Genomic DNA, 72089 nt, shown 5'->3' with positions numbered 1-72089 from the left:
GGTCGAAATGACCTAAGTTTGAAAAAAGTAACTAGAGAAACAACAGAAAATGTTTTTTCATACTCATATGTACATGTCTATCTACATGCATGCCCATGATAAAGAATTTTGGTTCAACATTTAGAATAAAAGCATGTGTGAATCTCTTTATGCATATTAATTTTTTTTCAAAGCATAGTAAGTAAATGAGCAAGTTCAACAAAACATATGTGCAAATGGCACAGTTCGATAAAAAGCTTGAACAATTTGAGCTCTTATAAATTCACTTGTAAGCATACCAATGGTAATAAGTTACACAACATATGTCGTAAAGAGTACGGAAAATAAGGCAGACCTGAGCAGTAGTTGGGGCAACTGCCCTTGGATAAAATATGTTTGCTTTGCTTTCTTCACCTCCATGCTGTGAGGACTGTAGCTCAGATTCTGACTTAGTTGTATTAGCCATCCAATCAGCTGAAAGGGTCCTCATATCAGAAAGAATCCTGAAAATCCATATTTGAGTAATTGATATGTGCAATCTAAAAAAATTGAATGAAAGCAGACAGATCTCGGAGAACTCCTACCAATCAAGTATTTTTTAGGAGGAAACCTAACAAGGGAAGGAAGTAGAAAGGCTTATAACTGTCAGGTAGGGAAGTATGTAACTTTCACTTATAGTATAAATTAAGACAAAACATATGGAGTTAATCACTAGTGCACTTTCAACAGAAAGGGTTTCCTCTTCTAATCCCGTTTAATTCTACAGACATGATATTGTATCTTGAAGCCAACATTCATTAATTTGCATTATGAAAACATTCTGCATTTGATTCTGATTGAGATGAAGTATGTTCTCATGACATGGTCTAAGAGCACAGCTTCAGAACTTCCATCAATTAAGAGTTGTATTTGGCCAAGGAACATATCAAGTTAAAAAGGCTTAATTTATAAACTAGTTAAAAAGGTAATAAATGATCATGTGCAATATGCAAGAAAGTAATTAGGCTAACACGGTTTCCTAAGATACATAGAACTTAATGTGAAATGAATCTTAGCTACTAGGAAAATGAAGAATTAAATTAATTTAATTTCCAGCACAACTGAAAGTAGGATCCTACCTAGAGAGATCCTTCTTCTTTCTGAAGGTTGTCCGCAACATAGAAGCTAATGTGTTTTGAACAAAATCTTGGACCTCGGCATGTATTGTTTCCCATAAAGCATCGGCAACCAGTGTATCACACCGCTGCATCATAGAACCAACACTCTTTATGTAGCTCACAAGTTCGACCAGTGCTTTCCTTTCCTCTGCACTGTAGTTATATCGTACAACCTACAAACAATAAACAATATCTATGTCATTATGTTATATAGTTTATGTTTGTAGTCAAAATAACGATATAGTATCTTATTGAAATATTGAATTATTTAGAGGCTAGGTGATATAATAAATTGGCTAGTCTTGTGATACACGGTTAAATTTAACATGAACAGTTAATTGTTCCATACAAATAAAAAATGATGGAAATATTGGTTAATGTGAGAATAGTTAATTTTGATGGGGGCATTAAAGTTTGATCTGATTGGAGAAAGTTGCAGGTGGCATCAACACCACTATAAATACAAAGTGCAATGATAGAATTGCTCTTTGACATGAATAGTTAATTATTCTATACACATAAAAATTATGGCAATATTAGCAGCACCATAGTGCCTGTAGCAGATTAGAACGTTGTTTTGATTATACATCACAGCCAGTGAAAACAAGCAATTATTGGGCTACAAGAACAACGAGAAGAAAAGCACAGATAATAGAAGATTTGATCATTCCTAACCTTTTCATAGTCAGAGAATGATGGGGATGCATCCTTGCATGGTCGAGAAAATTTCCATGCACATTGTTCCCAAATGCGTGCAGTCCATCTGCTTAATAGCTGAAAACCTTCAACAACCATATCATACATATTCCCTTTGACCTCTTTGCTCCAATCAACATCAGAACCATCGGTGGACTTCAACAACAACAGCTGCAAAAACAGTGATGCATAACAATGGTATGCAACAGTTAACATGAAACAAAACAAATAAGATTTCAGGGATGGATTTTCTTTTGCAGAGAAGGGGGGATTACCTGATTCATTGCTGAAGCAAAACGAATTGTGAAATCATCATGCTCAGCACGAATGGCTCCAATATGATTGACAATTAGGTAATGTCTCTGATACGTGTCTCATGTCAAGGTTACTTTCTAAAGACAAAGAAGGAAGACGCTTCATACATTTATACAAATTTGAAGCTTGAGACGTAAAAGGATTCTCAATAATTTTTTTGTCGGAATTCCATAATTAAATTTAATTAAAAATTGATCTAATTATCCAAATGCGTTGTGAGAACATATATTAAACCTATAAAGTTTTCCATATCATCTAACAATGAAAAGCACAAAACTTTACAGGAAGTAAAAAAACAATTGCACCAAATTTTCAATGCCGAGACAACCGATATGGTTACAAATGTGTTATTTAACTCTGGCTATAATACAGTATAATAAAATTTCCAATGATCAGTGTTATAGTGCCCGTGTATATAGACATAACTAGATAGTTAAGTTGTTGCTAGAATCTATTAAATAGATTATCAACTGACTGTACAAATGAGAACTTTTTCCGGATTGTTTCCTATTAGTCTTCTTCACTTTCTCATTTCTAACACAGTTCATTAACCAGAAGTAGAAAGAACAACAGAGCATGCAATTTAACATGAAAGAACAGAAAGCATCAATTTGTTATCATAAAGTATATGTCACAATCCATCTATTTGAGGGGAACAGGGTAACAAGTAATATTTGTTCAAGACACGGGTCAAGGAAATGAAATATTGGCTCAATAGTAACAAATATTAGCACCAAATTGTCAGTTGAAACAAAAAAACAACTTAGAGGATATTCTTGTGATTCGCGGGGTGGAAGCTCATGTGGTGCTGGAAGGGTGAGAAGGCGAGCTTGGGAAGAAAATTTTGGGAAGTATGTTGATAATTCCTTCAATATCGCAGCTGGAGAGAGATGCAGATCTGGAAAAGCAGGAATGACTGATTCGTTCTGTTTAAGATAAACACAGATCTTAATATTCAGTCAACAGAGAAGAATTCATGGAATGAAATGCAACATTCTTCAGGTAATTCAACAACATCATCATTTTTTCATAACCCAGTAGATAAAATGTATCACTAGGCCTTTATATATAAAATATTACATATAAACAGTACCTTAAATATATTGATCAGTCTGTTGATTTTTACCCTCTTGTACAGAGACTCGCTATCTTTCTCTGAAGATGTCACTAGGACAACAAGAACAGGTAAAACACGCAAAAGAATGTGGCGTTCTGGAAAGAGAAGTGCAAAGTCCAACTCCAAGGACTCTACAACAAATACTATAAGAACTTGAAGAATGTCTTCAACACTAATTCAAGTCAAGGAATTGAATAAGGAATAGAAGAGGAGGAAAATTAATAGTGGTGATACAAATACAAGTAAAAGTTGAATTAGGGTGTGTATGACAAACAAACAAGATTATTGCACTCAGTATTAAAAGACAAAAGCCAAAAAGTAAAATATTCAAATTTTCTCTAATCAGCTACATTTCCCTAACATGGTTTAGATTGAAAACTTGATAAAACAATTTTTATTCATTTCCTGGCTGAGTGTGGAACCAAATCTGCTTGTTTCTTTTGAATGAAAGTATAAAAGCATTAAGGAGGAAGTCCTTCAATATCCTACGCTTTTAGTCATAACTAAAATTTCAACATAAACTAGCACTCACATTTCCTTTTTAATAGAACCTTTTATCTGTCAGATGGAACCAGTTCCCACATTCATTCATCATAAGCACAGATAGTTTCTATCCAAAAATAAATATCAAATAAACCAAAATAAACGAACAATTACAGGTTAAATTAGAAAAGTAGAAATTATGGTAATCATATGGAAAGGAAAAAAATGTGAAGTATCCAGGATACTTATTTACACGGAACATCTCAACATGCAAATTCAACAAAATAGCCCATCTTGTGCTCAAAAAAATCTGCACGTACAATTAAAGAACGGTCAATAATCCGTATTTGTCAGGATTTTTTATCAAAATAAAATACAAATGAGGAAAATTTTGGAAAATCAAACAATAAATAATAAATGTGCAGCTTTCTGTATTTCGAAACATTGGGAAATTTCAACAATTATGCACCTGTAAATCATCTAACTCCTCCCTCATTGAATCGGTGTCCTGCCACTGACCGCTAACTTGTGTGAAAGTCCTGACAAAATGAGGGAGAGAACCAAAATGAATGAATGATAAACTTCATTAAGTAGTTCTTCACATAAAGAAATCCTAAATTAGGTGAGGTGGCTGCATAATGATATTCCTAAAAATTATCAGACGTGCCATTTATCATGGAAACCTTGCAATTCTTTTTCATATCAGAAGTTTGACAAGATTTTAAGCAATTTTATAGTTTTCCCAATTACAAATAACAAAAACTGCATTTCCCAAAATAAATAAAACAAAGTCATATTTTCATTGTGATCTACTGGACTTATATTCATGTGACCTCCTAAATAATTAGATGATTTCAACACTCTAGCCAAAAAAAAAAACTAAAAATCCAGAAAATTCCGATTTCTTTACAGGGAAATTTTATCAGAGTGGAAAAGTCAAATACAAAGATACAAAAGGACAACAAGAAATTTGGTGTTGTTCTGAAGAAACTATTGAAATTCCCAGAAAAAAATATTTTATACTTCTGCAAATATGTCAGGGATTTTTTCATAGAGCTGCCATGAGTAGACCATCAGAGAGATCTAAAAGAAAAACTATGACAATTCTAATATTTTCAACAAAAAGTTATGGATCTTTGTTTGTTTGGAAAGAGGTGGTCTTCTCACTTTTGAATTGTTTTTATCAATTATCCTGCATGGTTTTTCAAATCAAAGCTGCTCTTTTGAGTACTAGGTGGGTAGCCATATAGAGTTTTGAAATAGATTGGGATTGTGAAACAGTTTTCGGTTTTTGAGCTTGGATTTATGTTATTATTACTGATGGAGCTACAGGACAGCAACCCACAGTTTATTTTCCTTGTAGCTTTTTTCATATATTCTTTTCCTAAACTTGTCTTCCGGTGAATAATCAAAAACAATGGAGGATCTCCAGCAGCAGAAAGGTAAGGTTGCTAAGAAACTAATCCACATCAAATTGCTGTCTGTCAGGTGAGCGACCACAGTCACAAGCAGGGTTGAATCAGGGTTGAGTCAGGGTTGAATCAGCTATAGAGATGATTTATATCTACCTAACCATAAAATATTTATGTTAAAGAAGACCAAAACTACACATTTGACCTTTTTATGATGAGAAAGAAAAATGAAAAGAATTTATTTTTCAAATGAATAAAAATATTGAGCAAAAAATATTGAGCTAGTTGTAAGGTGAGAAAATTTCTTTTCACATCTACAGTTCTCTTTCTTCCCTTTCCTTTTCATCCAAATGAGAAAATTTAAAATGTTCAAAAAAATCATGTCTTCCTTATTTTCTTTCTCGCAAATCAAACACATGGTCAATCTCTTAAAGAACCAAAAAAAATAAAACTGAATGAAACAAAACAGTGTAACTTGACTGGAGAATATGGATGCCTATTACTTTTTATTTTATTTCAAACTAAGGTAGCTAGGGATTTCTGGTAACCTACTTGCACTATTGGGCATGCTGTTTTATAAGGTGATATTACCAACTGAGCCCGTTTAGTTTATTCAATGACATTTTTGTTCACCTGATAGTTCCCAATCAAACACTTTCATCTGAAAATCCCATAGTCCAATGGCTGATTATTCTTATGATATAATAACATAACATTATAGGTGAGGCAGAAAGCTAAATCCCTAAAGTTTCTAAATTTTATGCAGGTGTTCCAATCAACTAAGCATTAGATCAACTGTACTAAAGAAGTTACATTCAAGAACAATATTGATAAATGGAGAATATCTCTGCTCAATAATTTACATATCAAATTACAGGCTCCTAAAAGCACAGTGAATATAAAATTAAAAGGATTCAAAGAAGGTACAGAAGAAAGATATAACTAGCAGAAACAAATGGAACCTGAAAGTAAAGTTGAAGATCCTCTGTATGAAGAAGATAGAGTAACATAGGCAGATGAAAGACTAAACACATACCTTTTGTACCATGAAAAGTCATTAGGTATGCTTGCCTTAGCATTTTTTAGATGGTCAAGTTGCACTAGAACATCAAACAACTTCAACATAGACCTGGATTCAAGAACAAAACTATTCAATAAATATATAAATAAATAACAACGACAAAAAAAAAAACATTATAACACACCAAAGATGAGATATCGTAGGGCCATTAATGCGCCGCTCAGGCCTAGAAAAACGTTGCATATCAGCAGCTAGCTGCATAAAAAATGAAGTGAATGGATTTACTTAACATGCTAAAACTAGATCTAGTTAAGTTTCTGGAAATAAAAAGGATCATACAATATGTAAAGCACAATCCTTACTTTTGAGGAAGCTGAAGCTTGCCATCGCTGAATTTCACGCAAACGACTCATTTCCAAATCCAGAACTTGATATGTTTCCAAATATAAGTCAGCTTGACTTTGCTTCATAGAATCAGGAAGCTGCCCCATTGTGGCAAAATGCACAAATTACAGGAGAAACTATAAACATATGGAAACATGAAAATGGATCTCTGATAGGGTCATTTCAATATCATGTTGCATTAACCAAAACTATCAACTACTTGAGACTGTCCCAAAAATAAGGGTTTGACATTAGAAACTTTGGGTGTGAACCAAAAGAACCGCTGACATTGTTTGCTTTCTTAACACTAAGAAGAAATTTTCCTTTTCAAAAAACAAAGTATAAATATTTCCTGAGAAACTAGCATACAATCATAGTAAGTTCGTATTTAGTCCAATAAAATTCAAATATAATATGTACTTCATGCCTAAAGAGTAGCCCTTTCCCTTCTAGCATAATTCCCTCATTAGACCAGAAAAACAGCTTATTTTATGTCCATTGACTGGCTCTAACTCCCCATTGTTAATAAAAATATTACCTGAGGAAGTGCTTTGACACAACTACGATATGTGTAAAGCACTGATGCCATCTCCTTTCCCTCTTGGGTAAGAGAATTCTGCATTTTGTATTAGCAAAAGCAATCAAATTTTACAACAGATATCAACAAGACAAATTAAACAACAAAAAATATCTCAAAAGCAGTGTACCAGCTGATTGAGAGCCTTCGTATCCTCTGACAGAGATAGTCTGTATGCAGCAACATCACAATATTCTGCAAAAATGAAGGTGGTAAATGGTAGTAATCACCAATAAATCTATGGATCTTTCAAGTAAAGCAGAAAACGCTCTGGTTTTTTTCAAGTAAATTTACCGCACATTTACGAATTAATAACATATCCAAGAGAAGAATAGAGGAACTGTGGAATAAGAAGTTACCTATTGGACTCTCTGTTGCACCTCTCTCAGTTGACACCCATACTCCAGGTCCTTGCACCTCTGGTTGTTCATCCTATGTAAGTAATGAACAAAAAACAATCACATGAAAAACTAACTCGCATATCCAACAACAATAAAGTCTTATCCCACTAAATGTAGTCGTCTACATGGATCATCTGGCGCCATAATCCTCTATCTAGGACCATGCTTCTATCCGAATCGTTAATCTCAATATCTTTCTTAATAACTTCTCTTATCGTCTTTCAAGGTCATCCTATCCTTCTAATTGTTTGACTTCTCTCCATCTGATCTACTCTCCTTACCACAAAATCTACATGTCTTCTCTCAACATCTCAACATGCTCAAATCATCTAAGTCTATTTTTCACCATCTTCTCTAACTATAGGGGCTACCCCCAACACTTTCTCTAATATTTTCATTTTTAATCCTATTTTGTGTGGTCTAACCATACATCCAATTCAACGCAACATCCTCATCTCTGCTACACTTACTTTATTCTCGCATATACCGAAATAAAACCCTGAAGTTCTTACAATGCGTTATATTGGAACATCCAAAATCCCCATAAATGTAATTTACAAAACAAGTATTCAATCTTAAGTCAATATTACATAATTTACGTTACTAAACATTTCTATAATTAGAATTAGCGCGAATTTAAGGAATGATTGACTAAATCTGACCAAAATGTAGCAAAGAAAAAAGAACGATCTATATGCGCATTTCAAATTTAGTAGCAAAAGAAATGAGAAAAATGTAGCAGAAAATTGGTACCTCGAGCGAGAATGTGGAGAGAGCTGCAATGGCTTCTTCAACGGGTACTGCCATCACTGATTGTTCTAGGGATGTTGAGGGAAAAGAAAAGTGCAAAGCATAGATGTGAGAAGATCAACTACAGTTGGGTTTGCTTCGTTTCTCTCTCCACTTCGACTCTGTTGTTGGTGGAGTCTTCAATTGCAAGGCTGAGCAGGTATAACTTTGGTTTGACCATAATGCCCTCTTCCTTTGTTGTATTTTCTCTTTTGCTGCTACTATGAAGAACTAGTACTTTACCCCGTGCGATGCACGTGTTTAGGCGGGATTTTGGTCTAAAGTTGGCGCCTAAACACGTATTCTGTTTTAATATATTAAAGATACCACCCCAATATAGGGAAATTCGATTTTAATCCCTCTAAAATTTTTCTTTAAATAATGATTCTTCCAAATTTCATTAACGGAAGCTTACGTGGCACGTTAGGAGTGGCAAAACGGGTCGTGGTCCGTCGGGTCGGGCCGCGCACCCGCTAAAAAATGGCGGGTTGGGTTGGGATTTTAGGCCCGCCGCCCGCCATACCCGCACCTCCTCCAAAACTCACTCTTTTTTTAGTTAATTCTAGTAATTGCAATTTGATGGTTTATTTTATACATTTATTTATGAATATATGTAATATTTTTGTAAGTAAATTTGTTAAAAAGTTACTTTTATAAAAAATTGTTTTAAAAAATAAATGAAAAGTTTAATTAAAAGATAAAAAAAGCCTATTAATCTATTAAAAAAATATAAATAAAAATAGGCGGGTAAGTCCGTCGCCCGCCAACCCACCATCTTGGCGGGGTGGGCATGACTTTTATGCCCATTTTACTTGGCGGGCATGCCCGCCCCGCTTGTTTTTTTGGCGGGCATAAGGCGGGGCGGGCGACCCGTTTTACCACCCCTATGGCACGCCACGTGGGATAGCTTTGCAAAATTTTAAAAATGATTGAGATTGCGGGGGTTTTTAACCCCTCTATATAAACCCAGAAAGAAAAAGAAAGATATTTGTTGTGAACTTTTGTCGAGCAATTTGCGAGCAAGTTGTAAACTGAACAATGTCATCTTCTTTCTGCTGCATCTCTTTAGTTTCTTTAATCTCTCTATTCCTAATCTAGAATATCTATTGCTGTAACAACAAGCCACCATTTTGTTCAAAGAAATGTTTAAGTTTTTTGAGATTTCTTTTCTTCAAAACTCATACACTTCCACGAACTGGATGCACCGTTGGATTAGGATTTGTTTGTCTAAATAAGAGACTACTAGGGATGGCTGAATTCTTTGATGAAAGTCACTTCACAAATGTGGAGTCAGCATTGGTTGCTCTTCGCTGCAAAGAGTGCCTTGTGCCAATCCAACAGGAAAATTTGTTGGATATAAAATATTGTGTGATCAGGGACGGCCCAATTATCCCCGAGGCCCCGTTATAATTTTATTAATAGCCCAAATTTTTTTAAAAAAATATATACTTGTGTATTAATAAAATAAAAAAAATATAATTATGTATTAATAAAAAATAAATGTAATTATACTTATTTTAATTTTTAATTATTTTTTATTCTTTATGTATTAGGTTTTTATCATAGTATTTTTTTATTAAGTTTTTATATAGTATTTTTATTTCTATTAATACTAATAGAAAAACATTATACTTTCTAAAATTTCGGATCTTTCAAAATTTAAAATCCTGTGCTGTAAAATTTGTTGCTCTTGAACATGACCGAATTTATTTATATATTTTGATTTGAATAGAAAATAATTTAATTTGAATCTTCCTCTATTTTTTTTTTAATATTGTTCAATTGAGTAATAAATCTCTTAGGAAATAAATACTATACATATTTTGATTTCTTATGTTTAAAAGTTTTATTTTAATTGTTAAATATAGGATCCCATATCGGTATATAAATGACTGAGCCTTTATTATGATTATTTCAATCTTATAAATGCAATTTTATAAATGCAATGTTTCTAAGGCAGCTGATCTAATCTTTTAAACCAATTTAATTTGAATAGAATAAATTAACAGCAACAACTTCAACTAAAAATTAAGGGGCCCTTAGGATTTGGGGGCCCTGTGCAATAGGTCTTGTTGCACATGCACAGGGTCGGCACTGTGTGTGATGTGTTGACTAAGTGTGGTGTGATGCTAACTGAGAGAAATAAATTTTAATCCAAGACTAAAGATCTAGTACAGGAACTTGGCAGTTTTATGAGAAGGTGACAAAGATCATATTTTCCTTAAATTTACCCTTAACAAGTTCATCCCAACAAAGCTTTGTAGCTAAAGAGGTTTTTCCCAATCCTTCAAAACCAGTCAATACAAGGGTGGAACTATCATCCCTAAGAAGCTCCATTTTCAGCTTTGTAAACGGTATATCGAACCCAACAGTGAATTCAGGATTTTCAGGAACACCAAAAGGACTCTTAAATGGTGCTTCTCCATCTTCATTAAGTTTCTGTTCAAAATTTTCATTATTGATAAGCTCAAGAATTTCTATCATGTTATAAAGTGTCTGATGGAATCGGATGGAGCGGAGCGGAATGGAATGGAATAAAATGATATTCCATTGTTTGGATAATTTAAAAACGGATGGAGCGGAGCGGAAAGGAGTGGTATGGATTTCATTCCATTCCATCACTTACCACCATATTCCTTCCCCTCCGATTTGGGCGGAATGAATAATTTGTCTTATTCCGTTCTAAAATTTCCAAACAATGGAATGGTACATTCGTTCCGCTCCGTTCCACTCCGCTCCATCCCACTCCGCTCCATTCTATTCTATTCCACTCCGTTCATTTCGTGATATCCAAACATACCCTAAGAGATTCTGAATCATCAACAACATAAGAACCATTTCTAAACCATGAGAGACACTTGTTCCACAAGGTATTGTGAGAAGAGCATTTGCATGCAACACTTTCTTGATGCAACAACTTCCTCTATATAAATATTTTTTCTAATAATGTTTTGTTGTGTTGGTATTATATAATTATGAAAGAAATGAAACTTAACATGATATATTTATATAACCCTTCAAGAAAGGAATGATCAAAAATTTGTTCTTCCTCTTTTTCCCGATTATTGCGTACTAATCTTTGTAGCTATTCTTTCTGTGGTCTTGTTTTTTATTTCCTTAAATATTCGTCACGTTGTTTGCTCTAATAGAAATTCTTCAATAAGAACACACATATGACATAACGCGTCCCCCGTTAGAAACTAACAGCATTGTTTGTTTCAACAAAACATGCCAAATATTTTAAGTTTGTTTGGTCTCATGAGTTGGATATTAAAGTAGTAGAAATTGCAGCAACTTTCTCTAAGGGGGATATATTTATTATTTACTTGCATGTTTTGATTAGGTTAAATTTTATTTTTTTTAAACACACTTGTTAGTATGACCTTTGCATTGGTTATTTATTTGTTTCTGCTCTAGCTTGAAGAATTTTCTTTCTGCAGTTGTTTGAATCTTTGGCTGCATTAATTTCTGAATTTGAGGGTATCACGTGGGTGATCTTGGGGTTGGGTGTACTTTGTCTTGAGAGTATCTAGATTAGGAATAGAGATATTAAAGAAACTAAACAGATGCAGTAGAAAGAAGGTGATATTGTTCAGTTTGCACCTTGCTTGTAAAGTGTTCGACAAAAGTTCACAACCAATATCTTTCTTCTTTTTTCTTGGTTTGTTTAGAGGAGGTTAAAGACCCCCGGAATCTCAATGGTTTTTAAATTTTTGCCAAGCTATCCTCCACGTGGTGTGCCACGTAAGCCTCCGTTAATGAAAACTAACGGGAGGGACCAAAATTTAGGGACGAAAAAATTTGGGAGGATCATTGTTTGAAAGAAAAATTTATAGGGACTAAAATAAAAAATCGCTATATTTATAGGGACGTCAAACATATTTAACCCTTTTTTATTTCATTTTTACCTTTGATGAGATAAAAAGAATTTTCGGACGAAATTTTCGGTACACTTATCAAATTTTCAGTAGAAGTAAATTTTTAGTAGTGTATTTGAAATTTCCGATATATCGAAAATTTGAAATTTTCAGGAAGTACCGAAAATTTTATTATAACTGAAATTTCTAGTATGTTCTAATATTAGGTTTTTTCAAAGGTTGAGATTTTGTCGACACTTTTGGAGGGTCCTGATTGCACTGACACTTATGTGTGTTCCAAAATGCATCACCATTTATATAAATAGGAGTCTTAGGGTTATTGGATAACATATCTGAACAAAATGCCTATTCACAAAATGCCTATTCCTCACTAATTTCAAAATTTCCGGTAATATTGGCAAATGATAATAGTGCCGGAAATTTTGAAATTTCCAGTAGATAATGTCAGAATATTTCAAATATCTGGTATAAAATACTATAAGTTTCAGATTTTCTGATAGAAAATACCAGAAATTTCACAAAAAAATACCGTAAATCTTACTTGTTTTCGTCAAATTTCTAGTATGCCTTCTAAATTTCCGGTATCTTCCGAAAATTTAAAAAAATTAGTTTCTCACGTAAATTTTTGTAAATATGATAATGAAAATTGGTTGGACAATTTATCTTTTCGTAGGTTTGGGGAGTGCCATGTATCATTTGGGGGAATGCATGATGAATTCTCATGAAGGAAGGTGGTCATTTTAAAATTATTGATCCATTAAAATTGGATTGACTCATTAATCCATAATTTGTTATTTTAATTTTAGAATTATACACTAATAAAATATTCTCATTTAATCATCCACTTCTCCTATTATACAACACCAAGGGTGCATTTTCACATTTTAAATTTAAATTTAATATCTAGTTTTATTTTCAAATTTTCATTTCACACACTTTTTCCACACTTCTTTTTCTCTGTTTCTCGGTTTTCCTCTCTTTTCCCCCTCAGATCCTAGCACAATCGTCGCCTTTTCTCCATCCTATTTACAGCCACCACCATCTCCAATAAAAAAATCAATATCGTATTTGTACTCCTCATACACATTTTATGTATTTCATACCCATTTCATGGTAAAAATGGCGGATGATTGATAAGCTAAAGTCTGATGGTTATCAACTTATAGCTGATAGCTTGTAGCTTATGGCTAATATCCGATGGTTGTCCACTTATAGATGATAAACTAATTGAAGTGTTTGGTGAAATTAGTGATTCAACTATCTCACAAATTAAAATGATATAAAAAAATATTTAATACATAATTATTTTATTTTAATTTAAAATAAATTATAGAAGATACAATTTTTTTTTTAAATAGAAGAAAAAAATATTAAGCGATAAGTTATAAGCTAAAATGTTACTTAAAATAGCGTCTGGAAAATAAGTTATATGCTAGTAAAATAAGTTATAAGCTAATGATGAAAAGACTATTATCAAACATGTCTTTTATTGTCGTATGAGATTATAAGCTATAAGTTATAAGTTCAAAAAATATCATGCCAAACAGAGCTTTCGAGTTTGAAATTTATTTTCTATTTATCGACCATTTTCTTCTGTTCATCAATGTCTCTTTTTCTTCGAGTTTGAAATTTCTTTTATATTTATCAACCATTTTAATTTTTCAATGCCTGATTTTCTATTAACTTCGTTCAATTTTCTTTTTCTTTCTGTTTATGCAAATCGAGCGTTAACTGGGACGATAGATTGAACATAAACGTTTGATGAGCCTTTCACTCATGTTCATCCTCAAAGGTTCAGGCTTTTTGAATCCGCAGTTTTTTAATTTGTATTAATTTCAATGATGTTAAACATATTTTTCTGATATATTTTATTGTACATTATTTTTTGTTTTTTTCCAAAATTTCTGTTTTCACCCTCTCATTCATAGTTTTCATTTTTCTGTGTAACAGACTTCTGATTCCTTCCAATAGTCATAGGCAATTTCAACGCTTTTGATCTATGTCAATATGCAAATAGTGCGATGACGAAGTTTTTTGTCCATGAAATAAAACAAGAAAAAAATAGGCGGGCAAGCTCACTGTCCGCCAACCCACCACCTTGGCGAGGCGAGCTAGGGTTTATGCCCATTTCAACTAGGCGGACTTGCCCGCCCTGCTATTTTTTTGGCGGGCATATGGCGGGGCGGGCACCCCTAGTCATGTTCTTCGAGTGTTATTTCTTCTTTATCTTCTACTATTTAACCACTCAAAGGTGATGCAAATTTTGTGGAAATGAACAATTGATTTATATAATAAATTCTAAGGTGAAGCAAGTCTTACAAAATTCTGCATAAAATCAACTTCGTTATACAAAATTCTGCATAAAATCAACTTCGTTATACAAAATTCAGCATAAATATTACATCTACAAATGGTACTCTAAATTGAGTTTCATTGTCCTAAAAATTAGTTTATAGATGGATGCAGGTAAGTTATATCTATGTGAGATTTGTGCTTTGTAAAGTTTGAAAAGATAGACAATAATTTAGATAAGTAATTGAAAGAGAAAAAGTTGAAAAGTTGGTTTTATAAATATATGTAATATTTTTTTAAGTAAAATTTGTTAAAAAGTTGGTTTTATAAAATTTGTTTTAAAAATTAAGTGAAAATTTTAATTAAAAGGTAAAAAAATCTATTAATCTATTAAAAATGAAAAAAAATATAAATAAAAATAGGCGGGCAAGCCTGCCGCCCGCCAACCCGTCATTTTGGCGGGCTTTAGGCGCGGCGGGCGGGGCGGACGGCCCGTTTTGCCACCCCTAATTGCAACCTTAACAACACTCTTTTTGGTTCTATTAATTGCTTGGATCAATTGTGCATTACATTAGATTTATCGAGACATTCTTGCACTCTAGAATTTCATTTTTTTCTCAATTTGTCTACATTTGTTATTGACTTGATTTGATGAATTGAAATACCATCAAACTACCCAAAATACCCTACCAAGTTTTATATATTTACACCTTCAATTGTCCTTTTTCGTAATTAACTTATTAAGTGTAAAATCATATTTGATGGTTTGAAACATTAATTGTGTAAAGAATTTTAGATTTTTTTTTGGCATAACTATAGTAATGTTACTAAAAGTTAGATTGATATTTGATGGTTTGATTCATTGATTGTGTAAGGCGTTTAGCCATTTTCATAATTTCTTCAAGAACTAGCAATATCGCTGGAATTATAAATCATATTGTTTATAAAATCGTTGATACCAAAACATACATGGTCAATTTTAGTTTTACATGAATGCAAGAAAAAAAAGGTTGGAATGACAATAATGATTCAATATCATAAATTGAATAATTATTATGTTTCCTAAATTGTGTGACTATTACTCATTTGAAAACAATATGTTTGATAATCCAAAGAATGGTTAAATAAAGAGGTTCTAGACAAAAAAAAAACATAATGCAACTATTGATAGTTTTATTGGTGAAAAACAAATATAATACATGCACCGTTACAATTCTGACCTACAATACCACTTGTTTAATAGCGCTTTTAAGTAAAGAGCTATTAAAAATTTCAAGCAAAGACTTATAATAATACTTTTATTAGGTGTTATTATAGGCTCCTCGCTTTAATAGCGCTTTTATAGGTTGTTAAAAAAAAGGAAAAACAATGACTTATTCTATTTTGACTATTTATAGTGATTATAAGTTGTTGATATAGAAGTGATAGTCATAATGTTTTTTATTTGAGTTTTGGAATTGTGATTAGCACTAATAACTATGAGGAATATTAATGCACTAATGAGAGGAAATTTATCTTTGTAGATTTATTTTTTAACAAAAATAATGAATGAGAATGAAGTACAAGAGTTTTGGAATGAGACATATTTTTTTAAAGAGAATATGAATTCATTTTTCTTCCCCAACAATCATGCTCTTATGGATATTTTAGAGTTGTAATCAAACATATTGCAATATGTCATGTGCTTTCCTAACTAGTATCCATGAAATTCCAAATCTATCATATAAGAAAGTTTGATGCTCTGCCATTTACCAATATGTCCTTTTTCCAAATACTACACAATGAGACTATCCACGTGGATAGCCTCTTATTTCTTTACCACTTCTCAAATGCTTCAGTCTCCCTTACTTCTAAACATTTCATATGCTTTTTCCTAAAACTTTTTCCCAATACCTTTTCATCTGCTTTTTCCTAACACCTGTTCCCAAGAATTTTGCCTCTGCTCCTTTCCCATCACCGTCTGCGTAGTCTGAATGTTTGGCCTTTGCTTGCAAACATGGGTTTGCTTAAATCGATACAAACCATTTCTCTCTTCATTGTAGTTAATCCTAAAACTATTCCAACTTTCGGTTTTTTGTTTCACGTTTAATGGTGTTGGCTCAAGCGAAAAGGGGGAGATTCACGGCGGTTAGGTAAGAAAAACTTCACTTTTTATATTTTAGATCTAGGTCTAATTGTTTTAAAATGTTTGGAGATTTTTTTTGGGAATGATTTGTTTTAGTATTGTGGCATATCCGGGTTTAAACAGTTTGCCAGCAAAGTGTTTCGATGAAAGTTCCAAACCAATCACTTTCTAAGCTTTTCTATTTCAGATTCGCCAAATGAAATTTTATTTTTGTTTTCTGGTTATTTTCAGGTGTAGAAGATGTTGGTATATCGGTGCTGCTAACCGTAAATATCTTTCTTTTTATGTTATCTACTGGGTGATCCTCTATAATCCAAACCGTGAGTTTATTCACAAGGCTTTTCTATTCAGTTTTCGGGTTGTCGTGTTTTGTTAATATCTGTACAGGTTATGAACTCATTCATTCCAAATGGAAAGGGCTGCCAGAATGCTCAATGAAGCATCAAAGCGAGAGCTTTTCTCTAAACTTTTTCGTAAAATTAAACAGGTGTAGTCTTTGGATGTACACTGGTATAGTGAAATGAAATGTTTTTAAACTTCTACTGCTCTTTAATTAAGGAAAACAAACACTGCCTCTACAATGTTAGAGTTTACTATTTAGAGTCTATAACTTTTCAGTTCAGGCAATTAACCTCTTCCATTTTGTGTATTCTCCAAAAGCATGAGTTGATTTTGAGTGATTAATTTTGAGTGGTAGTAGAAGAAGTTTCAGTCCAAGAATTATAACGCACATGAAATGACTAACAAGATTGATAAATATAATTATCAAAGCCTTTTTCAATTTCAAGGGGGCTTAATTGTTGAAATTGAATGGTTTTATGCATTTTCATTTTTAATTAATTATGTGAAACTAAAGCTTGATTCTCATGTAGGATGTCTAAAGGCGGTGCATTAACAACATTGTCAATTTGGTTGAACGATATGTATGAGATGTTCATGACTGGCAAGGATCTTCCTGAACTTGCAGCCGTTGTTGTGGAGTAAGTTTTTTTAATATCTAAAAATGATTAATTTAATCTTTTATGTTGTCTTTACCACACACCATTGGAGGTAGATTCCTCAAGGCTGCTTAAACTTCCAACAGACATGGCTTTAGTGGATGATGCTGAATTTCGCCGTTATGTTGAGTTGTATGCAAAGGTAATTTGGATTGTTTAATTAAAATAACATATACATGCTGAAAAATGATTTAATGTCGTGTCCTGCCAATTATGATTTTTCAATAGCATTTCATGCCATGTTCTGCCAATGTCGTGTTCTGTTACATATTATTGAGGCTGGCGTTTCATAGATTTTCCCCATCTTGCAAATTGAGTTTGTTTTCCCCATCTTGCAAAATTCTGACTGATGTTCCTCCTTCGAACTCTCCCTCTGGCAGGATAAGGAAGCATTTTTCCGAGTTGGAGTTGGTGTTGTAGTTACCGTTGCAGTGGTCATTCTCAGCTACATGAATGGACATTCCAAAAGAGGGAAGTAGAATTTAATAGATCTACACATGAATTTAATAATGATAGAATGATACTGGATCAATTAAACAACAAAGTGGTAATTAATCTAAATTGATTCAAAACAATACCTTTAAATAAAAATTCAATTAATTAATAGAACAATCTATAATTATAGATCTTTTGAATTAATCACTAGGGGTGGGAATAAGCCAGGCTGACCTACAGGGGCCTATAGCCTAATTTATTTAAGATCAAGTCAGACCTATTTACTAAAGAGGCCAGACTTAGGCTTTTTTTAAAAGCACATTTTATTAAATATGTCAGACTTAGGCTATTAGAAAAAACCTATAAAGTCTTATAGACCACCTATATATATTTTCATATATATTAGAGATATGCTAAATATATTAGCCTCTGTATGCATATATTAGAAAAAAAGGCCAAATAGCCAAGCCTATGTATACGTATATATTTAAACAAAGGCTAAATAAGTTAGTTTATATATGCATATATAGGCCGACCTATAAGGCTTCTTAAGTAATATGGATTAATTGAAAACTTTAATGAGATACAAGCTTTTAAATAGGCTTTCAGGCCATGCCATACTTTTAAAAAGGTTACGACGGACCAAAAACCAAGCCTATGATAGGCCATAGGCCATACTTAGACCTTTTAAGTTTATCGTAGGCCAAACTCAGGTCTTCTAAAGCCTAGCCTAGCCTATTTCTATCCTTATTAATCACCAAAAAGAAAGTTTGGCATATAAGATCTAACATAAATTTAAGCTTAAACATTAAATTTCTACAAGCAATAAAACTCTAATCACATGCAACACTAGAAAGGGATTAACAACATAAGAACATGCAAACTATACAAAAATTAAAAGAGTTACAAATAGAGCAGATGTACACCAGATTTAGACTGGTTTGGTGCATCGTCCATGCTTGAACCTAGTCTAGTCTCCAACTGGAAGCCCTATTATACGCCTTTTTCTAGCATATGGGAGCTCTATTGGACCATCCTTACCCATTTTCACAACTTTTGAAGACACGAGATGTGATAAAAACAACTCTTGATGCCATTGTTGGGTTGAATATGGACGTAAAATGGTATAAAACTGGTGTAGCAACCTGCCTAAAAATTATAACTTAGAGAGTCGCCACCTATTCTACCAAGGCGAATAGGAAACCTTACGCAGTTGAGAGATCGGGTAAGATACTATATTCAGGTCGAGGGAAGGTGTTAGGCACCCTCAACCCTTTCCTAAAGGCTAACATTCAAAGATAGAGGTTTATGGCTAATTGTCAAGGTTTTACAACTAAAGGCTTGGATAGGGGGAAATTGAGATTTTAGGGAAGGGGACTCGCCTTGTTGCCAAGTGCCTACGTATCTCCTTATGGAGAATAAGAGTCAACGTAGTTCGGGCACAGGGTTGTACGCCTTAGAATTGATATGAGTGTGTTGACGGTATTTTGAATTACCGTTTCATAGTTTTGAAAAGGTATTTTGAGTTACCTTCGTAGTTTCGCAGTATCGAAGAGATGAAAATCTGTGGTTTGTGGTTTGATGTGTTTTAAGTGTTTGGGCGTACAACCCTGATTTGATATGGCACCGTTAGATGCGATGACCAATAGATTTGGTCAGTATAGCTAACGGATTAATGGGGCATTGCTGATTACTCAGATCGATAGATTGATCGTCGCGGGCAGCAAATTAAATGTATTTTAATTTTATGTACATTTTTATCTCTCGTCTAGTGCGACTAATAGCTTTAGTCGGGTCGAGGAGAGAATTAGTAAGAATTAGTTAAATTAATTGAATTGATCAAAATTATTTCTCGCCTAATGCGACTAATAGGTATAGTCGGTTCGAGGAGAAAATTTAAATGGCTTAGGGAATGGGCTTAGCAATTTAAATGTTTAAGCCCATTAGTAGACACCCCCTTTTTGAGAAATAAACCCCATGTCAAAAACAAAGAATTGTAAAAATAAAATAATAGAAAAGTTGTGACATGTTTCAATTATAATAATTGGATGTAAAAAGATAGAGTAAATTTTGGGGTATGACAGCTGCCCCTGTTCAATCTTCTTAAACCTGAAGAGTCAGATAGGCACGTCTGCCTATCTTGATCTAAAGGTAGAAGATGATTGAACATTGAAATGCCCTAAAATTTGCATGCGCTTGGGAAGAAATTCCGTGGGAGGTGGGCTTAAAGATGCCACCCAAGGTAAATACCCCTCTCTTTTGAAGAATGTGAAGAAGATGATCTCGAAAGGAACCACTTGCTTTGACTGTAGCATGGCCTGAAAAGGCAATTTTGATTTTATGCAATGTGATGATGCATGTGATGCATGATGCAGTGCGCTTCTCAAAATAAATGAGAGCCATGTATGTATATGCGTAATGTATGAATGAGGTTAGTTAGTTGAAATGATGCATGATTGTTAGTTACGTTAATCGAAGTATGTTAGTAATTCTAAAAAGAAAGATAGCACCTTTGATTGTTTGTTGATGATGTTTTGGAAGATATCACTGCCGAGGGACTAACGTGATAAACCCAATTGCAGAACGGTTTAAAAATCTTGTGTGCCTGAAAAAGCTCCTAGAAAGGATGGAATACGCTTTGAAGAAGACTTCCTGGAAAGGTTCCTGAAAAGGAATAGCGAGGACCTTCTGTTGGTTGTGTAATTGGCTTGCTATGGTCAGCAGGCTTCCGCAGTTTGTGAACCCCCACTTACTATAGTTCTAGTAAGTTTCCGTAGTTTGTGAACCCCCACTTACTATAGTTCTAGTAAGTTTTCGTAGTTTGTGAACCCCCACTTACTATAGTTCTAGTAAGTTTCCGTAGTTTGTGGACCCCAATAGGATTGCTTGCTATAATTCTAGTAAGTTCACCTGCACCAACAGGGTTATCTGCGAATATTATCGCAGAATTTACCTGTGTCACCAATAGGGTTATTCGCGAGTGTTATCGCGAAATTTACCTATGTCACCAGGGTTATCTGCGAGTGCTATCGCAGAATTTACCTGTACCACCAATAGGGTTATTCGCGAGTGTTATCGCGAAATTTACCTATGTCACCAGGGTTATCTGCGAGTGCTATCGCAGAATTTACCTGTACCACCAATAGGGTTATTCGCGAGTGTTATCGCGAAATTTACCTATGTCACCAGGGTTATCTGCGAGTGCTATCGCAGAATTTACCTGTACCACCAATAGGGTTATTCGCGAGTGTTATCGCGAAATTTACCTATGTCACCAGGGTTATCTGCGAGTGCTATCGCAGAATTTACCTGTACCACCAATAGGGTTATCCGCGAGTGTTATCGCGAAATTTACCTATACCATTTTAGGCTAATTTGCTATGCTCATAGCAACTTCGCCTGCACCAAAGGAATTACTTGCCATGGCTCTGACAAGTGTACCTGCATAAGAGTGATCGCCTACTATAGTTCTAGCGAACTTACCTGCATGAAAAAGATTCACCTGTTTTGGAGACTCACGACTATAGGGTCGGAGAAAATACACCTTTCATAACACGAGGGTTGGAGACTAGGCTTTTGTAGTGTGATTTGGATTTTGATGTAATAGTCAGACGGGAACTGACTACCAGACGGGAACTGGATTTAATGATTTTCCAGGACGAGAACTGGACTTTGAACTGGTTTGGATTGCCAATAAAAATTGGGCTTTTGTGATATGTATATGCTAATGCTAATGCGTATGCATGTATGCTAATGCTGATGCAATCCCATGGTTTTATCTCCTCAAACCCATTGAACTTGTTTATTCCATGCTTGCACTTATACCCTGACTATGCTTATGCTGGCTTTGTAATGTTTATGTATGTTTATGCTTATGCGTATGTTTGGTTGACGTAATGAGTGGAACGAAGTAATGTCTTCTGTAAGATTACCTGAAAAGGTCTTTTGAATGGATGTGAATGTTTGTCTTAAAGAAGACTATCTGAAATGATTTTTCGAAATGGTGGCAATTTGTCTTAGAGAAGACCACCTGTAAAGGCTCTTAGAGTAGATAGAAATTTTTCTTAAAGAAGATCACCTGAAAAGGTTGAAAGATACCTAAAAGAAGACTACCTGAAGAGGTTCCTGAGAGGGATGACGAATTGGTTTTTTGAAAGAGATTACCTGAAAAGGTACTTAGGACAAGAATGTCTCGAAGAAGACTACCTGAAAAGGTGCTTAGAAGAAGAATGTCTTGAAGAAGACTACCTCAAAAGGTACTTAGCAAAAGAATGTCTTGAAGAAGACTACCTCAAAAGGTTTTTGGAAACGACGATGATTGTCTTAGAGAAGACTACCTAGAAAGGTTTTTAGAAAAGAATGTCTTGAAGAAGACTACCTGAAAAGGTACTTAGAAAAAGGGAATGTCTTGAAAAAGACTGCCTGAAAAGGAACTTTAGAGAAAGGAATGTCTTGAAGAAGACTACCTAAAGAGGTTCTTGGAAATGGTGATAATTCATCTTGAATAAGACCGTTTGAGGAGGCTCCTAGAAAGGACCGTGAGATTTGTCTTAAAGAAGACCACATAAACAGTTACGGTGTAATGTATCAACCAATGTATGTAATGCATGATTTGTATGTATTTGTATGATGCTCCAATGATAGGTCGTTGATAACCAAAGCGTATATATCTCGCCGAGGTTGGATGGTTGTTGGATGCTAGCGCGATTCCCCAATACCTGCTTTGTTTGAGCTCGTAAGATCGTAGTTAGGAGAAAGATTTGTTCGATGTTGTAAAGTGCGAGAACGCCTTTTTCCTTTTGTTGTGTGTCTTGCGGATTTGATATCCATTGCCCCAGTATTTTCATGGAGAAAGATGCTTATGAAGGAAGTGCCCCAGGGAATAGCCTTGTCATATGCTTCGATGTTTAGATTGAAGGGTGTGCCCCTGATCTCCAGGTCATGGAATGTTATCCATAGTGTTCTATCCTTTGAATTTGAATTCTTCCCATGTCTGACATGCCCCTGTTTGAGATTGCTTTGAGATGTTCCCCAAGTCGATTGAACCTTAGGAAGACTGCCCCTAGTTAATAGGATGTTCGATTGTATGCCCCTGTGCTCCTTGAAATTTTTGCCCCTGTTTAGGAGAACCCCCTAGATATGGTTCCCCCGACTCCAGGGTCTTTATTAGGAATGATCACCTTTGATTAACCCATTTCGAGATTTCCTCGATGCTAAGTGTATACTCGTAGATGGTGTTGTACTTTTTGAGAAGTAGCTCCAATGGAATGCGTATGCAAGTTTTGAAATCGAAGTCCGTTATGAATTAGGACTGGATGATTTTGAAAAGAATGCTTGAAGAAGCATAGTGATTAGAAGTAGTTTTAACAAACATAGGAGTCAGTATAACAAATTCCTGCTTAATATGCTTTCGTAGTTAACCTTGCCTCAATTAGGACTTTTAAATGTTGTAACTTGGCCTGGTTCATGTTTTAAGAAACAATGGATATAAGGCTCAAAATTTTATTTATCCCACCCCTTTCTCCTTGATGTTCTCCAGATCCTAAAAATTCGCCTAATCCAATGGATGTGCTTTGTTTGCAAGAGAATCGTTTCAGTCTCGATGTTGAGCAGAAGCCTTAGTAGAGATCCAAACTTTGATGACATATGTTGTAAAGATCCAAGCATTGATGTGAAGCTTTGATGGTTTAGCAGTCACAAGATTATCCTTTGTATTTCGCCTTTGTTTTTATCCCTTATTTTTGCATGGGCTAATTCTTTTGAATTTAACCCATCGGGATGCCCCAATTTTGCCTAAGTCTTTTTGTTTCCTTTTATGGAATTTTCATTTTGACTTAGCGGGCGTTTTTTATTCTTGAAAGCTCCTTTTGAGATTGATTCTTGGATATTGCATGTTGTGACTGCTATGTTGATTTTGATTTGTAAGCTTCGCCTTTGATACTTCCTCGATCTTGAATGATGTAATGAGGAAGAAGGTGTTGTAAATGTTACCTCCATTACTTCCTCAATCTTGGATGAATGCGAGGAAGAAGATATGCTTGAACCTTATGCTTGGATTGACTGATTCTCTTGGCAACCAAAATACATCATTGAATTAGTTGACATCTACCCTGCCCCTGGTTAAAATCAAGGTTCTTTTGAAAGTAGAAACAAACTCCAACTCCTGGCTCGAGGGGGTAACGAGGGATCACCATCCTTATATCTCCACTGTTTGGGAATGGAAACAATGCCTGTACATCCTCGGCTTGGTCTTACCTTGAAAGCATATGTTTTAGCTGGACTTAGTTATTTCTATTCGTCATTCTCCCTCACGTTTGTTAATACTCCTAAATTTGAAATTGAAATTCGTAGTAGTGAGCGAATGAATTGACTCCAAAACCTGCATGGTCATCCCATTAGAATTGCTAAATCCGAAGGTATATCTTCTATCCTGAGTAGCACTTAGCAATCGTAAGGGTTGAAATTGTGAGCATGGTAAACACCTATTAATCCTAGGGATAATCTCCTTTGTAGATCCACTGACCTTGTTTCACTCCTTAGTTCTTTAGACTTGTAGAAGTGAGGGCAACCTCGAATTTTCCTTGGGCCTGTCGAATCTGTCGGGAATAAATTTGTTAGCGGTGGGTTTTCGTCGTATCGGAACTTCATGAGTTTCCTTTGACTGAACCTCTTTTGCTTTTTCTAAAGGATAGTATCACACCATTCGCAACCTTCAGCGTTTGTAAATTGACAAAGAACACTTATGACCCTTTTTGACCCTTGATGGGGAGTTAACATATGTCGCTTTTCCCCATTGTAGATAGGCATCTTTGTTCAGGGTATTGCCCCAGTTGGACTGACCCTTGCCTCCAGGTTATCGTAGAGCGTCCTTGAAAGTTTGATATGTTCTAAGATGAACCCCTTTATGACTAGATACATCTTGAGTGTATCTATGAGGGAACTCTTTGTTGAACTAATCCTTGCTCGATGAAAACCTTTATTGTATTCATAATCTTGTTATGACAAGGCATGGACATGCGGTTGGCATGGCGAAAGACATCCTCTTTTCTTTTAGCAAGACCCAGATCTTTTATTCTCCTTTCTCCATAGTTTTTTTTTCTTTGATTTTTTTGGGAGTTTCGGGAAACCGGCTAGCATGGTTGGTATGGATGCGGGCGAAGATAGAAATGCAAATGTGAATGTATGAATGCATAAAAATGCAAATGCACGCGTAAGCGAGAGACTCCTTATATTGTAACTCCATGTATGCAATGCAGACGTATAACATATGATCCTAGGAATAGCCTTAGAGGCGACGTTAGACCCTCTTGGAATCTTTGCAGGGTAAATGTTATGACACGCTAAGGGAAACCCCTTGGATTCGAGAGTATGCAGAAGATAGCGGCTAGTGACCGTTCAAGACAGTCACTAAATCTCATGGCCATCGAGAGGCCAATCAACATGTACCAATGAATTTGTCCCTCGTGGGAAGGTTCTTTATGCGGAACACAACCTATCTAAGGACGATATGGGCGAAGAGCAATCCCTACAGGCTAGGGATGTGATGTGTAAATGGAGATCCAAACCCTACAAGTTAGAGGGTGCGCGGGAATAAACATGGAGTGACCGTTCAGGACAGTCACTAGATCTCATAGCCATCGAGAGGCCAATCAAACGCATGCTAATGGAGTTGTCCTTCGGAGAAGGACGCGTCATTGTGAAAACACATGGATGTAAAAGAAAATCCCTATAGGCTAGGGAGTACGTAGGAGTAAGCACTGGGTGACCGTTCAAGACAGTCACTGAATCGCATGGCCATCGAGAGGCCAATTGATGTGCGTAAACGAAGACGTCCTTCATGGGAAGGACATGTAGTTGTAAAAAATACAAAGATATAAAAGGAAAATCCCTACAGGCTAGGGAGTGTGTAGATACAGGCGCGAAGTGACCGTTCATGACAGTCACTAGGTCTCATGGCCATCGTGAGGCCAATCAACGTGCATAAATGTAGATGCCCTTCGTGGGAAGGACATGGTCTTGGAATTAAAGTCCATGCGGGCCAGGGAACACGTAGGAATACCTGCAAAAATTAGAATGCAAGGCATTCGCAGTATATAAATTGCACATATATAATAAGCACGTAAGCACATAAGCCCTAGGTTCATAGGTCCGACGTAACAGCTTAGGGTGCCTACCCTTCCCATTGGTATGTTCTAGAAGGTCTCATGGGGTCGTTCGTAGCCGCCGAGACTTTTTGTCTCTTTGGATTTTAGAACAACTCATTTATCCATGAGGTTCGAGTTTTAGGGGTAGGTTCCCAGAGAGATCAGCCAAATACCAAGTCCAGCCCTCAACAAGGTCAAGCCTCGTATCAGACCTTTCCGGATATTCAACCCACTCTGAGTAGAATTATAATAAGACTCGTAGGCGATGTATTTCCCCTCTGGTCATTATTATAATTCCCACGCTTAGGTTTAACAACAGTTTTTATACAACCCATAAGATGCAATAAAATAACAAATATTCAAATAATCAAATATTTAATTAACTTGCGGTAAATAATTGAAATTGTTGTAAATAAATGAAATTGCGAATAAATAAATAAATAAATAAATAAATTTCCCCTCTGGTCATTATTATAATTCCCACGCTTAGGTTTAACAACAGTTTTTATACAACCCATAAGATGCAATAAAATAACAAATATTCAAATAATCAAATATTTAATTAACTTGCGGTAAATAATTGAAATTGTTGTAAATAAATGAAATTGCGAATAAATAAATAAATAAATAAATAAATAAATAAAAATTTAAATATTTATAAAAAAAACCATAAACCCTAAAATGGCGAATAAGCCAAACCCTAAAAATTTCGCCAAAAAACCTAAACCAATTTGCCAAAAACCTAAACCCTCTCAAGCCTTAGGAGCATAATAATTCACCATTATAGTTATCCCCAGCAGAGTCGCCAGCTGTAGCAACCTGCCTAAAAATTATAACTTAGAGAGTCGCCACCTATTCTACCAAGGCGAATAGGAAACCTTACGCAGTTGAGAGATCGGGTAAGATACTATATTCAGGTCGAGGGAAGGTGTTAGGCACCCTCAACCCTTTCCTAAAGGCTAACATTCAAAGATAGAGGTTTATGGCTAATTGTCAAGGTTTTACAGCTAAAGGCTTGGATAGGGGGAAATTGAGATTTTAGGGAAGGGGACTCGCCTTGTTGCCAAGTGCCTACGTATCTCCTTATGGAGAATCAGAGTCAACGTAGTTCGGGCACAGGGTTGTACGCCTTAAAATTGATATGAGTGTGTTGACGGTATTTTGAATTACCGTTTCATAGTTTTGAAAAGGTATTTTGAGTTACCTTCGTAGTTTCGCAGTATCGAAGAGATGAAAATCTGTGGTTTGTGGTTTGATGTGTTTTAAGTGTTTGGGCGTACAACCCTGATTTGATATGGCACCGTTAGATGCGATGACCAATAGATTTGGTCAGTATAGCTAACGGATTAATGGGGCATTGCTGATTACTCAGATCGATAGATTGATCGTCGCGGGCAGCAAATTAAATGTATTTTAATTTTATGTACATTTTTATCTCTCGTCTAGTGCGACTAATAGCTTTAGTCGGGTCGAGGAGAGAATTAGTAAGAATTAGTTAAATTAATTGAATTGATCAAAATTATTTCTCGCCTAATGCGACTAATAGGTATAGTCGGTTCGAGGAGAAAATTTAAAATTAATCAAGAATCAATTGAAATTTTTGCCCAAATGGGATTGGGGAAAACCCTAATGCGTTGGTCACCTTTCTAAGGTTTTTATTGTGATTTTCAATGGTTAAAATCAATTAAATAGATTAAATCGATATAATCGAAATAATCGGGAGCAACTCCTAAACTCTAGTCTAATCCTAATTTTATTATCTAACCCTAATTCTAATTGGATAAGAGAATTGAATTATATATATAAACTATAAACATATTAAGGTACTTAAATAATTATATACATGAAATATAAATAATATAAAAGAAACCTGGTGGTAATCGTATGCTGCTGGCCTCTGAGACTCCATGGTAGGCATGCATATGCCTGGGCGTCGGATCAACCAGAACGTGGATCTGATGGTGAGAACTTGAAGGTGCACCGTGGGGTCGTGAAGGGCATGCCACGCTGGATCTTGAAGAAAACCTTTGTAAAAATTGTGTTGGCACAACAGGGGTTCGAACCCCCGTCCCTGGGATTACCAACAAAACACTCTTCCATCTCTGCTGTGTGCATTCGTTGTAAACATATGCAAACCATGCGTATATAATGATTCAAAGACAGACTTCAAAATTAAAATAAGCGCGTTGCACTGTTCATCATCTCTCCCACTCGTTCATGTTCCGATTCCGCCTCTGGCTTTGGTAACGATCTGCAATAATAACCCAGGCGGACTATAATTTTCCCTACGAATCCAAACGAACCATTAATTTCGGCCAATTCCTTGTGTAATCCGATATCCCCAAATTAAAGATTTAGAACCCTAACAATGGCCGATAGCAATTTCTGCACTTAACCTTGAATCAAATAATCCAGATACGTTGCATAGGTTCCGTAACCGCAGTGAGGGAGACAACCAATGCCTTAGCCGTTTGCGATGAACGTATAAGCTTCGGGATGTGTCGAGGATGCCGTTTGGGTCCTCAAGAGAGCTTGAATGGATTGAATTCTTCGCCTGCAAATTCTGGAAAGCCACGGTTTTTGTTCTTGAATGAGGCTCCGCCGACTGCAAAAAAACCTCTCCCCTTTCTTATGATTTCGTAGCATATATATGGCAGCTTCTTAGGTTAGAAATCATGATCCAATCTTATTGATTTTTTTTGGATTTTTTGATACTTTTAAAAAAGATGGGAACGTGAAACCCTCCTTTCTTATTATTTTTTTTATATTTTTTTCTAATTGATAACAACAAAAACATATAATGTTAATTAGAATATCTAATCTATCCAATAATAAACTCACTAATTAATTGTAACAATAACATGCTAATTTCTAGTATAAACTAGAATAAAATGCACCCCACCTTTTAAATGGCTTAGGGAATGGGCTTAGCAATTTAAATGTTTAAGCCCATTAGTAGACACCCCCTTTTTGAGAAATAAACCCCATGTCAAAAACAAAGAATTGTAAAAATAAAATAATAGAAAAGTTGTGACATGTTTCAATTATAATAATTGGATGTAAAAAGATAGAGTAAATTTTGGGGTATGACAACTGGCGTCAAATAAACCTTCTCTTATCAAATTAGTTTTCAAAATATTTTCCAAAATTAGAGTTTTAACAACCCAAGAAGCAAACTACAATTTTTTTAAAAGAGTTAGGGATAGTGAAGATGTGCATTGATTTTACACTGATTCAGCGCGTCGTCCTTACTTGTACTAAGTCTAGTCTCCAATGACAAACCATAAAAAATTTGTTAGTCTTCTACAATTTTGAAATTTACAAGTGTCTTTTTATACAACAAATAATCAATGACAAACTAAAAAACTTAAAGCCAACTGCTAAGCAACAAATATCTAAATTTTGATTCTTTTTTTTTTTGCTATACATAACTCACTAAGCATCATATCCTCTAAAATGTTCACTCGACCTTAAATCATTTCACCTTCTCAGAACCAAAACACTCCAAAATTCTGTCCGCATCCATCTTTACTCAATTCTATTGAAATTCTATTTTCTGAGTCTTTGAACTACCAAAGGAACTAAAAATCCCAAATTTCATCCACAACAATCTTCACCCGATCTTACTGAATTTCCTTTGGAGGTTAAACTATTATTTTTCATCACTGGATGTCAATATATAGAATACACAAACACAATATGATCATTCAGACCCCGCACTCTCTCTTTAAGTTGAGAAAAACACACAATTTTATAATTTGGATGGTGATAGAAGATGGAGTTTTTAGAAAAGGATCTCACACAACATTTATTCAAGCTCATGAACACAACACTAAAAAAAATATTTCTTCAAATTTGAATTGAGAGAGAAAGTTTGTGTGATTGATAAAAATACTCAAGGTTTCAAGGATACAAAATTTTAATGAATTATATATCTAATATTGAATGTCATTTTTAAAAGTGTATAAGATGGATTACAATACTTTAATTTAGCACTCAAAAAGGTTTTACTTATTTTTCCAATAATTTAATTAAGACTAAGATTCAAAAGACTTAAGATGTACAAAAAAATATCCTATAAGAGACAATAAATAAATGTGACTTAAGGTGGGAACATGTGTTTTGCAAGCACTAAGAAAGTGGTTTCCCAAGTCTACTCTACTATCTAACATATATTAAAAGATTGACCAAACTCCCTAAATTGTCCTTTCCTCAAAAATAATTTACACTACAAAATGAACATTTTAGTAACTAACAAAATAACTCTTCACCTTTTTATCTTTTGCACCAAGTGTTCCACTCTCATTGGTCCACCAACTTTCTACAACATAATACATTACCTCATTCTCTCTCTCCTTATAAAGTACAATTTCAATTGAAAATATAATATAGTTGCATATTTATTATTATTATTCATTTATAATTGAATCATTCATTTTAAATTTACATGTTTTTAAATATATTTTATACAATATTAAATAAATTTACATAATATTAGACTGTAGTTTACGGGTCACTGTCAACATAATACATATTTTATTTATTTTTTCAAATGTTAAAATTCTTTTTATTCTTTTTCGTCTCATGGATCAATTTTTTTCTTTGTTTAATTATTTAATAATTAAGTAATTCATTTTAAATTTATTTGTATAATGTATTTTTTTACAATTTTAAAAACACAATACACTATCTCATCTACTATCTACTATCTACTATCTACTATCTACTATTCTACTATCTACTATCTACTATCTACTATCTACTATCTACTTCTACTATCTACTATCTACTATCTACTATTCTACTATCTACTATCTAACATATATTAAAAGATTGACCAAACTCCCTAAATTGCCCTTTCCTCAAAAATAATTTACACTACAAAATGAACATTTTAGTAACTAACAAAATAACTCTTTACTTTTTTATCTTTTGCACCAAATGTTCCACTCTCATTGGTCCACCAACTTTCTACAACATAATACACTATCTCATTCTCTCTCTCCTTATAAAGTACAATTTCAATTGAAAATATAATATAGTTGCATATTTATTATTATTATTATTATTCATTTATAATTGGATCATTAATTTTAAATTTACATGTTTTTAAATATATTTTATACAATATTAAATAAATTTACATAATATTATACTGTAGTTTACGGGTCACTATCAACATAATACATATTTTATTTAGTTTTTCAAATGTTAAAATTATTTTTATTCTCTTTCCGTTTCATGGATCAATTTTTTTTGTATAATTATTTAATAATTAAGTAATTCATTTTAGATTTATTTGTATAATGTATTTTTTTAATTTTAGTAACATGAAAAATGTATTTATCTCACGGGTCACTAACAAGACGATATTTATTTTAGTTTAATCAATTATTATTTTAATTCAAAAGACAAAATATTTATTTTTAAATATTAATTTTTTCTCTATCTCATAATTATATTTTTTTTCTTCTTTGTGTATGATTATTTAATATAATTAAATCTATATGATTATTGTTCATTTTAAAATAAGTAAATCATTTCAAATTTAGTATTTATATCTAAAATTTTACGTTTGTATTTGATACTATCTAAGTGATATTACATTAAGACTCATTCATGTGTTATGACATTAACAAATATTTTGTTGTTATTTTTTTTTATTTCATGATTTTTATTTGAAGATTCTAAATTACTACATATTTTTTATTTATTTACATAATATCATAATTAAATTACCCATCCTCAAAATATATGTCGGTAGAATTGCAAAGCATTGTGAAATTGACTATGAAAATCTTATTAATAAAACTTTTTTCTAATGTTAATTTCCATTTTATATATACAATTTGGTCAAACTTTTTTACTTCACATTTTTTTTTATCATTCAAAAAATACTACACCATAAATAATGCACCCATACGACAGCACGGGTCTCTGACTAGTTCTTATACAAAATCTTAAGTTCTTAACTCACTAGTTCCAACCATGAAAACAAAAATTAAAAGTGAGAGACAATATGGCAACTGAAAAAATGCCAATAAGTTCAAAAAAGCGATTCTCACCGTAATCTTTAACTAGAAGACTCAATAATTCGTGACAAGACTATAGTTTTATTGGTTGTATTAAAAGCATGCGTCAACCATAGCAAACATACCCTATTTTCTTCTATACTTTTGGGCGGCGGAAATTATTTCCTATTGCATCTTCATTCACCCAATTCTCACATGTATTGCACTTTCATATCTAGAAAACTAAAATCTCAACCAATCAATTTCAATTCAATTCCACCTAAAAGTTCATTCTGCCTAAATCTCACTCTTTTATTTTTCTTTTATTGATTTGAAAATTAAAAAAAATGTAGCTATATAAAGGGTTGAATTGATGTGTCCATTACAACATTCCAAAAGTTCATTCTTTTCAACTTTTCAACTACAAATAATTCAATCAAGATGGAAAGAATTTCAAGTTTGGTTTCTTTGATGATATCTTTTGGTTTAGTTTTAGTGATTGGAGTCATTGTACCAATTGGAGCTGAGGCTAAGCCTAGAGCTTTCTTTGTATTTGGTGATTCACTTGTTGATAGTGGCAATAACAATTATTTGGTCACTACTGCAAGAGCTGATTCTCCTCCTTATGGTATTGATTACCCGACCGGTAGACCAACCGGTCGATTTTCTAATGGTCTAAATATTCCTGATCTTATCAGTTAAGTATCGTGTTCGTTTTTAACTGTCATTTTAACAATTTATTGTATTCGATAACCATATATTAAAAATAAGCATGCAATTTTTATGTAATTCTCTCATCATTGCTCACTAACCTAGCTGGTTTGGTTATCAGGTCAAAAACTAGGTGCTGAGTCTGTGTTGCCATACTTGAGTCCGCGGCTAAGAGGCGAGAAGCTTTTAGCCGGAGCAAACTTTGCTTCGGCTGGAATTGGCATTCTTAACGATACCGGAGCTCAATTTGTAAGTCTTCGGACTAGCAATGTATATAATCAAATCAAATGTAAACTATGGTTGATGGTAATGACTAATGACATGCTTTTTATTTGCAGCTAAACATAATCAGAATGTATAAACAGTTAGATTACTTCGAAGAATACCAACGTCGAGCCGCCTTTCTAATTGGACCAGCCCGGACTGGGACATTGGTTAAAAAGTCGTTGGTCCTCATCACTGTCGGTGGTAACGATTTTGTAAACAATTACTATTTGATACCTTATTCCGCAAGGTCTCGCCAATATTCGCTACAAGATTACGTCAAATTCCTCATTATAGAGTATCGTAAACTCTTAGAGGTAAATTACCAAACTCTTTAATTAATTTATCAACAATCAGTTATCAGTTATAAACTATCAGTCTTTTATTGCAGAGACTATATGATCTAGGAGCTCGCAGAGTTCTTGTGACGGGCACGGGACCATTAGGATGTGTTCCAGCCGAAATGGCGATGCACGGAACAAATGGAGGATGTTCTGCCGAGCTTCAAAGAGCTGCAACATTGTACAATCCTCAATTAAACCACATGGTACAAGGACTCAACAGGAAAATCGGCAAAGATGTTTTTATCGCTGCAAATACCGCACTAATGCATAGCGATTTTGTCAATGACCCCAAAGCATTTGGTAATAGCTTTAGTCTCTAGAAAATTATTGTATACGAAAAAATGATAACTCGTCTAACGTGTTTATATTGTTGGACAGGATTTACTACATCAAGAGTTGCATGTTGTGGACAAGGACCTTACAATGGGATTGGTTTGTGCACACCGATCTCAAATTTATGTCCGGATCGAGAGTTGTTTGCATTTTGGGATCCATTTCATCCGTCCGAAAAGGCGAATAAAATTATAGTGGAGCGAATAATGTCGGGTACTAAAAAGTACATGAATCCGGTTAACCTTAGCACCATCATGGCAATGGATGATACCACATGACAACATTTGCAATGTTTTCTTGTAATATGAAATTTGAATTTGGTTTTAATTTATAGTTTAGTTTGAATTTGAATTTTAGTATCGATCATTCTAAGAATGATTGCTATTGAAATTACACTGATGTTGAGAATGATAATCGCATCGTGACTTTTTAATATTTAGTTTCTATTAAAGTTTTATTTAAAGTTTAGTCCTTGTATATTTGCTATTTGCAAGAATGGTCCTCGTTCATTCTCCAAACATGAAATATTTCAATTGAACGTAACAATACTAGAAAGTAGATATAAAAAAACTAAATTATTGTGACTCATAAGAAACAGAATCATGCGTTGAAAGAATCATAAAATTCAATTACGGTTAACCAACAACCAAAAAGAAACTACAAGACATCTTCATCCAAATCACAAATTCAACCAACCATTATGCTTATCCTCACTCAAAGTGGAACAACATACTAGTAGCATTCTAAACAACTAAGCAAAACATAAAAAAGGAAAAAAAATGACATGTTGGTCATATGGTTACATATTCATCCTTGTAGTGATGGAGCTGTCAAGGGGGTAAATTGGAGAATTGGAAAATATCTTGGGCAACTATGATTTTTGGATTTTGATTTGGAGATTAAGTTTTATTGTGATTTTAATTATTTAATTGCTTAAATAACTTAAAATAGGCTAAATAATTTATTTTTTAAATAATTCAAGATTTTAAGTCATCTTATTCTTGGAGGTCTCATCAGTGGTAATATCCATGTCATCGAGTACATTTGTTAGTATTTAATTTCTTTATTATTTGCATTTTTCTGATTCATATTTTGTAAGTTTGTTAGAGACTTTTGATATTAATAAAATTACTTTCTTTCTTTTTTTCTTTGATCTCTCTCAAAGAGAGGATTTATGAGTTCAATGGTCAAATATTAACAGGGTGTTAGGAATGAGCAAAAACCACAATGCAAGTTAGATTTCATCAACGAAAACCCTAGTTCGCCGATGATATTTGCGAACAATTTCGGACAAATCGGTGGAATGAGCTAAAACCAAGCCAAAAGAATGAAGGAGTGAGTAAAATCTCCAAAGAGGAAGAAAATAGAGACTTAGTGAAAATCTGAAGAAAAGGCAACAAAGAAAAGCAAGTTTGTCTATGTTTTTCTTGCGGCTACGATGCTCTAATTGTGGGCGCGATGACGTTACATCACGACGGATACTAACGCGTACGCGATGAGACACTTTTATGACACGCACAAACTTCTATATAAAGGAATTTTGGCTATTTTTATAGGGGTTTCGAATTTGAGAGAGAAAGTGATGACCAGGAAGTTTGGAACACGAATTTGGAGAGGATTAAAGCCATAAGTAGCTAAGATATTTTGAATAAGGTCTTTTGAGATGAACCTAAACAACTAACAAAAAAAGATAAGATACAAGAAGGAAAAGATAACACGTGAGTTACATTGTTGCATATCCATCCTTGTAGTAATGGAGCTGGTTGAGAGGTAACTTGGAGGGTTAGAAAATAGCTTAAGATTTTGGATTTTTATTCGGAGATTAAGTTTTATTGTAATTTGAATTAATTAATTGCTTAATTAACTTAAAATATGTAATTGTAAAATATTTTATTTTTTAAATAATACTATATCTCGAGTCATCTGATTCATGGGTGTCACATCATTGAAAATTTTCATGTTGTTAAGTACATTCAACATTTCACCATCCTCGATTCCCCATTATCATATTTTTTTAACAACGATGAATATTTTTTGTTTCGTTGAATATATGGATAATTGACCTTCGAACAAAAAAGTTTATAGGAGTTGTTCCTACCCGATTCAACCCTATCAGATAATTCTAGTCTCGACCCAAACTAATGACCTGAAAGAAAAATAGTCCACAAAGTCAGAACAATGACGTTAAGGGACAAATATCATTCATCAAACATAAGATTTTAGAATCAAGCGAGCAGGTCTGGGTCCACCCTAAAGAAATCACCCGATCCAATAAAAAAGGATGAAAAAAGGACATTCAAATAAAAAATGAATTATATATTGCCACATTGCATTATAAACAGTCTAGATGAAGACTAAAGAATAAGGGTAAATAGAAACCCTAGGAGAATCCCTATAAAATGGGGATACATACGTCAAATCAAGTACATACAAAACTTCCATGAAGAAACTTATACCTCCTATCTCTAACGATAACGAACTTGGGCGTTAGAGTATGTGCATGTACCCCCCTCTTATTTTCCAAAATGACTAATGGACGAGTAAAAACAATCTTTGAGACGTCCATGGATGGATCATTATCGCCGTCTTTGGAGTAAATAACATTTTAAACATCTTATCAAAATACTCGGTGAATCGCGAACTGTGGGAGAATATAGGCTTGTAACTTCAACTATCCACAATTTGAAGCAAGCGTGATCGTAAGAGTAAACCAGCGTAAAAAAAGAGGGCATCATGACTTCATTTTCGGTCCAGATAAATAGACTTGACAACCTAGAGAGTTGAGGCCCCAACACATGTTCCAAGAGAAAAATATATTTGTTCCCTTAAGGTTGCCCATGTAAATCCAGATAAGGGACACATTGACTTGTGGAAATTTGTTTTATAGGTTTAGTGATCAAGAAAGCTCTCTTGTAATTATATATGCTTTTGATGATGACAACTAAAAACTAAAGTCCAAGCATAATAGGCGGTTAAAGATGACTAAGCTAGGGTGTAATGATCACTACAAAAGTCCTCCAATGATGGTGTCTCGGCGCAAAAAATATCCTAACGCATTGCTCGCTCGAAATACAACATTGTCGCCACCGAAATAAAGAAATACCCGAGCGGGTTTGGGAGTCGGTTATGCAAGGGAAATGTATTAGCACGGCTCACATCAGTTGTACTCAACGGGAGCCATTTAGTTAGTTTTGCAAAAGAAATGTTAGCTTATATTATTTGCGATCTTCTACTTATTATGCGAGAAAAAGAAAGAAATAATTTTTTTTGGAGTTTTTGTTATTGTGCCTGACAAGATTCCAAAATCCCGCTCCTACATATCTCTAGGTGCGATAGAAAACTCAAGGCTATGTGGTTCTTGGTCGCATTCGAACGCAAAACATTGTTTCCCAAAACATGGATAGTTGAACATCTGCGTCACTTCAAGAATGAATGACTGAATCTAGATTAACACATATTCTTTCCATCATCGCATTCGAGTGGAAAACGTTTGATACTCACATGTGGAAGCGTTGTTTGCACTATCGCGGAATGGACGGTGTGTCTTTTGTTTTATGATAAAGTTTAAAATTTAATAGCCAAAAGGATAAAAGGTTTGAATGAGTTGATATTGTTTTTACGTGGGAGACAAACATCAGACCACAAGCTAAGTACGACCAACAATTCAAGTACTCGAGAATCAGAGAAACAAGTTCGTCTTAATTAATTAAGATAATGCTTTAATCAATTAATTTTATACTAACTAAAATATAAAATATTTTTTATCGAATTCAAAAGTGTATTGAAATTATTGCATTAAAATGAAAATTAAAAAAAATGGAAATAAGAAGTGGATGTGTTAATATCACGTGGTGTATGCATAAAAGAGTACCAGGCCGAAACAAGGAGGCCCCAGGTTGAATATCACGTGGTGTTATCATAATAGATTTTTTTTTATCTATTTTCCTTTATTTCCTTTACTATTTTGAATTGAAAATTTGAATGTAATGTGAAATTGGTTAATGCTATTTGGTTGCTACTGCTATGGGTGAAACGTGAATGAAAGATGCAAGGCAAAGTGGTCCCAAGTTGCTTGGCTCAACTGGCTTGATAAGACTTAGCTTCAAAAGGCTTTATAATTTGACTTCAAAATTGAGAAATGGCTTTAATCTTGACTTAAATTGGCTCATGAATCATGACTTGAAACTATTTAAATCAAAGCTTGAATTTGGCTTGACAACTTGGCTTAGAAAATGCACTTGGAAATGGCTAAAAAACTCACATGAGCATAAAATTCTTTTTGTACTTTATGTTGAAATAAAAAAAAATAAAATATGGTTAAAAACTTAAAGACAAAGAATCAAATTAGCTTGAATTTATATTTTAACTTTGAATTAAAAGTTAAATCAACAATAATTATGAAAACTGAAATTAAATTTTAAGTATTGACTTTGACTTTTTTTTTTTGAAATAAAATGGACTAAATGGAAATGATGCAAAGTAAATGAAATTTGACTTTAAAATGATGAAGACTATGGGTGGCATGGTTGACTCTTATTGTTGACTTTTTTTCTTTCAAAAAATGAAAAATGCATCAAATGAAAGAATGTAGTGAATAAGGGGCAAAATTGAGGATAGACTGATGGCACTAAATAAGAATGCTTCTCAAACCTCATCTTCATGAAAAAACTCAAGCAAGTGTCTGTATGACTGGATTATCTGACAAGTTTTGAAGCTTCAGAGTGAGAAAGAGAGAAAGTGTGAAAACTTGCCCTATCGTGTCTGAATGAATAATATGTTGTAAAAGCATAATGGTTTTTTTTCCGTAAAGTTATATGGTTAACCACACACACTTAAACAAGTTTTAAATCCATTTTTGTTTAAAAAAATATTTCTAAAAATGTCAAGAAGTCGTGGCAGTTGAATTGGGAGCTATTAGAAAAGTTATAGGCAAGTTTTTGTATCGGCCAATTGATTGGAACTTATACCAATCGATTGAGTTAGTGCAAAAACGTGCCCTAAATGTCTAGGACAATGTCTTAAATGGTAACATTTGTATATCTTTTCTTTCCTTTTACAACTTTCAAAATGGTTATTGGAGCATGGTGCCAATTGATTGACTCGTTAATTTTGGCCATAAAAACTTTCCTTTTTTGTGCCAACCTATAGCCTATAAATAAAAGTCTCTTCTGTCATATTTTCATATTAAGAATCTTGAGTCTTCATATATCACTCCTTACTCTAAAAATATTTTCTTTACTTTCTATCACATGAAATTAGTCGTAGCGCTTTGAGAAAGTCCTTCGTGTTTAGTGAGACATTTGTGTAATTACGGAAGGGTAGTACTATAAAATCTCTAAGGAATATTTTTTACCTTGGTAGAATAAATTTTCCATTAGGGATCGTTTGTTTGGGTTCAAAAGCTAAACCCGCTTAAAAGCTTTATTTTTGGAGATTTAGGCTTCTAAGTCCTAGGTTCGAAAGCTCAGACCGTTCAAAAGTTTTCATCGATTCGAGATCAAACCAAATTAAAGTCTCAAGTTGGTTTGTGGTTATCTTATATGAAACCTCGGTTCAGTTTGTTAGCTCAGCCTGATCAAAAGATTCCATTGGTTCGAGATTATCTCGGATTAAAATTTCAGTGGTTCGAGGTCATCCAGTTCAAAACCCCAATTAGACTCGTGAGCTCTACCTGACATAAAAGCTTTCCTTAGTTTGAGATAAGGCTATGTAAAATCTCGTTTTAGCTTAGAGACTAACCACTTCAAGTTGTTGTTTGGAAGGAATACTAACCGCTTCTCTCTAGTGTTTGCTGTTTGATTGGAATCTATCCTGAAACTTCATTTTTCCTCAAACTTCATTCTTGACTGAACTTGTGTAATTTATGGTGTCTCCTATCTTCCCTTAACTTTTACTTTTGACAATTTAAATTTCTGCAGCTTAATCAAAAACATTTTTAAAAATGTTTTTAAATTCTGAAAATAATTGTAAATATTTTTTAAACAATTTTTTTCTGAAACACACAATTCACTTCCCTCTTGTACGTGGAGTCACATGTCCAATAAGTGACATCAGAGTCTAACTCCTGTTTAAGGGCTAATTGTCTCAGGAGAAATATGATTTCTAACACACTCTTAAACAAGGGACCTTTCATAAACACACCTCCACCATTTAATTGTGTTAAGTTTGAATTGTGGTAAACTAAATTTAGAATTTTTATTCAAAGCATTGGTTTGAATCGTGAAAAACCTTAATCAACGGTATGTTTATCCTTACTCACCAAGTAAACGTAGAAGTAGTAGATAGTCCCGGTTTCCTTTGGACCACAGAAGAAAAATAAATTTCTAAATAGATTTCAAAGCTAATAACTTTATAGTAATGATAGTAAATTCCTTTATAGATATAATTGTAAAATTGAAAGGAAATGTGAGATACTCTTAAAATGATATATGGAGTTTCTCCAAGTATCAAATAAGAGAAGATGAACACACGAGGCGAGGAAGATGAAGATATCATTCATCAATATTTTTCAAAGTTTAGAATTTGTTAAAAATTATACTGGAACTTTTGTCACTAATCAATATCTAAGAATTAAAAATTGGAAATATAACTCAATCCTTAAATCAAAAGATGAGAATGTTTGTAAATCTCAAGAAAAATCAAAGAAAGAGAAAATCATAGAAAAATAGAACGAACTAGTTCAATTACTTTGAGATGAAGGTACAAGCTCAAGCACAAAAGAATCATCAACTTCTTTGATATCGTATCAAAAAACTCCCATAGCTTCCTTTGAAAGAACATAGTCAGTAGTTGAACGATCTTTGGAAGATTCAGCATCAAATGAAGGATCTTCATTTGTAAGAGGTTGTGATGAAGAAGTATCGTCCAATGAAATCTTCAATAGAAAAGCTAGTGCGTTTGATAAAAAAAATTAAGTGTGACTTAATCGTGATACCCCATTAAATATAAGGACATTATTCTTATAGTATTCCTAGTTAAGCTTTATTGTGAAGTGAGATATCATTAAAGGAATAAGAGTATTATGTTGATAGACTAATGATCACATCTCACGAATCATGGATACATAGTTATCAATTCTCTGCATAGGTTTTTGGACTGATCAGGGGGTGAACTCTTGCATCTTCACTGAATGGCTTCAGAACTCTATCCTCTGTCTGCACCTATAATAGATCGAGTGTTTGCCTTAGTTCAAAGGTAGGTTTTAGAGTTTAGTTATGTAGTGCTCTTTTGATGGAATATGATCTGTTGATGGTGAATTTGGTGGCTTGAGTTCTAACTTGTTTTCAGCGAGGTGATTCTTGTTATCAACTTGGGTCTTGTATATGCGGGGACCTCTTGATCAATAGGTCTCGTTTGTGTTGTTTTTGTAGCACTCTTTAGGTTTGGTGATAACTTTTGTCGTACTTTGAAGTTTATCACCTCATGATCAATAGATCTCGTTTGAGTTGTTTTTGTAGCACTTTTTAGGTTTGGTGGTAACTTTTGTCGTACTTTGAAATTTATCACCTCTTGATCAATAGTTCCATTAAAAAAAATTTATGCATATTTTCTTTTTACATTTATGCAACATATGATTGATCACGTGAAAAAATGTGATTAATTCAGTTAAATACATAATTAATTATTGTAGTTGAATTAATCATAATTTGAAAAAAAAATTAAATAACCAGGTTTAATAAAAAAATTACAAAAAAAAACCATGTTTTCGGGGTATTTACCAAAATGTCTAGGTTTGGGACCCCAGATAAGTGGATGCGCCAAATGAAATGGCGCATAGGTGTTGAAATAGGGTGCATGCGCCAAACTATTTGGCTAACCCTAATTTTCTAAGAGTTGGCGCCAAATGGAATGGCGCATTAGGTCATGATTTTTCCCTAAATGCCAAACCATTTGGCGCATAAGTGCTAGGTTTTTTTTTCATTTTTTTTATTTTTTTTATTAGGTAAGTGCTTATATATAATTTTTTTTTTAGTTTTTAAAATTAAATGTAGAAAACGTAAATTGGCATTTGGTAATCGAAAACGAAACAACGGCTTATTTATAAAAATCGGAAGTAACAATACATCGGTTACAATTGATTAAAGAAACGATACATCGACAACAATTAACTAAAGAAAACACAACAAAATGCTTAATGGCGTCCATCACCAAGATAGCCATATGTTCCGCACGAAGGTCTTGTTATCACACGTCTACCGCATTCGTTGATGCCGCCGCGAAGCCTAGAACCACCCCTACCCCTACCCCTCCGTGCTTCTTGCTGAGTCTGTGTCACTCGTAGTAGTTGTTGCTGCTGTAGTTGTAGTTGTTGTAGTTGTTGCCGTTGTTGTTGTTGTTGTTGTTCTTCTTCTTCTTCTTCAGGTTGTTGTTGGGGTAGGATGTAGTTGTGAGCACGGGGGTCTATTAAGTAGAACGGATCTGCAATAAACAAGTTAGGGGTGGTAACTGTACGGTACCAACTCATGTACTCGGCAGACGGTTTCATCTCAAGATCACTGACGGGGAAGTTGAGGACATATTGGCGACGGTCCTTCCACATCTGGCGCCACACGGGTGCAAAATCCTTCCAGTTTTGGTGATTCCACTGATGGTTGACTCGTCTGAGGTGCCACACTCTCAAGTCAACTGGAGGGTCGGGTATACCTTGACGCATTCTGAACTGTAGCTTGACCCGGTCACTATGATGCATTTCGATGATGTTGTACCGGATCAGGCAACATGTTGTAGTCCAAATGGCTGCATCTGCAGCTCTAGGCTCATGGTCGCAATTGAGATATGGTCTCCATATAAACAGCATGTATAAGAGTTATACATTATTTCGAGCAAATATTTATAAAAAATACACTTATAAAAGAGCAAAAGATTAGAGATAATACTTGTTCGGGTCCTAAGTGATCAATGAGCTGGCGGTACATTGTGATATTTGACCGCAGATTTTTTGTGAAGTCCATTTTTTTCACGCAAAATCTAAAACGCAAATTAAATGTTTTAGTTAGAGTATATCATAATTCACTAATTCTGCATGAAAAATATGGTATATAAAAAACTTACCTCATTGCATACGGAAAGGTCCAACTGGCTTTGTTAATCGGGGCCATTATAGGCATCCTCCACCACCCCCACACCTGCACCAACAGAGCGCATCCATAGAATGTGCAAGAATCGTATCTTGAGTTCTTGCACATGGATTGGTACACCGTAGCCAGCACTGCAGACCTCCAACTATATAGACCAACTCTAGTAAAATTCATTAATAAACGAAGATGCATAAAATTAACAGTGTTACCAGTACTATCTGGAAACAAAACGTTTCCAATTAGCAAGATAAGGTAACACCTTGTTTTCTGAAGTATGGTCTCTTGGGGAGAAGCATCATCCAACCGAAAATTATCATAATATTCCCTTAACCTCTTAAGGTTAATACCCTGTCCCCTAGCACCAACTTGTCCCTCTATCAAGTCTATGCCCAATGCCTAAAAGCATATAGGGAATTTGTCTGCATTACACAACCATTAATTGCCTTACCGTCAACTGGAAGGCCTAGTAACATATGAACATCCTCCAGGGTGATGGTGCACTCCCCTGTTGGAAGATGAAAAGTGTGTGTCTCCGGCCTTCATCATTCTAACAAGGCCAGAACAAATTTGTGATCAATGGAAGCCTCAGCGATGGTGCTAATCGGTCCGAAACCAGCAACGTCCAAGTAGGGTCTTATGCGGTCGTCCGGAGCGATGATCGAGTGACTACGAGTCCAGAAATAGTTAGCGTCCTGAAAATAATTATGTATGCATGAGTATTCAGTTATTTCATCATAGACAGGTGCATGTTATTAACGTAATAGTAAAATACTTACATAGGATGCGATGTTCTCGGGGGTTCCTCGGTGCGTATTACCCATTGTTAAGAGAGACATGGTTGAGCACTGGAAATCTGGAATTTGAAAGCAAAATGATTATTGTGAGAGTAGATGAGTGAAGGTGGTGAGAAATCTGCAGAGGCCATGGTAGTATATATAGTGATGAGGCTTAAACGATAATAAGCTACATGCTAGACATGTCAACACATTCAAAGTTGCTAGGTGTTACTTGTGCAGAAGTGGTTGGCATGCATGCAACATAACTTTCGGTGACATGCATGCAGAGCAGAACTAGGTGCCAGATAGGGTTGCATGCATGCAGTATTAGGAGGAATCATTTCAGGAATCTTTTCAAGAATCGTTTCAGACGCATGCTAGGTTGCAGGAATCGTTTCGAACGCATGCGAAAGACTGAAATTATTAAGACGTTAACAGGTGGGGACCATGTGGGGACCAGGTGGGGACCACATGTACCATACATATGCGCCAAATGAAATGGCATAATCTTTCAAAATTTCAACTAATGCACCATTCCATTTGGTGCATTCCAGGTAAGGAAAAGTACATATGCGCCATTCCATTTGGTTAGTACAAACCCTTTTTTTTTTGAAAATTAGGGTTTATGTTTTTTCTTGTAGTGGAAACCCTAGTTGTGCTATAGACCGTAAGCCAGGCGTCCGTCCCTCTATAAATTAGGGTTTCTTGTGTGCATAAGACTACACACACAGAAAAAATGAGATCTCGAATAAGGCCAGATAGCACGCACCGGAGCTCTGAGCCTCCACCACCTGTGAGGCGGTTTGACTATCAACCGGACTATCGTCGAAGGAACGGGTACGTCATTTTCTCTCCCGTCAAACCTCCCATGCAGGTTATGTTTTGGAATATCCATTCCATGAACCAACTTAAGAGAACCATCCTAAGGTTTTTGGACGGGGAGTACAGTCTCGGCGAAGAAATCAGATCTATCAAGAGGCTTAGAACAAGGGGTGGTGTTTTTCTTGAAAGACAACGTTGGTGGGAGACTATGGAAGACGACATCCACTACACTCGGATGATGAAGGACAGAGAAGACATTGTTTTAACCGTTGTAATATCCTAGATGCCGCAGTTTCTTTATCATTTCTGTAACTTCTGTACCGTTCAATCAAATGCTCTTAGCATATTTCAATAAAATGATATTTTATCGTTACAAAGTTGCCAATGAGTATTTAAGTTATAAATAATTAACAAAAATATTTCCCGCCATATTTACCCGCTAAAACAAAAGTTGCTACAAGTGGTCCTCTCTTATATAAATAGAGGTGTGTGTGTGTGGAGTTGAAGTATTAACTCTTTTTTTCTTCTTACTGCAAACACTTAAAAATGAATTCAGTTTGGGCTGTAGTCTTTTTTGAGGAAGGTAGTCACATGCGGGTTTTCCTGAACCCGCATTGGGATTTCAAGAGAATTGTTAGAGCCATCAACATCGGGTTTCGTCAACTGGATGGTCCAACCAGGAAAGTTAAATAGATAGATTATCGTTGTCCATACATTATGTTGACGGATAATAACCCAGAAGGCACCCAGATGTATTATTGGGATCGTGTGAAAGACGATGTGGACGTGGATCTAATGTTTTGGACACACAGTGGAGAAGTTAACCGAGGCGTTGGAGATCCACTTGTTCTTGCAGTGATACTTGAGTAGTTTAGTTTATGTGTTGTTTTATTTGTTGCAATGTAATTTCGTGTTCTACCAGTTGTTTTGTGTTGCAAACGCTGGATCAATTAATTAAAATTAATGTGGTTGTTGTGTTAGTTGTGGTTGTCTGAACTTTAATTAAGCTAACAGACATATTTTAAAATACATTTTATAATTGAATAATTACTAAAAAATAGATAATATTTATAATTTCAAACAAATAAAAATAACATACTTTTAAAATATGATTATTCTTAAATTAACATATAACATATCGTATATATATATATATATATATATATATATATATATATATATATATATATATATATATATATATATATATATATATATATATATATATATATATATATATATATATATATATATATATATATATATATATATATATATATATATATATATATATATATATATATATATATATATATATGTAATTATATACATTTTTTATATATATTTCACTTTTTTTTTCTCTTCAAAGTGAAAGTTTATAATCTTTTGTTATAAATTAACTAGTAATTAAAGTATTAAAATCATCTTGAGAATATATAAATATAATGAACTGGGTCACATATTTTAAAATCTTGTGACAGACATAGATCAGCGTGCGTCTGTCTTTTACATTCAATTTGGAATCTTGTGACAGACATAGATTAGCGTGCGTCTGTCTTTTACATTCAATTTGGAATCCTGTGATAGGCATAAATCAGCGTGCGTCTGTCTGGACTCGTTATGTTGGAATCCTGTGACAGACCTAGATCAGCGTGCGTTTGTCTAGTCTCGTCATGTTGAAATCCTGTGACAGACATAGATCAGCGTGCGTCTGTCTAGTCTCGTCATGTTGGAATCTTGAGACAGACCTAGATCAACGTGCGTCTGTCTTGAGTCAATGCAAAGTTGTAAGAATTACCCTATATAAGACAACCAATATTTTCTAAACATTACAACACACACAAACAATATTGCCTACTCTGACCTGATATTACAACACCCAAACACTAACCCGAAAAATGGCTTCATCTCCCCAATACCTTGTACATGCCCATCTAAACGGTGAGACTTACTCACATGAAATAGTCGGTTTTGTGAAGAGAAACACTCAAGTTGTGCCATTTTTGTTAAGCAAAAAAGCCACCTTTACATCCTTCATTCAGCGACTATACGCTAAGATTGCAATGGATCATATTGCAAACATTTTTTTTACCAATGTCCCTCTTTCAATGACAACAACACCGTCAAGTTTTATGAGATGGAGATTGCAAATGACGAAGACCTCCAAGATATGTTTGCTACCCACGAATACTCTGGCTTGGATTCCATTGAGCTGTACGTTACTAAACAGGTTGAGACACAAGAAACTCATGTTGTCCAGTCGCAAGTTATAGACCCACCAGTCAACGAGCAAGAAGAGGTTGATGTCATATACGAGGAAGAAGAAGATCTGGAAACTGAATTTGACGACATGGTCAACGAGGAATCCGACGACGAGCAACACATGTCGGTGCCTCCAGCTCATATGTACGCACCTCCATCACATATGAGTAACTTGAACCTGCAAGGTGACGAACCATCATCCGACATCTTCTTCACACCCTACATCCAAAATGACGATGAGTTAAAGGAAGGAGACAAGTTTCCTTCTAAGGAGGCATGTCTTAGAACAATAAAAATATGGCACATGGCGCATAACGTTGATTTTGACGTAGATCGTTCAAACCTGGAACGGTATGTAATTACTTGTAAAAATCTAGAGTGTGGCTTCAGACTGTTGGCTTCTTATAGGAAGAAAAGTAATGCATGGAAAATAGGGTCGATTACGCAACAACACACATGTGTCAACCCTAACACTTCCCAGGATCATATGAAACTCAGTGGCGATCTTATCTGTCAGGAGATCTTGCCTCTCATAAGCTCTAATCCGTCTTTGAAGGTCAAAAATATTATCTCGCATATCGTTACAGCCTTCAACTACACTCCATCTTACAGAAAGGCGTGGGTTGCAAAAACAAAGGCAATTGAGATAGTCTACGGCAACTGGGAGGAGTCCTACAAAATTCTTCCCCGCTACCTTACTGCGCTACAAAGTTACGCATCTGGCACTGTTACTATTCTAGAGACACTGCCCGCGCATGCCTCAGATGGAAACCCTGTCCAAGGAAACAGAATATGCCATCGGCTTTTTTGGGCGTTCAAACCTTGCGTACGAGGGTTTGCACATTGTAAACCCATACTTCAAATTGATGGAACGTGGTTATACGGCAAATACAAAGGAACCATGCTTATGTCGGTTGCACAGGACGGGAACAACAACATATTTCCAGTGGCGTTCTGTCATACCCCAAAATTTGCCCACACCATTTCTCCTATTCAAGTTTCAAATCCATATGCAAAGCTCCTATACAAATTCTCCTATACAAAGTTCTGAACTAGGGTTTGGTTCCTTCAAAGGAAGATCACTGAATCAAGGGCTCAAAGTGGTTCCATAAGGTCAACAACATCCCCATAACCCTAAAATAATTATTTGATCAAGGGTTGATCATAATGATGCAAGGAAACATCAGAAGAGTCAAAAGTCAAAAGTTACTATTTTGGGCATGAGCTGAAAAAGTCAATCAAACTTTGAAAATTCACCAAATATTCATACTTCCTCAGAAAAATTCCCACCAAAGCTCATTTTGAAGGGAATTCATTCCTCTATCCAATGGTCCAAGAATCAAAGCTCATAGGTCAATAATCTAAGAGATATGGCTTCATACATTATAGGTCCTTTTCAAAAATCAACAAGAAGACACTTTTTTCAAAAGGGCATAAAATGAGAATGGAAAAAGATTTTGAGATGAGACCAAAGACATTGGTTAGAGGACTCTTCAAGGTTTCTAAAAAAGTCCTAGAACCCTTCCATACCTCAAAAATTGAGAGAAATAAGCCTTGGCAAAGTTGAGCTATTTTGGAGGGGAAAATATGAAGGAATTTTGAATTTTTTGCAAATGGGCCCATGATTTTAAAACCCAATCTCCTTCCTTATGATATGAAGAGCCCAAAGTCCTCATGCCACGAAATTATTTGGTTTATTTAATTTTATTTGATTTTTTATTCCTTTAAAAGTCAATAAAGTTAAAAAATTTCAAAGATTTATGAAGGAGATTTGTTTTGAATCTAATTCTAATCAAATCCAATCAATATTAACTCCACAAAACAATCAAATTTCGTGCACCAATTTATTGGAAGAAGATTGAATCAAATGGGCCAAAAATAGAAAGAATTATTTGATTTTTCAATCAAATTTCATCTCTCCAATCACATGATTTCTTTCTAAAGATATTTCAACCCTAAACCACTCCCTATATATTTCACAAGACGTTCAGCCATTAGGGGACGAAAATTGGTGGAAAAAAAGCTAGGGTTTCAAAGAGCAAAAACTCAAGAACAAGTGCAATTTTCGTGCGCATCATCCAAGGAGTCTTGAAGCCTATAAATCGTCCGATCATCTTCTTAAAGGTAAATAGAGTAAGTTTGAATGGAAATACAGGTTCTATAACACGTAAAACATGCATACTAAACTCGTCATATTCTTGCATATGTTAAAGTTTTCGTAATTTGCATTCCCTTGTATTTCAATGAGAACTAACCATGTGGATGAGTTTCTGACATAATATAGAGGAGATTTGAGCCGCTAAACCGAAGGTAGGGTACTTGGTATGGTAGACACCATTGTTAGGGCAAGAACCATGTTGTTCTTCGAACCCTTACATGCAGCCCGTTTCAGTCCCCAGCGAGATCACCATTGAATCCAGGGAGTTTGATTTAAGTTATCTGGGCAAGTTTATGCATGCTTTGAACGTGTTTTGTGAGTGTTTCTAAATCGCAGGTGAAAAGAAGAAGAACCCGCGGATAAATCCGCAGGTAAAAGTGCAGGAACTTCCACAAGTGAATCCGCAGGTGGCTGCGGAGAAGATGATGAACAGAAGACTGGAGTTTCTTGACCGTTACATGGCAGCATCCTATTCGCCAGTCAATCGGAGCTTTCTCTCTCCGCACGTGTGTCCTATTCCTAGCGGCTGGTCAAATATTCTCCATTCCTCTCTCCAATTTCTATTGGCATGCGCTAGAGTACAAGGGACCCACATGCAAAACGTTTTGACTTTAATTGATGTAATTATTGTGTTATTATATTTTTATTGTTCGGCTTATGTGCTGCAAACCGATCCTGGCACAGGTGGCAAAGACTTCACATGATTATTCTTCAAGACCTGGGTTCGACCCCTGGTCATGACATTTATTTTTAATGTTCAATTCACTCCCAGATCCGGTACAGTCACCATATGATCCTACGATGCACGCTCACATCTCAACCACACGATCTCACATATGAGCTAGATCCAAGGACGTACAAATGCTGTCTACCATGGGCTTCAAGAGACCAGCCTCACAGAATCAAAGCTAAGTCTCCTTAATTCTTTTTCTTTTCTTTTTGTTTTCTTTTCTTAAATCTTCTAATTTATTTCTTTTCTACCAATTGCTTTTTTATAAAGTTATCTTTTGATAAATTCTTTTATCGAAACTCGATTTTTTACAATTTTATCAATAATTGTTTTTTTAAACAATAAAAATCATTATTTTGTTAATTAATTAATTGAAAATTAATAATTAGTTTTTTAGGTGTGTAAACCTTGATTCTGTTATAAACCTTAGAATCCTCTGGTAGGTGTTTTCCATTAACGCATTTTAATCATTATAAACCTTGTGGGTCACAACAAGTTTTCTTTTTAGGGTTTATACAATTAAGGCTTGTAGATCATTCATACACTAAATTTTCTTTTCCTTATGCCATTTTTCAGGGTTATAGTCAGAATCCTCCGATTACGTGCCACACCAATCAAAAAGCTAAGTTTTGATTCTTTTTTTTTATGATTGTTTCAACTCTCAATGAATTACTCATACACTTACCACTATTATTTTCCTATTAATTTTCAGAATTTGATTGAGGGTTCGAGGAAGACCAAGGCATTCAAGAATTGTTGTTAATTATTGTTCTCTCTTATTTTTTGCCTTAATTTCCCCCATCCCCGCAGGTGTTTATTGTAATAGCGTAGGACATTTATCTTTCCGCCTTTAATTTTCTGCTCATTTTAAACTGCGTGGTTAGTAATCCTAGGGAGTGCAAGCCTTGAAAATAAGTTAGATCACTAACAATACAAGATTAAATATTCGAATTGAACCACGTGATTGTTGCACCCACACACCTTTAGGGTAATCCCTCTGGTTGCCTTTGTTGCCTTTGTTGCCTTGCTGCCTTTAAGTGTACTAAATAGTCAAAATCCCTCGATTCCGAGGATACCTAAAGCAAAACAAATGTTGCCTTAAGTTCATTATCATCAATGTTGTCCCTCGATGCTGCCTCGGAAAAATAAAGATGATTGTCCTATTGCTAAGGTATCCTCGCATGATGCCTAAAAAGATTAATGACTATTAAATCTTTCCCTTAGACTACCTGCCCTCTTTATGGCAAGGGACAGTCTTATGGCGAACGATTACTCGATGACCCTTAAACATCCAATTGAAAGACTTTCTACCCTCTCATGGTATGGATAGACCCTTTCGTTCGAAAGACTTAAAGAACAAGAAAGACAAATTTAGGGTAGGTAGTTCTTAATTGCTTGCTCACAATCAATTCAAAAATCAAATACTTTTCACACCTCCTATTTCAAAACGATTTCAAAACAAGGCTACGCTTACTTACAAGCTAAAGTCCTTAACGAAATTTTTACTATTCACACACGACACTCTTTCAAACAATTCAAACAAACAAGTGAGCCAAGCAATTAAGAGCCCATGGATAACCATGGATGCAAAGGGTGCCTTACACCTTCCCTTTGTATAACTTACCCCCCGAACTCAAAATCTTTTCAAAAAGGTCTTTCCTGTTCTTTTAGCCTTTCCTAATTGGATAAAATAAAAGTCGGTGGCGACTCTTGCTTACCGCGACATTTTCGATTATAAAAAGTCAGTTCACCGTATTACACGTTCGCAATTGTCGAAGGTGAAACTGCCGCGGCTTGGAGTTTCTTTCTAAGGAACCTCCGAGAACATGTTGCTCCTCCGCCTGACATCTGTTTAATCTCTGATAGGCACGCTTCCATTGAGAGTGCTTATAATAATCCAACAAACGGATGGCATGACCCACCATTAAAACACGTCTATTGTATTCGCCACATCGCCCAGAACTTCATGCGGGAGATCAAGGACATACATCTCAAGAAGGCCCTGGTCAATGCTAGTTATGCATTAACCCAACCCACATTCCAGCATTAACTGCGCCGCTATTGTAAACATTTTTTGTTTAATAGCACTTTAAAAGCGCTATTAAAGTACTGGTTTTTAATAGCATTTTTCCTTAGGCGCTAATGAAGATGCCATTATGCATGTTTTTTATTTGATTTTGATAGCGCTTTCGAACTAAGCGCTATTATAAGACACATGTTTGATAGCACTTTTAAAGAAAGCGCTAATATATGTAACATGTTTGATAGCACTTTCCAAGAAAACGCTAATATATGTCACATGTTTGATAGCGTTTTCTCTTAGAAATGCTATTATAGGATCTTTCATTAATAGCATTCTTTACGAAACGCTATTGTAGTACACTTTTTATAAAAAAAAATAATTCACAAAATAATTCTTTTGGTGTGCAAACATAAAAAAGCTACATTCAGTTCAATACCAAATAACGCTTTAAATTACTCATTATATACATATTATGATCTATCGATACCAAATAACATTTTAAATCAAATCCACTTGTCTACAAATATCATAACATATATAGGCATTTAGTGTACTAAAAAAAGAGGACCTTTGCATAGCCAAATTTGTAGATGCATGCATTCCAACTACGAGTCCTTCAATCCAAATCCCAAAGAAAATAGTCATATTCTCTAAACAAAACACCTAAGCAAGAAAAGACAACAAAAAACACCAAGTAGTAACCACACTTCACGAACCAAAAGCGCTGAACCCGCAAATACAATCACTTAGTTAGGTAAAATAACTGCTTCTTGTTTTCCTGTATCATAGAATGAATATTGATTATGTATTGTACAATAAAAATCAATTCAAGATATATAAAGTAATCAACAAATTATGGGACAAATTATGGTTTAGTAAAAAATCCACTAAGACAACAAGTAGGTCTTTTTTTCACTCCTTTGGTCATCATTATATCATCATTTATATCATTATTTATCATATCATTATCATTATTTATCATCATGTCATAATGGATAAATCATATCATTATTTATCATCATGGTTCAATGCCCCCTTATGAGTCACACAACCATTAATTTCTAGTAGCCTTTAATTAACATGATTTCTGCTATATAAAGAGTGAGTATGTTTCTTCTACTTCAAAACTAGTGGTTGGGAAGGGGGGATGTGACATTTTATGTGATCTATTTTCAAATGCTAAAAAAAATAACTTGTGTATAAGTAGACTATACTCTATACAAAATTGTGGTAGCTAAACAAAAATACGGGAACAAAAATTTAACTAGACATAATGATCTTAATTGAAGTGTCATGGTCTTGACTAACTTGAGGGTTATTTATAAGTACAATATATTTTGTGTGGATTCACTATCCTTAAATTGGATGGTGTGTCTTTTGGTTCATATATATATATATATATATATATATATATATATATATATATATATATATATATATATATATATATATATATATATATATATATATATATATATATATATATATATATATATATATATATATATGCAATCGTCCGCAGAGCACAATGAGATTTTGGCAGTCCAGCCATCGTACCCTCCCTGGGGCGACAATCGGAGGGTTCTATGGGCCTAAGGTCAAAATGTGCTAGTGTTCTGCGGTGTTCGGGAGTGGTCAAACGGACGTGGGCTATATATGCGACGTACGTACGCTGCAATCGTCCGCAGAGCACAATGAGATTTTGGCAGTCCAGCCATCGAACCGTTCTATCGGTGAGGGTAAAAATATTAAACACGAGGACGCGCGCGTGGGTTGGTAGCATGGTTGGTTTTTTCATGCCTAGTGCGGCGGAACCGGCGTTGTTGGATGCTTCCATTTGCCTGCATGCCTTGGCATTGCGGGGGGTGTTACGTTTTGCAATGTTGGATCTTGCTGAAGCGGGGGCGTGTGAGTGGTGTTGCAGATGTTTCTGTTTGCTGGCTCCGTGCTTTTGCACCGAACGGTGAACACAACAATCCTGTCCTTTTTTCATCGCTAGCGTAATCGGTGTTGGTGGTGATGTTCCTGTGTGTCTTGCCTATAAAACGGTAAACGAGTGGCTGCTTAGGTTTTAAACCATCCCATACCATTGCTTGGTGTTGTGGTGGCTTTTGAAGTGATGCGTTTGTGCCGTTTTAGATGTCACGTCCGCAATGCCAAGGCATGCAGGCAAATGGAAGCATCCAACGGCGCCGGTTCCGCCGCACTAGGCATGAAAAAACCAACGAGCCCACAAGCCCACGCGCGCGTCCTCGTCTAAGTCCAAGTCCAAGTCCAAGTCCAAATCATAGACTTCGCGCGCGTGTTGTTTTGGCCCAAGGCAGAATTTTGCCCCTGGATTTTGCCCCCGTCGCGCCTGCCTTGCCCGGGTCACGCCTGCCTTGCCCAGGTCACGCCCTGCCCAGGTCGCGTCACCCCCCCGTCGCGCCTGCCTTGCCCGGGTCACGCCTGCCTTGCCCAGGTCACGCCCTGCCCAGGTCGCGTCACCCCCAGGTGAGGTCCTCCCCCTATATATGTTTGATTTGCACACCCAACGTTTGCATCAGAATGGTCCATTTTTCCCTGCAGACATAAATTCCCATTTCAACGTCTTAGACTTCGAATTTTTTCACGATTTTTTGCATGCTTGTTAAACACAATAAAAGAGCCCCTCCCACAAAAAAATCGTAATTTTTCGAATTCGGGTGAATTAATTATGAATTTTCTAAGCGCCCGATTTTCAAGAACGGGAAAGGAGGAAACCTTGCCTTAGGAATCGAATTTTTCTACGATTTTTTGCATGGAGATCCCTCATAACACAAGGAAAGGATCTGGAAAGTCTCATAGAATTCCGATCACGCCTCGATTTAATTTGAATTTTCCTCCGAAACGCCCGATTTTCAAGAACGGGAAAGGCGGAAGCCTTGTCTTAGGAATCGAATTTTTCGACGATTTTTGGCATGGACATCCCTCATAACACAAGGAAAGGATCTGGAAAGTCTCGTATAATTCTGAGCACGCCTCGATTTATTTTGAATTTTCCGCCGAAACGTGTACAATTTTCCCCGCAGACATAAATTCCCATTTTAACGTCTTAGACTTCGAATTTTTTCATGATTTTTTGTCTGCTTGTTAAACACAATAAAAGAGCCCCTCCCAGAAAAAATCGTAATTTTTCGAATTCGGGTGAATTAATTATGAATTTTCTAAGCGCCCGATTTTCAAGAACGGGAAAGGAGGAAACCTTGCCTTAGGAATCGAATTTTTCTACGATTTTTTGCATGGACATCCCTCATAACACAAGGAAAGGATCTGGAAAGTCTCGTAGAATTCCGATCACGCCTCGATTTAATTTGAATTTTCCTCCGAAACGCCCGATTTTCAAGAACGGGAAAGGCGGAAGCCTTGTCTTAGGAATCGAATTTTTCGACGATTTTTGGCATGGACATCCCTCATAACACAAGGAAAGGATCTGGAAAGTCTCGTATAATTCTGAGCACGCCTCGATTTATTTTGAATTTTCCGCCGAAACGTGTACAGTTGTGTTTTTTCTCGAGAACGTGAGCGGCAGAGACCTTGCCTTAGGAATCAAATTTTGTGCTGATTTTTTGCACTGACGGCCCACACAACACGCATAGAAAGGATCTACAAAGTTTCTTAGCATTCCGTTCGCGCCTCGGTTGGATTTGAATTTATATATATATATATATATATATATATATATATATATATATATATATATATATATATATATAGTCTTATCTCTATTAAAGTGACTTATTTCAAAAGTTTCACATCTTATAATTATCAACTTAGGATGAAAAATTAGAAAAAATTATGTTTTTAAGAAATTAAACTAGACTTTAGTTCGTAAACACATTCAACTATATCTCTCTAATTAAATTAAACTTTAGTTCATAAACACATTTAAAAAATTACTAACTTATCAACATAAATTTTTATAATTGCACTCTACATATTTTTTACCTATTAAGAAAATTACTACTAGTATACAAAATCAAACATTCCCTTACAAAATCACCAGACAAAGCAGTATACAAAACAAAACTACTAGTCTTAACCATGCCATGGAATTTACAAGAATATTCCCTTAGCAGTATACAAACTACTAGTATATTTCCTTAGCAATATTCCCTAATCAAACTACTAGTATTCCCTTAGAAATTTTCCACTAGTTATAATCACCGGACAAAGCAATATACAAAATCAAACTACTAGTATTAACCATGCCATGTAATTCACAAGAATACAGATACTAATTTACAAAACCAGTATAAAAAATTCCCTTACAACCCTTATATGAAAACTAAAATTGATTACTCCACTCTTAATCAAACAACAAAGATAATTCACAGCTATTCAACAAATCAAAAGCTTAAACATTTCCAACGAACACATCAATCAATAAGAGAAATCGAAACACAAGGTTAACTAACCATCTCGAGGGTTGTTGTAGTTAACATAACCATAACCAAGGGACCTCCTAGTGGTCAAATCCCTGCAAACCTTAATTGTTGCTTGGCATAAACTAACCATCCTAATTGTTCTTAGGTTCTATCTTCAATCTATGGGGATTAGAACTTTTCAATGTTGAGAGTTTAAATTCAATTCCACTACCATACAAGTAACCATATGATTAGATAAACAAGCTCAAGAAGCATATAACCTTTATTTTATTTTCTCTCATCAGTACATATATATAGCATAACAGAACAAACAGAAGAAAAAAAATAGCCATAGCATATATATGTGCCATTGACAAATAATATAGCAGAAATGAGAAATACTTACTTTGACACAGAATATTGTAAGAAGTTTCCAAATCAACTAATCCTTAGTTGGCACCCAATAGAATTTTGCAAAACCTGTAGCAATGATAGGAAATATAAGAATGACAAATAGAAAGGGATGAGCAAAAATTTCAGCAGGTTTATACCTTTTAAATTCTACCACCAAAGTTAATACCAACTTCTATTTTCTTAATTGGTGGGGACTTAGTGGTGTAGCACTCAGTACCATTAATAAAACACCACATCTTATAGCTACGAGTTCTAGAAACCACCGTATTAAATAGTGATTGAAGATTCCAGAGTGATTTAAATACCACCAACATAAATATCATTATCAGTTCTTAATCATTACCGAATTACCGTGATATATAATGTGGTATACACAAATAACTCACCAATTTGTCATTTGAATTAGATTTTGTTATCATAAATAATTTTGTTATCAGAATGTGTTACTTAATTAACCTATTTCAAGTACCCCTTTTAGTACAAAACTTTCTACAGATCTCAAAACTATGCGACTTGAAAATAGCAGAACATACGACTTAATCTAGTGAACATGCTTTCAATACTTTAGTTAGCTACTGTTTCATTGTTGTGTTAATGATATTCCCTTTGAAAAGGACATCTAATGCTTATTGGTCTGAGTTTGATACAAGTGCTTTCTTTGATCATACAATATCCTTGCATAAACTTTTAACCTTTTAATAACTTACATAAACACTACTAATAATAACATTTTACTAATATACTAACCACTAACAGTCTGGAATTTCCATCATTAACTAACAAAAAATAGAGTTTATATCTGTCTAAATACAACATAACTAACCTAACAAAATTGATCTTTAACTTTCTATAGACATGTCTCGAGCAAATCTATGTTTACATCGAGCAAATCAGATTTTGAGATATTACTTTAAACATAAATCTCAGATTTTATCAAAACCAACTCAATCGCACTCGAAAAAATCTCAGTCCAAAATCCCCCTGTTTCTAAACTTCCTATACAAACAGAACAATTAAGTAAGTGAAAAAAGCTCAAAATAAAGAAGAATCCTTATACCTACCTTCGAAGATTTCGACGAAGACTTCAAATGTTTAAGGTAGTTTCCTCTTTCTGGTGGTGAATCGGTGAATCATCGTAAAGAGTACTTGCGTTCGGAGCCGATGAATGGAGAAGAGACGAGTGCGGTTTAACGATGGATAATCGATGGATAATGAGGGAGAATTGATGGCTGGCGGTGGTGAATCGATGGTGTTTTCTTCAAGCATTTTGTCCGACTTAGGGTTACATGAAAATGACGGCGAAGATGATTTGTGGAGGGAGAAAACGGAATCGTTTTGATTTTCGATGGTCAGTGAAAAAATTGTGTGGCTAAATGAAAAGTTTCTGCAAAAAAAATGTGTTTTGGTTTTTATTTCATTAATTTTATTAATTATATATTATAAAACAATGCATAATTCTTTATCATATATTTAAGTGGTAATTTTAAGTCAAATAACTTTTTTGAAACTAGCTTTTTATGTTACAAAAATATAAAAAAATATCCAACAATCTTAACTTCATTTTTAAAGAAATTTTTTTTAACTTGTATCTTTTTTTATAATATTTTTTAACTTAAAATAGTTTTTTCCTAATATTTTAACAAATTCAACAAACAACTACAATATATATATATATATATATATATATATATATATATATATATATATATATATATATATATATATATATATATATATATATATATATATATATATATATATATATATATATATATATATATATATATATATATATGTTCGTTTAAGTTAAAAAATGGTTCTGGTTTTAATAATATTTTTTCTTTTTTCAATCATTGTATTAAAGAATAGATCTTCAAAAATGAATTTGTTGTTTTGCGGTGAACTAAGAGTGCTACTTCTCTTTCTCTTGTATCTGAGGAGTAGCATTCCCTCCCATGGAAAGTGTTTTGAATTATTTATTTATTTTATTAATTATATATGGTGAAAACAATAGCACTTTTGTATAAGTGTTAATATAGGATAGTACAATAATAGCACTTACTAAAAGTGCTATCTAAATGAATAATATTAATAGCAATTTGACAAAAGTGCTATCTTAGTGTATACTATTAATAGCGTTTTGTAAAAAGCGCTATCTTATTGAAGTTTAACAATAGCGTTTTCTTATAAAGTGCTGTCAAAATCTCATTGTTTGTATCTTATAATAGCGCCCGATAATAAAGTGCTATTATAAATGTGTTTTTTCATTTTTAACAGCACTTTCTTTAAAAGTGCTATTAAATTAAGCGATACAAAATATCAATTTTGGCATAGTGTTTCTAGGGAGAAATGGACAAGGGCTTATGACAAAGGCGTGCGATGGGGCCATATGACGACAAATCTGGTGGAATCCATGAATGGAGTTTTCAAAGGCATTCGTAACCTTCCTATCACAACACTAGTGGAGGCAACCTACTTTAGGATGACTTCGCTATTCTCAACGAGAGGCAGGAAATGGGGTGATGTTAGACAATCTGGTCAACTGTTAAGTGATAGTTGCATGAAATTTATGCAACAACAATCGGCAAAAGCAAACACTCATCAAGTAACTTCTTTCGACCGATTCAACCACACGTTCAGTGTGCGCGAAATAATTGACCACAATGAGGGTTTGCCAAGACAACAATATAGGGTTTTGCTAGACGAAGATTGGTGCGACTGTGGAAGGTTTCAAGCTTTTCGTATGCCTTGCTCACATGTCATAGCTGCATGTGCATTTGCGCACCGCGACGCAAAATCACTATTGTCTCCAATTTACAAGGCTCAGACATTGCTCCGAGTTTACAGTGATGTGTTTCCAGTGGTAGCCAAGGAGGATTACTGGCCTGAGTATGATGGGGAGGTAGTTTGGCATAACGACGCAATGCGGCGAAAGAAAAAGGGTCGCCCCAATAGTACGCGGATTAGAATCAAAATGGACGTCAGCGACAAAATGGAAAGAAAATGCAGCATTTGTCGTCAGGTGGGGCACAATAAAAAAAGATGCCTTAATCGTGGCTCGACCTCGTCGCAAGTTTAATCTACTCTGTATTTTTTTTACGACAATGTATCAATTTCGCTTGCCACCTATTGTAACATTTTCTTACTCCTTCATCAATAAAGTGTGCTTTAGTTAAAAATCGAAATCGACGACGCAAACATTACTCAGGGTTACTACGCATTTTCTGAAAATTAGGGTTAGCCAAATGGTTTGGCGCATGCACCCTATTTCAACACCTATGCGCCATTTCATTTGGCGCATCCACTTATATGGGGTCCCAAACCTAGACATTTTGGTAAATATCCCGAAAACATGATTTTTTTTGTAATTTTTTTATTAAATCTAACATGGTTTTTTTTGTAATTTTTTTATTAAATCTGGTTATTTAAAAAAAAAATTTCTCATAATTTTGACTATGAATTAAATTAATCATATATTCAATTAAATTAATTATAATTACTTATGCATATGATAATTATTACTTGAAGAGTGATGAAGTACATTTTTAAATTTTTTTTAGAATAGAATTTAGTAGTTCATAAAATAGACTGTTGCTCTGTGTAACCAAATTAAATGTCATAAAAAATCTAGAATGAGCTAAAACCGAAGTCACATATTTAAATCACTAACCCTTAAATTGGGTACTGATAAAAATATTCCAACAGTGTGATCGATGCGTAGTAGAGAATGATAACTCTTGTAACATTTATTTCTAATTAAATGCAGTAACTTATTTATAATAGAAAGAAAAAGAGTGGCAATGAAAAAGAAATGATTGGACACAAAAAAACACTCAATTATTATATATGCAGTGGCTGGCTTTTACACTGCGAATAGAGATTCATAATAAAGACAGTACTCATCCTCATCCATCCACTACTAGTACATTAACTCAATTCAACTTATACATAAAAATCACAAATTAACAAATAAAACTTTTTTTAAGATATAAAAAAGTTGCAGCAATACTAAAAAATCAAATTAATTAGCTATATGTTTTTGTTGGAATCCAATGTTAAAGCAGTGCTGAGATTCATTGGATACATATATTCTGTTGTGCCTGACATGATTTGATTAACGATAATTCTGTTAGCCTTTTCTGATGGATGGAAAGCATCCCAAAATGCATAAATGTCACGATTTGGACATAGATTTGAGAGTGGTGTGCATAGCCCAAGCCCATTGTAGGGTCCTTGTCCACAACATGCTACCTTTGATGTCACAAATCCTGCATACCCAATAAATTGATCAGACACCGAGACGTTGACACTATTAATAAATTTAAAAAATAAATAAATTAAATGTAATTATACGTGTTAGTATCAAACACTGGTACATGTGGAATATCAGACATGTTTTTATTGAGAGGTGTTTGTGTCTGTGTTATAGAAGTTACCGTATGCTCCGGGGTTAGTGACGAAGTTGAGAGCCATTTGTCTGGTGTTTGCTCCCATGAAAACATTTTCGCCAATTTCATTGTTGAGTTGTTGGATGATTTGAATAAGTTGTGGATTGAACAATCCTGCTGCACGTTGTAGCTCAGGTGAGCATTCTCCATTTGTGCTTCTTTGAGCTAATTCTGCTGGAACACAACCAATTGGACCAGTTCCTGTCACTATCACCCTCCTTGCTCCAAGATCATGTAGCCTCTGATATAATTAATATTATCTTGTTAATAGTAACAATTAATGTGACTTTATATAACTTTTTTGACTTAGAAATCAACCAAATAATTAATATATCACAAGCATGGAAAACGACTTATATCATAATAATTAATTATGTGATTAATTTACCCTTAGAATCTTCTTGTATTCAGATATGATATATCTGACATAATCGGGTAAAGAGTATTGGCGCGATCTTGCGGAATAAGGCACCAAATAATAATTATTCACGAAATCATTTCCTCCAAGAGTGATTAGTACTAATGCTCCATTAACTAATCTCTGAGTTCTTGCAGGTCCAATAAGACGACTCACTCTCTGCTGGTATTCTTGAAAATACTGTAATTGCCTAAAGATTCTAATTATGTTTACCTGCAATTAATTAATTTCAACATAAATCATATCATAAAGAAAATTAACCTTAAATTAAAATATTTCTATAACATTTGAATTTTACATACAAATTGAATTCCAGTGTCATTGAGAATTCCAATGCCAGCAGACGCAAAATTCGCGCCAACGAGCAATCTTTGGCCGTTAAGCTGAGGACTTAAGTAAGGCAAAGTTGGTTCAGCCCCAATCGCTTCACCTGCAAAAGTTATAGAATAAAGATAAGTTATCTGAAATGAGAATAACCGATTAGCGTAACTAACTAACTTTTGGATCAAATAGTATGAACCACATTACTAATTGAGAGAAATTTAATGAAAAATGATCTTAACTGATAAAGTCAGGAATGTTGCGGCCGTTAGAGAAACGTCCGGTGGGTCTACGAGTTGGATAATCAATACCATACGGATAAGCGTCAGCACGAGCCGTAGTTGCTAAGTAATTGTTGTTGCCATTGTCAACAAGAGAATCACCGAAAACAAAGAAAGCGCGTTGAGCTTCGGTTCCTTTGAAAGTACTAGCCAATGCCAGAATCAATAAGATCACTACATTAATGTAGTAAGATTGCAAAACCATAGTGGTAGCCATGGATTTGATATGAAATTAGATTGAAGAAGAGTAAGATTAGCAATGTTTTGAAGAGTGCAAGAAGAGAAATATTATATATATAGTGATCTTGGAAAAGAACACTTGATGATGAATGGTCCACATATAGGTATGGGACACAAGTAGTTGCATGATTTTATTAATACAATATTGAAAAAAATTAAAAATTGAAGGTGTGGACTGTGATGTATACATGTATATGGCTTATTTTTAATATGATGTAATGTGGGAAATATAAATGGAAAGAAATATCTGCAATAGTATTAATATTACTGGCAATCTTCATTTCATTCTTCTGATGTACGTGACATTTTACCACTCAAATTAGATCAAACATGCACCCTTGTGAGTTGTGTCCATTTCATGTACTTTTGTTATGTGTCATCAAAATAATATTCTTTTTTTAGTTAATAGTTTTAAAATTATTAAATATCAATTCCCTTTGAAATTGTAGGGGTCTCACGTTTTATTCTTAGATATTTGAGAATTGAAAATGAAATCAATGATTTTGAATGAGGTCAAATACATTGGTTAATTTGTCAACTTTTTTAGTTAGCAATATTATGATGTGGACGTTAACTCCTTAAGTGGAAAGATGGCATGTAAGCCAATATCACATATGTGGATTTTATTTTATTTTTAATTTAAAAGATTTAAAACTTTTTTATTTCTCACTTTTTTCTAACTTCTCATTTTATATTAACATTAATTATAATTAAATTAGTTACTAATAAGCCCAACTCATTATTATCAACAAATATATAATACATATTTTATAAAAAAAATAGAAGGTAAATAGACAATAACCTGTGTCGCTATTCTAATTTTGAATGGTAAAATCAATTATGTTAAAAATTACATTCATTGCTCTAGGAGATACAATATTGTTATGCATGAGTCTTTGGATTTTCTCTATAAGATCCACCGTCTCTATTACTAGAAAATCAAAAGTGTCAAAGACAAATGGTATAAAAGTATGTTGATTGTTAGAACATGCCTTCGCATGTTTGGCCACTTTACTTGAAGTGGCTTTAAGGGTTGCTTGACTCATAGTAAAACCTCCAGTCCTTACTCCTACCACTGGGGAAATCCCAGTCAAGTCTACACAAACGTGTTTTCCTCCTAGCCACCAGTAAACCAGAACATCTATTGATCAAAATGTTGACTTCCCCTCCCGTGAGTTAGTCGAGAAATTCACATGCTCCTATATTTTCATAGATACTTTGCCTCATCAAAATATGTGAAATACGACATCCCTAACAAAGTCGTTCAATATTCGTGTCTTAGAAGCTCCCTACAATGGATCATGTGTTTCCCAAATGTGCCCAAACATGTCTTGCAGAAAACAAGGAAAACCTCGTAATAGGAAAAAAAAGGAATCATCAAGTGGTATTTAAGGATAATACAATACTCTACAGGGAACATATGTTGGCCTAGTCCATCAATAAGAATAGCAAGGAGAAAATCATAAGCATATGCTTCTTGCAAACAACCAAAATCTATTTTCTGTCTTTTGATCATGCCAAACTTTAGATTTCATGTCCTGAACACTTTTATCAAAAAGAGAACTCGCCAAAACATGTTGTGCTTTAGGAGGGACGGTGTTCTTGCTAATAAAATTCCTAAGGTCAAAATCTAGAATCACAACACTGAGACCATCCAAAGTCTTTTCGAAATCAAAGTCCATATCATATATCTCATTGTATCTCATTTTATAATCTTGTAATACCCAAAATTAGGCCGCTAGAAGCCACGAGAGCGTACGAGGCAACCTCAACTGCCGAGTACAAACCTAATCCCATAACTCTAATAGGTAAAGAAGTCATCTTCCATTGAAAGTCCTCGAAGAATGGACATTCACCAACCACAATGTCTTGAACCGCCCTACACAACTCTTTATCAAACAAAATAGTTTCTTTCTCCATATGAGTACACGTTCTTGGGCCAAAAAACTGTTTGGTGATACCCTTGCAAGATCGAAGTAAAAGAGGCTTACTCAAAGGATCCCTTAGTTATGACATACGATGCATTACTCAATAGCCCTGGATGATTTCTTCATGGACAACCCCTCAATAAAGCCTCTATCTTGTTTAAAAGTCCCTCCAAGCAATTTCATCCCCAACACCGGCCTCCCAATGTCCGAAGGGAACAACTCCCTAGAAAGTTTACTACCATCACACGAGGATAAAAAGATCTCAATTGTGTGAATATTCAATTTAAGACCTAATCTAGGACCTGACTCCCGGAGAAGGCCAAGATCTTTATCTGCCTCCTCTGAATCCCCTATGATGGTCTTGTCACAAAGATACCAGTCATGAAGAAGAAGCTCACAATTGTCTATGATTTGAACAATACGAGGGTGTAACACAAGAGAAAAAAGGAGCGGCCCTAATGGGTCACCTTATTACACTTCAGTGGTTGACATATTATGGCAATCCCCAAAGTATATGTAACCTTGTCATGTAACCTTATCGCAGTAGGGTTGATCAATCTATCAGGTTGAAAGCATGTGTGAAATCTACTGCGAGAATAGTCAAAGAGACATCTTTATGTAGCTTGTTCAACACCCTTTTGGCATTATGTTATTATATTCATGGTTTTATGATTGACGTAAATTTTTCTAAAACATGGTTATTAACTGAAGTTGAGCAAGATGTCATGACATCTTGACCATGTCATGACATCTTGACCAATTGGTACAACAGGGTCTGCTGTTATTATATTTTTGACATATGTTTTGACATATGGTGTGACATGTTATGCCAGAACATCATGACAATACATCTGATTTAAATACTTGAAGATTTGATTGAAAAATATGAGATTATTGGAGATTCTAGTACTCATACAAGCGCAACCAATCAAAGATATTTTAGGAACAATGCATATTTGATTTGGTTTCATAAAAAGGACCTTGGAGACTTTTTAGGAAACTTTGATTTGATTTTATTTGTTCCTATTTTTGTGTGAAGCTCTTGCAATTTATTTAAAAGGAGAAGATTGTATTTGATTCAAGAGTCCAAACCCATATTGCAAGAGTCTATAAATAAGGACTTGCTAAACCTAAAAGAGCAAGCATTCACAACAAGAAACAGTGGGTGCAAAATAAAGGTTTAGGGTTTTGAAAGTACTTTAAGTTATTTGTGTTTTTGTGTATGTCACTCATGTATCTTTTGATACATTGAGGTCTAATTATTCTCACTCACGAGCTTTTAAGCAAAGATTTGAGTGTTGTTCATTATTCTTACTCATGAGCTTTTAAGCAAAAAGTTGAGTATTGTTCTTAGTTGAAGTTTTTAAGCAAAACTAAGTATTGTTTATTGGAAATGTAATATTCTGTTATTGCCACTGGTTTGTGACTGTTTTTATCACTGAATATGATTGGTATGAAGTGAGAGGGGGATCTCATATCTAGAGGGTTCTAGGCAGAAGTCTCACAAGGTAATGATTAGGCGAGAAGTTATAAATTGGATTGTTTAGGCTTTGAACTAATATTATCATAGTGGATTTCCTTTTTGGCTTGGTAGCCTCTAGAGTAGGTGATGTTACATTGAACTGGGTTAAGAATTAATTGTGTTATTTTACCCGCTGTAATTTAATTCTGCATAGTTTCTATTTTGGGAGAAAAGATGTCATAAGAAAAGCTTGTTAGAAAGATTCTTAGGTTTTTAACTAGAAAATTTGACATGAAGGTGACAACCATTGAAGAAGATCATGATATTAGCACTATGAGAGTTGATGAACTTGTTGGCTCACTTCAAACTTTTGAATTGGCTATTAGTGACAAGTCTGAGAAAAAGAACAAAAACATAACTGTTGTCTGAATGTTGAATATGAAAAAGGTCAAGTTGATCTAGATACTGATGAAGAACTGTCAAATACCATTGTTCTATTTGGGAAGCAATTTGATAGAATTTTGAAGAGAATGGATAGAAGAGGAAGACCAGATGTTAAGAACATCTCATTTGACATCAAGAATGATAGTGGTAACACACCTGATCGAACAACAACAAAATAATGCATCGAAGACGAAGCTTTAACCACCCTAGAACTACATGTGTCGTCTGAAAAACCCAAACACCTTGAAAAACTACATATCCCAATAGACTGGAAAAAACCATTTATCAAAGTCAAGAATCCACCACAACCACCAACTAATTTTAGCATGAGAACAACAATAGTCAAATTCGAAATAAAACCACCAAAAACAAAACCAACCACTATATTAAAACAACCAGGCAATGTCGAACTAGCCATCGGAAATGTCATCGGAACCAAATTCCAGCGAACTAGAAAAGATCACCAGAAAGGAAGACAAAACTCATAGTGAGAATCCACCCAGAAAGAAACACTTTACCAACTGGAAAATTAAAACAAAGACCCCAGTGCACTGAATAAGACCAACGCTCTTCGCTGGTGAACTTTGCACAAAGATCTTTACAAGGGAGTTTCGAATCGAATAGATATCAAAGTAAAGAAACCATGGATGCATGCTAGTAGCTCAAAATCTAAAAGAGGTTAAGGGTGGAGTAGCCTGAGGTTAGGCACCACGCCACCAAAATTGGATGCTGCATTTCCAGACCAACTATTTGAATTGAAGGAAAGAAAAGAAGGGTTATGGGTTAGCTTAGAGATTATACAAAGAAAAATAAGAATTAATTTAAACTTACATTAAATTCATTCATACCATTAATGTCCCTAAAGTTTTTTAAAATATTTTACTAATTGCATGGTATACACCTTGCATCCTCTTGTATGGATATTAATGACATGACAAATAATTGTTTTAATACTTTTTAAAGAAAAATTTGAAGACATTAGGATTGAACTGAGATGAAAGAAAATTAGAAATCATAAAAAAAGATCAAGTAGGATTTATTACATAGGGGCTATCGCTATGTGTATCTGTTCGTGTTGGCAGCCAATACATTCACCATACTTTAAAGGATGGATTTGATCTTCCACCCATAAGGAATGCTTGTTTTGCCCTTTTTTTGTGGTCTGAACCAAGAGTTTACACATGTACCCTTTATTATGTGCACTATGCCATGCCCATCTCGTTTTTATGGGGAATTATGTGGGCGTGTACATTAACATGAATTGTACAAATTTTAAACTTTAACGGTGCATAATATTGTGATATAATCTAAATTGTGTAGTTCAAACCCAAAGTTAATTAAGATTAGTGTTTGTTACTTAGTATACAAGTTATTTAGTTGTATATAAATAAATATCTTGTAATTCAGTTTTTATCATTCAATAATATCAATCTTTATTCTTCAATATCTCTCTCTTTCTCTCCTCACTAAAAGTGCCTCACACACTAACAAATTGGTATCAAGAGCTCTGGTTAGATTCTTGATAGTGTTTTCAAGAGTCACACTCTGGTGATCGTGTTTATGGGATCGTGGGTAGTTAATCAATCGCTGCAGAGATGAATGACACCAATATAATTCAAATTTCTCTTCCAATCTTTGACGGGAAAAAATTAGAATCGATGCAGCAAGAAGATGAAGTTTTGTTCGATTTTCATGAAACTCTTGAAGTTTTCAACAATGGCGTCCCTAGTTGTCGCGGGCGAAAAATCGTTTTTGTTCCTCTTTTTTGTGGATGAGACACCTGATGCCTTCTTTGGGCTCGAGTGCTCATAAAAAATGATTTTTCTTTGTTTCGACCAAACTTTTTATTATTTCCAAAGGAGGAAAAGGAAAAAAGCTGCAATAACCTAAAAAGTGGGGGGAGAGATCTTGGGTAAGAGGGTTGGTTATACGAAGGGAAGGTATTAGCACCCAACGTATCTATAGTACTCTATAGGATTCTTTATTGTTTATTCCATTCTTTGTTACGGTGGAGGTTCTGTTGTGAAATAGGTGGGACCTAAGGTGTTTGTTTGATTATGCTCGCAAAGATCATCGCAATCCTCTGCATACATATCCCTTAGAGGGAATCAGAGCATCTGTAGCTCGGGGTCTACGGGTGCTAAGGTTTGAGTGGTTTGAGAGAGAGGTTTTGCTCGCCAAGGATACGACCTTGTGCCTACGTATTCTCAAAGGGATGTTGAGAAAGTCAGAGCAATCGTAGTTCCCACTTATGCTAGTGGAAGCAAAGGAAAATAGACAAATGTCGTCTAAATGCTAGATGTATCTAATCTATATCATCACATACATCTGTTTGATTTTGAAAATCTTTTCATTATAAGCCCGGGGCCATGCCACTTATGGCGCTTAGAATGATAAAGATGTTTTTATTTGTTTAACCAGCCTTGTGGCAAAAACTTTCAATGAAGTCAGCCTTGTGACAAAAAGTTTTGATTAATCAGCCAGCCTCGTGGCAAAAGTTTCAATGAAGTCAGCCTTGTGACAAAAACTTTGATTAATCATCCAGTACGGTGGTAAAACAGTTTGATTGATTAGCCAGCCTTGTGGTAAAAAAGTTAAGTTGATTAGCCAGCCTTGTGGCAAAAAAGTTTGATTGATTGATTGTTTGTGATGATATAGAAGAGATACTCCTAGCATAGAGATGATAAATGTCTAATCTCCTAGGGTATTTGATTTGGATATTGGGGATGCTTATAAGAAGCCCGTGGGTCCTTGTACGAAGCCCAAGAGGAGGCTATCCGAGGGTCCTTGCATTGTAAGCCCAAGAGGAGGCTATGGGAGGGACAATCCAGGGTCCTTGCATTGTAAGCCCAAGAGGAGGCTATGGGAGGGTCACTCGTTTGTACAAAGCCCAAGGGGAGGCATGGTATAGTTGGTTTGAGCTCTTAGAGCGATTTCACCGGGAAACCATACTCTATGTCCTAACCTAAACTAGTGGAGATTCTTTGCACGAAGCCCAATAGGAGGCTATGGGGAACCTAGTGTTGTACTAAGTTGAACGAACATATAACACAATCACAGGTATGAACAAGTACGAACAAACATGAACAAGTATGAACAAGTTATGAATAAGCATATATATATGACAAAGTGTGTGTATATAATGGAGTTTATGAAGGAAATATACCTGTAAGCATGATCCATTTGTATACATAGGGCTCGGGACTTATACTCGATGAAAGGTCCACTTGAGTTTATTCAAAGCTATGTAAACAGGTATTTACAAGGGGCTTGGGACTTATACCTACATGGAGGCCCATGATATTTTTTTGGGAAGATTTAAAGAAAACCTTCATTTTTGGTTTGTTATTCAAAGTTTAAAAACAAACTGATCGAGGTATGTACAAAAAAGGTGTATGTACAAAAAGACGTACAATGAAATACCTAATTTCATGTATTGGAATGGGTATGTACGAAAGGGCTCGGGACTTATACCTACATGGAGGCCCATGGTATATTTGAAAAGCAGACGCGTCGTTTGAAAAACGGTTTGAAAGTTTGTTTTGAAAGAAAGTTTATTTATTTTGAATAAAAAGACTGTGTAAAAAGAAAAAGGAGTGGGTCTTATACTCTCTAATATTCGAGAGGCCCCACTGTTTTGAAAATGATTTGAAAATTGATTTGAAAAGATTTTATTTTGAAGAAGTTTTATTGTTAAAAAAAACTGTACAAAAAGAAAAGAAATGGGACTTACACTCTCTAATATTCGAGAGGCCCCACTTCGTTTTGAAAATCAATTGATTAATCAAAAAGATTTGATTAATAGTTTCTTTTGAAAATCAAAAAGAAATGGTTTATCGTTTTTGAAAAGAATCGCGATCGCTTGTTTTAAAACGATTTGAATTTTGAAAGAAGTCAATTTAATCAAGATAAACAAAAGATTATCCTCAATTAACCCTTAGATGATTAGGGTTTGCTTCAAAAAATATTTACAAGTGATTAACTTTGAAAATCAAATGAAAAATAATATTTAAAAGTATTAAAATTACTTAAAAACAAGTCATTTTAAAACTATTAAAAAAATGTATCAAATAAATATTTTTTGATGATTTTTTTTGATATTCTTAAAATATGTATATTAAATAAGAAGTGTTCAAAAAATGAAGAAAAAATAAGTTGATTTGATTAGTTAAATTAATTAATGAAGTTTGTTAAAAAATGAAAGAAAAATAGTGTTTAAAAAAATGGTTTTGTCTCCACAAGGACTTGAACTCGCGCCCTCTCTCTCACCAGCCAAAACATTTACCAACTGAGCCACGCTTGTGGCTTGTAATACATACGCCTTCAGTTTATTATATTTTAAAACCAATGTTTGAATTTCCCAAACCAAATCTGGCGCCAAGAACACAACCCTAACTGAATTTTGAATTCCTTCAAATCTGTGTTGTTTTGATCGATCAAAGGGTCTATCTCACTCGGTTTTTCACAAGGAACATGATGGTGCCCTTTAATTTCATTTATTTTTGCTCTAAGATGATTAATTCTCTGATGAACACGAAGAACCCTAATATGACAAATCTTTGTGAAATCGTGTATGATCATGATATGATGCAATTGATTGAGGGTTATTATTCAGTGATGGTGCAGAAACAAGATGGTAACTCAGTTTTTCATTTATGATGCATGTATGATAGAGTTTGAAGTTCATGAGCACTTACCTCAAAAACGGCCAAGCTGGAGATTGAATTTTGCAAAGGAGGTGTTACAGATGTTGTTGCTTGATCTGGACAGCTTCAATGAACCTTAGGGAAGGTGTCTGGATGCTTGGAGTGAATTGAAAACACCTGGAGTAGTTGGAGGTACCCGATCTGCAGTTAAGCCCAAGTGTGAATCGAGCTCTATGATTCTGATGTTTCAGGTTGATGATGAGTGTTTGGATAGCTCATATGTGATATATGTGAGGTGTGGGAAGTGTTAATTTGGACAGAAATGATCTGGAATGAAAATTGGCATGATAAGGCTCTTTATGTGTTCATATGGAGGTTGAAGAGTGAATCTGAGTTTTGGGGTAATTTGGGGTGTGTGAGTGGTTCAAACACATCCCATATGATGTTTATGAGTTGCTAGAACCATCACTTTGGCCATAACTTCAAGGGTTTGGAGGTTGAGTTTTCTACCTCTTTGAAAACTATGAAACTTGCAATTCAAGAAAGAAGAGAGAAAACCTATAATTGTGAGGTTTTGGTGTGAATTGAAGAGTGATTTGAACCTCTATTTATAGGCCAAAGTTTCTGAATACAAAGCTCTTGCAAGTTGATCAAGAATGATGATTTGGCTTAAGAGATAAAATGGAATCTTTCACATTAAATGCAAATGGTTAAAAGTGACTTAACCATGGTTATTTCTCAAGCTTCTTATCCTCTTCCATTCTGATCTCAAATCAGAAAATATCTACCAATTATTGCATCTATGCATCATTACTTGGATCATTTGGCAAAATGGTTCATAACTTAGTGAAAATGGCTTGAAATTTCATGCTTAATGACCTCTAATGTCAAAATTCAAAACCATAGCTATGCTCCATATTTTTTCATGCTCTTGGACATTTTGGAAAGCTCATGTTACACACTTCAAAACCCTAGTTGAAAGTTTCTTCAATACCCTTAAGGAAATGGGTGAAAAAGATCCATGAACTTTGAGAAAAATGAAGTTTTAAGTGAAGTTTTCAAAAAGTACCAACTTTGAAGCACCATATCTCTTAAATGGTTGATCTTATGGAAAAAATTTATATGTGTCAAAGTTGTTTATTGGATCAAAATCTACAACTTTCATGTTGGAAGTTTTTTTCAGTTTGTAGGTGAAATTTTGAGTTATTCCCCTCCAAAGTTTGGAAAAAACCATGAAAAACACTTAGAAAAATTTTCTAAGTATGAAAGTCAAACTTTTGACTTTTTGATTCTTGATTGATTTTCTTGATTTTTCTTGATCAAATGACTTCTCATATCATATATTGATGATTTAAAACTTCAAAAGTCATGGTTGACCAAAATTCCCC

At 34.6% G+C, this 72089-nt stretch overlaps 3 protein-coding genes across 5 annotated transcripts in view; 1 reads left to right on the top strand and 2 right to left on the bottom strand.

The window, feature by feature from the left end:
* LOC131610706 (protein PIR) overlaps positions 1 to 8504 on the bottom strand; it is a 17786-nt gene extending 9282 nt beyond the window's left edge. Inside the window, exons 1-15 of one of the 2 annotated variants that reach the window (XM_058882729.1) lie at positions 8296 to 8504; positions 7501 to 7573; positions 7272 to 7336; positions 7103 to 7180; positions 6543 to 6662; positions 6365 to 6435; positions 6196 to 6288; positions 4217 to 4286; positions 3993 to 4057; positions 3241 to 3436; positions 2922 to 3073; positions 2108 to 2201; positions 1812 to 2003; positions 1098 to 1309; positions 335 to 482 (exon numbers count right to left, since the gene is read on the bottom strand). In XM_058882729.1, coding sequence (XP_058738712.1) covers positions 335 to 482; positions 1098 to 1309; positions 1812 to 2003; positions 2108 to 2201; positions 2922 to 3073; positions 3241 to 3436; positions 3993 to 4057; positions 4217 to 4286; positions 6196 to 6288; positions 6365 to 6435; positions 6543 to 6662; positions 7103 to 7180; positions 7272 to 7336; positions 7501 to 7573; positions 8296 to 8349 — 1683 coding nt within the window. In that variant the 5' untranslated portion in view covers positions 8350 to 8504. The remainder of the gene's footprint in view (positions 1 to 334; positions 483 to 1097; positions 1310 to 1811; positions 2004 to 2107; positions 2202 to 2921; positions 3074 to 3240; positions 3437 to 3992; positions 4058 to 4216; positions 4287 to 6195; positions 6289 to 6364; positions 6436 to 6542; positions 6663 to 7102; positions 7181 to 7271; positions 7337 to 7500; positions 7574 to 8295) is intronic. The other variant, XM_058882728.1, reaches the window with a different exon arrangement.
* A 24110-nt stretch (positions 8505 to 32614) lies between these two features.
* LOC131612885 (GDSL esterase/lipase At5g18430-like) lies at positions 32615 to 34352 on the top strand. 2 transcript variants are annotated; one of them, XM_058884632.1, is made up of 5 exons: positions 32615 to 32911; positions 33047 to 33174; positions 33264 to 33506; positions 33581 to 33833; positions 33912 to 34352. In XM_058884632.1, exons 1-5 carry the CDS (start codon positions 32656 to 32658, stop codon positions 34142 to 34144), a joined length of 1113 nt encoding a protein of 370 aa, XP_058740615.1. In that variant the 5' UTR covers positions 32615 to 32655; the 3' UTR covers positions 34145 to 34352. The 2 variants fall into 2 exon arrangements, with proteins under 2 accessions (XP_058740615.1, XP_058740616.1); XM_058884633.1 differs by having other exon boundaries at positions 33581 to 33836; positions 33932 to 34053.
* Positions 34353 to 60328: 25976 nt separating this feature from the next.
* Positions 60329 to 62259, bottom strand: LOC131610705 (GDSL esterase/lipase LTL1-like). Its single transcript, XM_058882727.1, has 5 exons — positions 61943 to 62259; positions 61682 to 61809; positions 61350 to 61592; positions 60950 to 61202; positions 60329 to 60781 (listed from the first exon to the last, which is right to left on the bottom strand). The coding sequence occupies exons 1-5, from the start codon at positions 62196 to 62198 to the stop codon at positions 60543 to 60545; spliced, it is 1119 nt and encodes a 372-aa protein (XP_058738710.1). The 5' UTR covers positions 62199 to 62259; the 3' UTR covers positions 60329 to 60542.
* Between the last annotated feature and the right edge of the window lie 9830 nt (positions 62260 to 72089).

Source organism: Vicia villosa, linkage group LG6, assembly GCF_029867415.1.
Source record: "Vicia villosa cultivar HV-30 ecotype Madison, WI linkage group LG6, Vvil1.0, whole genome shotgun sequence".
Taxonomy (NCBI): domain Eukaryota; kingdom Viridiplantae; phylum Streptophyta; class Magnoliopsida; order Fabales; family Fabaceae; genus Vicia; species Vicia villosa.
The sequence above is the reverse complement of the archived record's forward strand: the minus strand, read 5'-3'. Positions and strand labels throughout refer to the sequence as shown.

Coding starts and splice junctions, on each gene's coding strand:
- LOC131610705 (XM_058882727.1), bottom strand. CDS start 62,198: ATGGCTACCACTATGGTTTTGCAATCTTACTACATTAATGTAGTGATC. Junction 61,810..61,942: donor CAACATTCCTGACTTTATCA/GTTAAGATCATT, acceptor TAACTTTTGCAG/GTGAAGCGATTGGGGCTGAA. Junction 61,203..61,349: donor AATACAAGAAGATTCTAAGG/GTAAATTAATCA, acceptor TAATTATATCAG/AGGCTACATGATCTTGGAGC.
- LOC131612885 (XM_058884632.1), top strand. CDS start 32,656: ATGGAAAGAATTTCAAGTTTGGTTTCTTTGATGATATCTTTTGGTTTA. Junction 33,175..33,263: donor ACGATACCGGAGCTCAATTT/GTAAGTCTTCGG, acceptor TTTTATTTGCAG/CTAAACATAATCAGAATGTA. Junction 33,834..33,911: donor CAATGACCCCAAAGCATTTG/GTAATAGCTTTA, acceptor ATTGTTGGACAG/GATTTACTACATCAAGAGTT.